This window comes from Plutella xylostella, chromosome 24 (assembly GCF_932276165.1).
Source record: "Plutella xylostella chromosome 24, ilPluXylo3.1, whole genome shotgun sequence".
In the NCBI taxonomy this organism is placed as follows: Eukaryota; Metazoa; Arthropoda; class Insecta; order Lepidoptera; family Plutellidae; genus Plutella; species Plutella xylostella.
In genome coordinates this window covers 111,318-172,265 of record NC_064004.1, presented here as the reverse complement: position 1 = coordinate 172,265, position 60,948 = coordinate 111,318, and the positions used below count along the sequence as shown (strand labels likewise).

Genomic DNA, 60,948 nt, shown 5'->3' with positions numbered 1-60,948 from the left:
CATAATTGTATGTGTTTTATTTACTTCGTATGATTGGAATGGAACGTGCCGTTGCTGTGACTCGAGGCTGTTATTATTCTGAGGTAACAAACCTAGGCATCGATAAGTTACGGTATACAAACTTGTATATTGCAACTTTTTTACGGTGTACGGGATGTAAAACTCAAAGAAATTAGTTGCATCGCGGTTAAATGTACCTATATAATTTTCTCAAACGCATTTATTTATAAGGTCGTCAAAAAGGTGCAGGTATTTTCGTTCTCCAATAAGAGAGACCGTTATTATTCTGAGTTATCCACGTGACCATAGACTGGAATCGAAATGGCGTCATTAAAGTTCATAGTGTTGAGTAGTAAAGCTGTACAAATCATTATCGATATAATGAATTTGAATAAATCACATTCTGAAAATGGATATTATTCTAAAAAGTTCAATAAAAAAGTAAATAAACTATAATAAAATTGGTGGCGATATCAGAAGTGTGTCACACACAGTCGGTTCATTTCATATTCATAAATTTAAACTAACAATTATGCGATTCCCGTTTGTTAGTTACTCTCAGATTATGCGCTAGGATCAATCAGAAAACTCTGTTTTACAATGACGAATGAAATATATTAGGTAGGTACCTACTTCTTCTTCAATCGTGTAAATGCACTAAGCTAACTTCCTCCAGTGTTTTGCTACTCTTATTACGACATCATTGGTCTTCATCAGGTCTCCTTGACTGCAGGTAGGTACTTAATAATCATTATATAAAATCAAGCCTCTGTTCATGAAAAAATCTATCTTTACCTAAAATTGTTATAATCAGGCGTTATTTATGATAAAACACAGTAAGTTATTATTATAAACACGTAGTCATTATTATAAAAACCAAAGTCAAAGTATCAGTATCAATAAAAATAACAATAACATTTTATGTATATTATTGAGTATTAATTATTGTTATGGAAAGGTCGTATCAAAATGTAAAGTGTGTGCTGAAATATCGATACCTTTTGGAACTTTATAACTAAGAACATCACTATGTCATGCAAATTCGATTCGATTCGATGTCGCCTCATATGACGCATCCATTACTACTGTACAGTGAATTTACTATTATTTTACGTGATTAAGTGTAGCAATTGTGCCTAATTCGTGTTCTCTTGCTGCTCACGAGCCGTACAAGACCATTTATAGTGCGTAAGAAGCCACAGGAACAGTAAAAATGGCCTCACAACCGATTTTCAACCCGGTAAGTTACCTATATGTCTATTTGTTTATTGATATTATGGATTTCTATCGCGAATGGAGAGCTAGAAGCCGTTAGTTTCGGCTTTGTCAAGGACATTGAGGACAGTAAGCCTTTTATTCCTTCTCCGGCTGTATTTACACACATTACATTGCAGTTTCATCACTATTTTTTTTCGTGTTTGTGACATCGATTTTTATTACATTTCAAGGGCATTTTTCCTCGTATGGGTTGTCGGCATGTCTGAGAGACGCTACGTCAGACCGCGCCCCTTGTTGACCAATGTCGCAATGATTGTACCATCATTCTGTGTGAATAGACTAACTGGTTAGCTGGTTTTCCACTGTCCAATATTGTTGATATCTTCTTCATATTACCTAGTACAATCCAAGTCATGTCCTATGTTATGATGGTTTACACATTCAGGGCAGCTCCTGAGCCCTCCAGTCATTGGGGAAGTGCCATGGGGTGTAGGAAGGGAGAAGGGATGCAATATGTATTAGCCTCATTCATATTGGAAACACATTGGGTTTTTAATTGTGTCTGACCTAACAATATGCCTGTGGTAAGTTAAGTCTAGGACTATGAAGTCTTGATCCTCAGTTGGATTGATTACAAGTTGGATTTTGAAATCTCTAGCTATAAGTTACAAGCACAAAAGTCTGCTGACCTCTGGAACATACCCACTGATAATTATTTAGCTTCCTGCTATCCTATACATCCATAGCAGTAATCTTGTAATCTAATAGAGATTTCTTTAAGACACAATCTCAGGCAAGATATCTCTGAGAATTTTTGCACACCCAATAAAGAGTATTAGTATCTATTCTTAATCAAACTTACTGTAATACATTGTATGTTGTGTACTGTTGTAACTGTTGGTGTTCCATATTTAATTAATAGGTACATTCCATTTCAGGTGATCCCGTGTGTGCAGCCGATCCCCGGCGGAGCGTACCCGGGGCTCATGATCCGCATCCGAGGGTCCTCCTTCCCCAATGCTGAGAGGTAATGAACATCAAATATATTATCTTCTTAATGTGTTGCTGAAAAATACTAGAGTTGCGCTAGGTACACTGTAGTTTGTGATCCAAATCATAAGCCTAAATGATAAACTGCTTTGCATAGGCCTCTAACATACAGTGTACAAAAATAAATCTGCATAATGTCAGCACATGCTGAGCTGGTGCCTTTTTGATGCTCTGGACAGCATGTTGCTGTTGTGTTATTGTTTATTTTGTATTATTTTCTATATTTTTGTTGTTGTCATATAAATTATTCTTTATCTTATCTTAATATTTAAACTAATAATTGATTATCTAATGGCTTGATACAAATTGGAAGTATTCACCTGTAGAATTATCAATAACAGGTGCTTAGACCTCTTATCAGTCAAGTACAAAAGTCTTATTTGTATAAATATGTAAATTTCTTGATAAAATGTGGATATTAAATATACATGCTTTATTTAACATTCAACAATATCTTGTGTCTATGTAAATACTGTTAAGTATGGGTGCTTTTACATGGTCCATGTAGCTGGAGCAAGTAAAGATATGGTTACATGCGGGAGTAATATGCGCAAGCTAGTTTGAGTTTTCGGTGCACATGGTTTTTACTAAGTATGTTTTCGGTACATGTTACCCGCGCAAGTGCCTCAACATGTGCAAGCTACTTGCGGCGTGTAAAAAAAAAAAAAAACACGCACTCACGCCTTGTACTAATGTATACTCCCTTGCGGGGTAGGCAGAGGTGCATTGCTGCACCCACTTTTCGCCAGAGTGTTATGTTAGTCCCAATGTAATAGGGGGCGGGCCTATTGCCATTTTACGGGCACATCCAAGACCCGAGGACAAATATCTGTGTTTTAACAAATATCTGCCCCAGCCGGGAATCGAACCCGGGACCATCGGCTCAGTAGTCAGGTCACTAACCACTACGCCATTCGGTCGTCTAACTACTATATATACTTGCTATACTTGCGCCGTGTACAAACACCCTATATACATATAGGTACATACACAGAACACCAGTCTCAACTCAATGAATATAATTTTCTAATTATTTCAAAAGGGTTTCATAAAACTAAGTCCACTGTTCATTTGTTAGTGGTTCTTCTCAGTAGCTCAGTACTACACTTACAAATATGGTTACAGTAAATAGCTAGCTACAGCTATCACATGTCTGTATGTAAATAGTGTGTAGACAATAATAGTTTCAAACTCATTAGCATACAGACACTGAGTCTGAAACTGTACCTCTTTGTATGTTTGAATACAAATATCAGAGATACATTAGCAGACTTCTGTTGAGGTTCTAAAGCTATATGAAATATTTTCAGAAGAATATTTTCTTTGAAAATCGAATTTAAAATAAATGGTTAAGATTATAGTTTTAAGTCTGTATGTAGGAAGTTAAGCTCTATAAACCAAATTTCTTTTATCTCTTACAAATAAAATGATTCTTACATACTTAAACATCTTATGAATCTCCTTGGATATCAAACTTAATAATATACCTACTCATAGGTTGGAATGTGCAAGGTAGTATTTTCACCAAATCACACATTTCTGCATATAACGCCAGTGTATGTCATCGCAGAAAAACAAATACTAAAACCTCTCCTCAACCCCACACAGATTCGCCATCAACCTCCAGTGCGGCCCCAACACGGACCCTCGCGACGACATCGCGCTCCATCTCAACGTGCGCTACGACCACATGTGCATTGTCAGGAACCACCTGGCCAGCATGAGCTGGGGGCCCGAGGATGTGGACGGAGCCATGCCCATAGCCAGGGGACAGGCTTTTGAAGCGCTTGTGTTGGTTGAACCGAGCTCGTTCAAGGTTAGTTGGCATTGGCAATCATGATGAGCTATTCCTTTCTATTACCCTAGCCACTTCCCTACCGCCCGATCCCATCCCTTTGGTCCACTCCTCCTCTTTAATGAAGTTCCTATCTACCTACCCTCCCCCAATAGAACCAAGCGCATTGAACGTTAGTTTCGACGAGTTATTCGTCATCATCATCATCAGCCAATAATCATCCACTGCTGGACATGGGCCTCTCCCAAGGAGCGCCACAATACTCGGTCCTCGGCCGTCCTCATCCAGCCAATACCGGCTACCCACCTAAGGTCGGCGGTCCAGCGGGTAGGAGGGCGTCCCACACAACGATTATCGGTTTTTCGGCAGATATGACCAGCCCACTGCCACTTCATTTTGACTAGTCCTCTGACTTTTAATTGTTATTCGTCAACTGCATCAAAACTCTGTATATCATCCAAATAACTCTTATTCTCTTTTCAGGTGGCGTTCAACGGCGTCCACTTCTGCCAGTTCTCGCACCGGCTGCCGTTCCAGCGAGTGAGCCACCTCACCATCGACGGAGACGTGTCCGTGCAGAGCATCGGGTTCGAGGGAGCCGCGCCGCCGCCGCAGTATGCGCCGCCACAGGTTAGTTGTCGCTAGCGAATTAATTACCATGTTATTAGGAGCTTCAGAATCATTGTCGTCATTATCATTGTGATATTTGGCATCTTTGTCTTCGCCAGCTTTATTAGTGTATTCAGGATCATTTGTATCCTTATCCATTGCCATTTGAGACCTTTCGCATGATCATCGTCGTTGCCATTAGAATCATTACCGTTTGTATCATTACTATTGACATCATTACCATGAGAGGGAGTCACCTCACCATCGACGGCGACGTGTCCGTGCAGAGCATCGGGTTCGAGGGAGCCGCGCCGCCGCCGCATTATGCGCCGCCACAGGTTAGTACGGGCTTTAGGGTCATTACCATTCATGCCAGTACCCGCTACCCACGGTTCGCGATTCTACGGATCACAAGCACAGTGGACGACCACGGACAAATTTAGTTCCAGGAAGAGCACTCTACGCTGATATGCAGACGAAAAACGAACCAGTTGTCGTACAATCGGCACGGCTCGCGCAACGAAGCACTCCTAATCTTAGTTTTTCCTCATATAGATTAGAGTGCCAGTGCCACCACGGATGACACTCTTACATCATCGTTGTTATGAAGCATAGGAAAACGCGACTCTAGTAAGCGAAGGGCATGGTACCTACTATTAGAGTTGGTTCTACCTTTTTTGGCATAAGATTTATTTGCCTAATCTCGTATTGCATAGTAACGTTTGGTCAAAGTCTCGTTACGCCGAAAATCGTATGGCATAAATCTCGTTTAGTAAAAAGTTATTTCGCATAACATTGTTTAGCCTAATAATGGTATGGCCAAATCTTGAATAGCCTAATAATGCTATGGCATAGGTTTATTAGGTTTATACAAAGTAATAATATTCGTTTGGCTTTAACTTTGACGGAGCGTCTCCCTACATAGCGCAAACTGGTGCCTTGTATTGATTACGCTGTTTGGAAAACGCTCCGCTCCGCTTCGCTGCGCTCCGCTTTGGTTTTGATGAACATGTGCACCTAACACGCTCCTCCTCGCTTTGCTCGTCATCGCACCTATTTTTATGTTTCGATCTCATGGTGTTTGTAATAATTATATTGGTCGTTAACTTTCGATTTTTTGATCATACAATATCGTGATTTTCGGGATGTAGGAGAAAAATACCACAATTTGTACATTTACTACATACTTAATATATTATTTATTAAGATAACATTGAGAGAAACAAGATTATACATAGGTATAGACGAACATAAATTTGAGCAAACGAAACTTAAGGTGTTTAAAGATTGTGCCTAAAGAGTTTTAGACGAAACGAGCCTTATGCCACATAAGTCTTGGCAAAGTGATGGTTCGGCCAAAAAAGTTTAGACCATACGAGTTATGCGAAATGAGTTTTGGTGAATAAAGATTATGCGAGATGAGCGGAACCCATCAGAGTTACATCTTGATGACCAAGTGACGAAATTTCTTTGAGTCGCGTTTTGACAGCCTAGTTCTAATGCCTTTTCTGTTACTCCTCTTTTGAGCGGTGCCAGGAACCCGAAAGCCTGTTCAGTTTTTTTTCTAATAAACCTAAATACTTTTTCTCTATGCCACCTCTTTGCTAGCACAAAGAAAAAATCTTCTGTCAATCTGTCAGAAGAACCAACAATCAAAATAGAATGACAGCACATATTGCAAAATAACATCTGCTAATATTTTTTACTGTATTTTTTACTTTTACATCGGATTCGGCTCCCAAATTTCAATATTAGGATTAATATACAGTGTCTTAAAAAATTGTGATACGTGGATTGGTATCTTCTGCATATTATGGTTGTAAGTATTGTCTTTGAATGATAATTTTGACAGCTTGGTCAAAGTTGGTAGCTGGTAGGGGCTGAATGAGGAAGACCGAGGACCGAGTGTTGTGGCGCTGGGAGGGCCCTATGCCCAGCAGTGAACGATTATTGACTAATTATGAGGATTTAGCAATAGATTGACCTGTCGTCCATCATTTTAAAAAAGCTAACTTCTTAGCGTCAATAATCCTTTGAGGGTATGCGTATGATTATTGGCTGATTATGATTCTGAAAAATGTCGCGCTTACCTCAATAGCCTTCTCGGTTTTAAAATTTTATGATAGATACCTATTTTCTTAGTGCGTAAGGGTTATCCAGTTAGATTCAGTGTCACTTGCCAACACTATTAGCTATGTTGAGCCTTCTCCATATCTGAAGAGTTATTTCTCCAACTGTTGTCAGACAGCTATCAGTTGGGTAATAATTTATTGAATTGTAATTAACTGTATATTGTTCTCTTGTTTACAGCAACAAGGCTACTACGGCGCACCTCAACAGCCAGGTACATTATCAAATATACTTCTTTTTACAGTTATAACATAACCCGTGCGAATAAAGAAACATATTTTAAATGGCGAGTAAACTCATAAAACTCCCACCTAAACTTAGAAACATGTTAAACGCTATCAAGAGGCTTCTAAAGCTTAAAAATGTGTGAAATATCGTTCTAAACACCCGTTAAACGTGGTTTATTTAGGTAGCCGACGCCATTTTCATAATTTTCTTTATTTGCGCGCGTTTTACATATTGCTATAGCGTGAAGTGTACATTTTACGGAGTCTCGTTTTCTGATTACGAGATTAGTCGGTGTTGTAAGGCCTGTTCACACTTATCCGATATTTGATATGTATTTGATATGTGTCTGCGGCGGTATTCTACTTCAGAATTACTACACAATTATCTTAATAATCCTCTGCCTACCCCGCAAGGGAGTACATTAGTACAAGGTGTGAGTGTTTGTTTTGTTTTGTATCCTAATAAATCAGTAGTTTTTGGTACGGTAAATTTTCGGACTAAGTTTCCTTGAATCCACCCTAGGGTGAATTTTCTAGGGTATCAGATAGGAATACCGCCTCCGATACCGATATCGAATATCGAGTGTGTAAACAGGCCTTTACCCAGACATTTTAGGAAATACAGACATACATTTGGGTATGAATAGTGACTAACAGTTATTGTTTATTTTTTATAGATTTTATAAGAAATTAATCGATAAATTGTAAGGAGCGTCTTTACAATGCATGGTATGTCTTTAAACGCTTTTTTTTCGTAGAAAATTGGGTAGTAACATGTAAAAATATATTGTGGGTAGTATTTTGTATGTTAATTTGTATTTTGAAATTTATTTTTGTATCATTTTGGTTATAATGATTTCAGTAGCTAGTACCTAACTGGGTTTCTTTTTCTGTGGAAGGGTTTTTTAAATGTGTACGCGATTTTAAAAGTTTGTATTCCTTATTTAAGGAAAATACGACTAATGTTATGGGATTTAAAAGTGATATTTTTGTGTAAATATGGATGTGGACTTACTGACCGGTAAGTGAAGATATATTATATTTCATTTATAATAAACTTAACAAAATATACACACTACACAGTTCAAAGTAATATTTTATTATTACAGTGATTTCAATAAATTTATCAATATAAATTATGTATTTTGTCTAATAATAAAGGATTCGGGTTAATGATGAAATAGTTTAATTCTATTTTAAGGGGTTTAATGGTAATATTATCAGTAATTGGCTGCTTTTTAGGATTCAATTACTAACAAAGGCTTTGCTTCATAATATAATAAATCACTGACTTCAACCCATTTAGCAAATACCAGTAATTTTAAGTAAAGTAAATAATTGTGCATTGTTCATTTACTTTACCTATTCGAACTTACATAATTATTTTGTAACAACATTCTGTAAAAAAAATTATTTAAATAGATTTCCATTTTAAGTGAAGTCTTAAAAAACAGTTTATATAACTACTTTCTTTGGTCAAGTGGCTTGCTAAATGTGTTGCTGTCAATATCACTATAATATAATTGCAATAAATTTACACTAATTATGAGCATGTAGGCCTCACTAACACTACCTAATTACTAACACTGATTAACACAATGAAGGTTTTGATATTTATATAAAATTTATGTATTATTCCATTCATAAGTGATTTGATTACTTACTCTAGAAAATTCACCCTAGGGTAGATTCTGGGAAAAGTATGTCCTATAATTTACCCTACTTAAAAAAACTAATTTATCAGAGCAAGGTAAATTCTTGAACATACGAATCCCAGAATCCACCCTAGGGTGAACTTTCTAGGGTAACAGGCTAAGGTAACTGGAAAGTATAGCATTTCCTTTTAAACTCCTATTTAATAATAAATTTATTTATTTAATACAGTATAACATTATTATATTTTTGTTTTTATGTTTTTTTATCTGCAGGAGCGTTCTACTAGCGACCGCGACGCCCTCTGGAGTAGATCGCAAGAAACTGCTGCCGTTCTAATAGGTAAATATTTTAAAACCCATAGATAGAACTTATTAATTGTTTGAAACACTGTTTTACTCAAAAACACATGAGTTTCGATTCTTGTAACATGTTGACGCTGTAATTGATTTGACGATTTGAGATTTGACTTTCTGTAAAAGAGGTTTTCATAAAAAAAAACATTACCCTCCTCCTTAGGGTAATAAATGAATATAAGTAAACATAAACTGTCTGATACTGATTAAAACTAAAAATTCTATTTATTTTCAGGTGCCTTGTTCTACCCGTCATGCCTAAGATATTATAATAATGAAAAAAAAAACATTTATTATAAAAATGGACTCCTTGTTGCATGTTGATTATAAAATTTATATAAAATGAAAATATTTATTGCACAATTTGTCATGTTGGTACATACATAAATAAAAGATTGACCATTATTTTCATGTTTCAAAATTGATTTAATATGTGGGTGCCAAAAATCACCGAAATAATTAAAATGTAATATATTTTTAATGATATACATAATATACTTACATAATTACATAATTGAGTGAGAATGGGAAACCAAACCTTTTTTGTGTTAATGTTTATAAAAATATTAACTTTTGTTTCAATATTTTACACACTTCTGTTTGTTTTTTGTTATGTATTGTTGTTTGTGTCCAATCAGTGTTTTGTTTTTATAATGTGTCGTGAATAAATACAGTACCTTCTATTGAGATGAATTTTCATAGTATAATTTCTCATGGTCAATCTGCCTAGTATATAAATTATGCATATTTATCTAAGTATGTTGTATAACCGATTTCTACTATAATCACAATGCGTTATAAATTAATTTATATTTGTTTTAACGCCCATTGATACCATTTAGGTACATATATTGCTTATTTAGTATTAAAAAGTATTTAAAATTCCAAATTTAATAGTGTCAAAATAAAATTTTATCTTTGAATTGCATTTAAAATGTATTTATTTTATACTGTGTTATGTTGTTAATAAATAAAATTTCCCTTTAAATAGTGTATGATTTTGAGGCCCTTATTATCATTAATTTATATATTTACGTGTAAGTCACGCAAATCAAGAAACAGTACGAATATAGGCCCCCAGACACATGCCATCTCTCCATATTTTTAGGTATGTATCAGGTGCCATTTTCATATTGTGTCTTTATCTGCAGAAGTTATGGTATCATTAATATTGGACCTTGTAGATTAAAGGCTTACCCCTTTATTCATAAAAAAAGTTATAGGATAGGACGCTTTAGCCTCTCCTCTCCCTCTCTGTCAAAGAACAAATTGTTCTAAGCGTCCTATAACTTTTTTATGAATAAGGGGGTTAAATTGGTAGACAATGATGTACGTTAGCAACCAGCCCATTTTTACAGTAGAATCAATCGTATTTAGAAAGTATGTAGTTTTAGTGTGGAATGCATGAACATCAACATACGCGCCTGTGAAGGCTCATTGCAATGGTAAATCATGAAATCCTAATAATAGATCACTTTGTGTTTATGAAAATGATATGATAAGCGCCTTTAAAACTGAATGGATAATATGGTTATTCCGATGCGTTACCCTATAAAATTGACCCTAGGGTAGATTCTGGGAAACGTATATCTTATTTTTATTTTATTTATTTAAACTAGAACACCAGCAGCTTATACAACTAAGATTTTTAAAACACATATTAAAATTAAAATTTCGTTATAGAAGCCAATTAAAGGTGTACACAACATATGTCTGAGAATTTAGCCAACCCTCATGAATAAATAAAATAATTGTTTTTTTTTTGCCTAGAGCAGGGTAATGACATACAATTCCTAGAATCCACCCTAGGGTCAATTTAGGGTAAACGATTGGAATGACCGCATTTTTCTTTCGTCGTTGTTCAAATCATAAGATACCTAAGAGGGTAATATAACCATTAACATGAGAAATATTTAACAGACCCCTGTTAAGCCCTAGTAGGTATTAGTCACCGACAGGTTAACTTTGAATTATAATGAAAAATATATTTATCTATGTTGTTTCAGGAGCATATGGCGGAGGACAGGTAAATACCAGTTTATTTACTACACGGGGTACCGCCGGTATCCAAATAGTCACTGTCTTCATGTAAAACATCTTGCGAGTTTTCAATAGTATTAATAGTTATGTTTGGTTGGATATCGACCGTACTGTGACACATTTATAAATTTATTTCTTGCACAAATTTGTTCTATATCTTATTTTCCACCAATGAGTTTGCTATACATGCACTGCTAGACTGATTTAGGTTTTATGTACTTAGTTAGGCTAAATAGGGAGGTGCCAGGACAGGTCATATTATCCGGATAAAACCTTTGAAACCGCTAACTTCGTCTTATTTCAATGTTACATAATCTTTTTCGCTTTCATTTTTCGTTTTTCATCGCGAGTGAGTTAAATTGCACAAGATTGGCACACTAAATTTTGTCTTACGGGTCAGTTTAAATTATTGTTTGTGTTTTTAATTTATTTCCATGTATTTAGCTTTATCTTACTAGCATTCATAGTATTATCAAGGTTAGCATCCACTGCTCTAGTAGCATTACCATCACTTTCATTACGATCGTTTTCTATTTCACTATTCCTAGTTCATCTGAAACTCTCGAAAACTAAATCCTATCAAGTACTTAAATTTTCAAACCTCTTACCGTAGCTTCGACTTCTCCATTAGCATAGTCTTCCATTACATCATTCCTATTTCACCTTCCTCTCAAAACACTTTTCTATCAATTACCCAAACTTTCAGGGCTACGAGCCTCCCCCGATGTACACGCCGGGAGTACAAGGCATGCCCATGCAGCAGCAGCGCAGTGGCATGGGCACGGGCGCCGCGGTGGGGCTCGGGGTGGGGGCCCTGGCCGCCGGGGGGCTGGCCGGGTACGCGCTGGGTGGAGGGTTCAGCAGCCACGACAGTCCTGTTGATGAGGTGCGTTGTTGATCAGGGTTTTTATGGTTACTGTGAAGTATAGCGATGTTTCGTTTGTTAGTCGTATACCCCGAAATCAAAAAATCCTTATAGCTTTTCACCTATTCGCATTTCGCCGCGATATCAAAATTTCTGAATAGATTTTTATTCTTGAAGTATATTTTTTGATCGCTACTGACAATTGTCTGAAAAAATCATAGTAGATTTACTTTCCTGCCTGTCTTCACTGTAGTCGCTTTTCACCTTGATAGATATTTGTTTGTAATGCATTATTAGGTACATGTCGCGATATTTCTTTTACACTACAACAATATGCGACCCAAATAAGATGCGACAAAAAATACTTACATGCTATTCAAAATATATGCAGCTTAATAAATAAGCTATTGATAATACATGCTACTTCAAAATTTGCTACTGTTGTGAAAATCTGTTAAAAATATATGCTAGTAACAAAATATACTACCGATATTATACGCTACAACAAACAACGCTATCACGGTGAAATGCGAATAGGTGAAAAGCTACAAGGATTTTTTGATTTCGAGGTATACGACTAACAAATGCGATGTTTTTACTTGTGCTGGTTCTGTCACGATGTCTTCTTCCAATTGACTTTAATTATTTGAACATGAATAAAAGAATAGTATGTAATTTGAAAATACTATGTAAGTAGCATTTAAAAAATGTTTATACAGTCATAAAGTAGTTGACAAAAAAGTCGTCTAAGTAATATTTTCAATCGATACACCGTAAACCACAACTGATGCCACTTTTGAATAAAATTTATTGAATTATTGTTGTAGTAACACAATAAGGATTTATATACATTATAGAGAAACAGAATTTGATAAGTTATAATACATTTACAGCTGTAACATTGTCAACCTCTATTTGGTAGAAACCTCTGTCTAAATCGACAGGCATAAATAAGTATGTCTCTTTATTTTAGGTTCAAGTGGCAGAGTTCGGCGGAGACGACTGGATGGACTGAGAAGACTAGGATCAACCAACAAGTTGCCTTACACGCTAGTTGATAAGTATCAAATTCAATTCATTCGTAGTTAGATATTTGTGAATACAAAAACTAGACATTGGCCTTGTTCACTTAATTCACGTTCGCACGTCTGTTTTGTGTTCATGAATATGATCAAATTATTTATTAGAGTATTGAAAGAGTATTTACTATAATATATTATTATTATGAGGCTAGCTTGCCAACGATGATATAAAGTGATGAGTATAATAATTATTAATAATGTTAATGTTGTGCAAATATTGCAAATACTTATTGCATGAAGTCATTGTATAAAATATTTTTATTATAATACTATGATCAAAATATTTAAAATTGTGCTTAAGTGTGATTTTTCTAAGTGGTCTGTGGGTAAGTCTGCAATGTCGTGTTTCAATGTTATTTTTAATTCATGAAAATTTTAATTCTTGTGCATTTGCCAACAAGCTGATAAAATAAATCTCGAACTTAGATAGGTAAATAGTAGCTAGTAGTAAGCACGTTATGCCGTTGCTCTTTTAAAGTAGTACAATTTATTTACACGTTTTAAGCAAACAAAATATCGAAGATAATTAATAATTTGTTAATATTATTATTACGTATAAATTATTAGCAAACCTTGCATGATACCAATTATTATACAGAGTGTTTTAATTATTAACAAGAACCGTAAAACATAATGATGTCGTTGAAATATACGAAAAATTAAGTGTTTGTGAATATTTTATTTGATGTCCTGAAGTAAGTATTGCTATGGGTTAGTAAATATATAACACTTGATTAGTTGATCGTGCCATGCAGTAGTAAGCTGGATCTACATTTGTATCGTTTCCCGCTGGGTCCATATTTGTAGCTACCATGATTCTCGATTAGACAATCCATTTCAGTTATTGTGATGCCATGACAATAACTGAAATGATAATAGACATAGATTCATGTAAAATAGTCGACCTACTGATCGGGAATAGGTTATAAAATAATATTTTAACAGATAACAAAATATTTACTTGAAAACTCTTTTAAATCCGGATAATATGACCTTTGGTACTGGCATTTCTGATCAGGAGGTTGACTAGCCTAACTAATATCTATACAGAAATTACAGGCTAGTATCATGTTTAAGAGAATTTAGTCATTGATCGTCAATTATCAAATCCTCACTTACCTATCCTAGTCCTATACCCCTTCCTTCTCCAGCAACTAAACCAGCCTCAAGGCGAGAAAAAACACCACCGCATCCCCCCTCCCCCCACCCGCTCGGCCGACCATGAAACCGACTCCGAGAGCGCGGCCGGCGAGCCGCCGCGTCAAAAACGGTTCATCAGTTCTGTGTACAAGGGGTTCCGCTCTGTCTTCGGCATGTGCCACCGGCCGCGCGAGGCCGACTTGGAGCCGGAGGCGGCCGTATCTGTCCAAAGACCGCCATTCGGTCCGGGACAGGCTAAGAGCCTTAGCGTCCCTCGGACGGAGCCTTCGACGAACGTGGACGTCGAAAAGAGCGAGGCGGAGAAGAAGGCTCTGTGACGACGGCACTAACACGTAGCCGACTGTACGAGGCGCGCCGATAAAGAAACTATATGAAAATGGCGGAACGACTCATGCCCGGCCGTTTGATATTCGTAGGCCTTTCAATATCCCTTCTTGCCCCCATTTTCATATTGTATCTGTATAATTATGCGCTATTATTACCAGGGTTTTACTGATACATTCAACGCAAAATTAGGACCAGCTATAGGTACTTTAAGTACCGTATTTGTAACAGTTTTTTTAACTAAAATAAAAATAGAAAAATCAGGAACTGATACTCGATTTTTTAAATGTAGATAACATATATTTGAAGAACAATAAATGTAGACGCCTATTTTTCTTTAAATGCTGGTATGGGGTTCAATTACAACTTTCATTTAAGTTCGGTAAGGTATACCGAAGCGAGGTTTACATAAATTCCTGGTAAGTTGCCAAAAGGGTTATAATATCATATTGTTTTACGTATAACTCTGCCACAACATAAATAAACGTATTTTATACTGTGAATTGGTAAATTTATCTTTATTTTGTTGCTTTGCACGGTTTCGGTAAGGTATACTGTGAGCCGTTAAGATTATGGTACTATGGTAATTTTTGGTAACTTTTTTATAAAGGTAAATTGATATGCGGTAAGGTAAGGTTTGGTACGGTAAGGTTTGATACGGTAAGGTATGGTACGGTAAGATAAAATAATACTTATCCATGTTCGCCAAACAAAAAATATTATTATTTAAGTTACCTAAGTAGTTATTTAACTTTACAACCCTTATAAGTACCCAAACTTGTAAGTTGTTTATTATGTCGGGTGGGTAACATTGATCAGCTCAAAAATTCCACCCTAATTATATGATAAACCTAACTATGAAATCAAGTGTTTTCAGGTGAAGAAAATGTTCAAATAATACAGTAAGAAGAAAAAGAAAACCTCGTGATGGAAGAATGCTGTGGTGGAGCAGAGTCTTGACATGTTCCAACGTGGTTGTCGGTGCCGCTGGGGCATGTCAAGACTCGGCTTCATCACGGCTCATGGCGTCGCTTCTATTGATCGGAAGAAAAATGAAGAATAAAGAAGTAGTGAAGGAAACTGCTGGAAGGAGCTGGAAGAGGAATATAGAAAAGAGAAGGTACGTGTTCTAATTAAAATAGAGGCAGTTATATGACATAATTATTTCAAATGTTGCCGTGGCATTGAAAGGGATTTTTCAATGCCACGGCAACATTTTAAAGCATAGTAATTTATGTCGTACCTATTTCTGTAACATTACTGTTGAATATCCATGCGTAAAAATTAAAATCCCTTGCCATGCCGTCCTGATGTGCGTAGGTCGTAAGACGGTTATTCCCACAGACGTCTATTATACTATTGTAGATAGTAGATACCACAAATGCATCCATTTCTATGATAATTGGGAGGGGCGTGCCGAAATTTATTAATTATTATTTTTGATAATGACAGCTGGACGGAACTAAAAGTTGATCATTTGCTCAACCTTTTGACACGCGCAGTATGTACACTTGGGGAATCTAGTAAAATAGACGTCTGTGTTTATTCCGATCTGTTACCCTAGAAAATTCACCCTATGTCCGATTATTTACCAGACCATAGACCATAGGTAAAAATAAAACGACTTTATTAGATTAGGGTAAAAACTCGGACTTAGTTTCCCAGAATTACGGGGAATTCTCTAGGGTAACAGAGGGGAATACCCGGCCTCTTCATCAGACAGTTATATGTGCTAAGGAATTGATATTATTGATGTACACAGTCATCTCCAAACGAGCACCACAGCACTGTTTCCTCACCTAACTTTCATCGAGGATGTTTTTTTGTATTTACATGAACATAAAAATGTGATCTGTCATAAATTCTAATTAATACCTTTACTGAGCGTCTAGAATCTTCACCAAGATATTATCTACAGTAGCTTCAGCGAAGCACAGAGGAACGCCTGCCAGGCTGCCAACCAGGCTGAACACCGTCACCACTGCTCGCCGGCACAGCTGCCGCAGTGTAGAAGAATGCTCTGAAACACAGGTATCAATTAAATAACAAAAATATATTGTCCATAAGTAGGTATAGTCAGCTACATAAGTCTCTAATATGAAACCGCCTATCCATGAAATATTGACGGTTCGTGTGTTTTACAAGGTATAGAAGTGCATAACGACTTATGCAGCTGACCGTACATAGGTATGAAATTGGTTAGGCAATTTTTTATATAGAGCTCCGAATCGTTTTCTGAAATTACTCTTCGCCGATAGCACGGTTCGCCGAAAGCACCCATCGTCCAAAGTACTTTCGACGAACCGTTCTATCGGAGAAGCATTATTTCGTTGAACCAACCGTCATTGTCTAACGGTGCTTTCGACGAACCGTGCTATAGGCGAAGAGTTATTCGAAAAACGATTCGGAGCTCTTAGAACCCCCGCAGACTGCAGACTTTTAGCATCAATTCACACGTACCACAACCACACCACGTCGCAGCGACATAATCTGGTCAAGCTGTGGTTACGTGTGAATAGTGTGACAGCGGCTTTTTGCAGTTGCGTTGTGGCAGCGACAAAATGTCGATGTGGTTGTGTTGTCGCTGTCGTTGCGATGTGGTAACCACGTGGTCGTATGCATTTAATAGGGAGAGGAGGTGGCCGCGGTGCCGCCGCCGCGTGGCGGCGTTGCCGACGCGATGTGGTCGTATTACACAGGTGGTCGATGACAACGGCAAAATGTGGCACGTGTGAATTGGATTATTCATTTTCAATACAAAATATACGCCCGACCACACGGCGTGGTTGTGGCTGTGGTGTGGTTGTGGTACGTCTGAATTGACCCTTAGTCGGCCGATAGTTTGGTCGGGCTCTTTATCAGTATGGAGATGTATGGTAGTGCGCACATTCAACGATTATGTATCGGCCGATACTCCATACTGATTAAGAGCCCGACCAAACTATCGGCCGACTAAAAGTCTGCAGTCTGCGGGGGGTCTTAAAGAAACTTTACCTATACCTTGATTTGTAATTCGGCGGAATTCTGACAGTTATTGACTTTTGACATGTCAGAGATCACAAACCTGCCCCCGTATTTTGTAACTTTTTGAGAGTTAGCAACCGGTGATAATTGGTATCAACTTAGAGACTTATTAACCGAAAACACCAAAAATCTTAGTGAAAGAAATATGCAAGAAGCCTGCCAATATATCCTTACATTCAACATAAACGTTTGTGAAATCAGATAAGTCAGTAAAAAGTTATTAATTAATAATGCTCTAAGTTGTCAGCCATTTTATACCAACCAACCCCACTCGGAGTTACAATACGGGGGCTGGGCCCGCCTAATACAACGAGGAACGAGGTAGTGTTGTGGTTATCGCTTCATATTTGTTCCGAAGTTTCGGAGCGATGCGCGGACTACGGATCTATCTCGTTGTATTGAGCGTGCATACGTGACTATTCTTGTTCATTCGTTCGTCGATTTAGAGAGTGAATCCCCTGAACATCAGATCTGAATCTATATTTTATTTATTAGTGAATGTATCCATTCTATTAAGTGCAGCGCTCCAAATAAAAAGGTATTTACCTACGGTGAGTAATAATTACGTCCCTTTTCATCATTTAAAGTTTAATTATTAATAAATAAAGATTAAATATAATTGATTATTAAAATCTCTAATGTATAAGTATTTGTTTATTGTGCAGTTCCAATAATCTTACATAGGTACGTACCGAATATATAATCTTTTTTTGAAATCGATTAAAAAGGTTTACTAATTACTATCCCTGAATTTAGTAGGAAGTGATGCCAGCTAAAGAATAAAATAAAGTACTTAATTAAAATATTAATTCGATGCATTATCTGTCATTTTATTTTTTTATTGCCCTGAAATGGATCCAAATTTGTCTTTTTTTCGGTTAAGAGCTTTAAGTAGCATCACTTATTAAATGTCAGAATTCCGCCGAATTAAAAATCAAGGTACTTATAGGGTGGATTCTGGGAAACGTGATGTCCAAGTGTTTACCCTACCTTAGTTCAATTTTTACCTTCCGGGTGGTTAGGTCTGAATGTCAAAATGTACTGATCTTCATAACATACTTACTTCAAAAAGAGCTTTTCTCGAAAGGTACGTTATGTAGATCAGTACATTTTGATATTCAGACCTAACCACCCGGAAGGGATTTTTATACATAGGGTAGGGTAAATTATCGGACATACGTTTAGCAGAATCCACTCTAAGGTCTAATTTTTTATTGGAAATGTTTTAATAGAAAAAGATAAATATTAATATTTACTTACTCAAGTGAACTAATAAAAAATAACAAATATTTCAATATCACGACCAATGTATCGAATTAATTTTAATCATCATTACCATCATCATCAGCTAATAATCATCCACTGCTGGACATGACCTCTCCCATGGACCGCCACAACACCCGGTCCTCGGCCTTCATCTACCCACCACCGGTAACCCGCCTAAGGTCCTCAGTCCAGCGGGCAGGAGGGCGTCCCACGCTGTGTTTCCTGTTCGTAGTCTCCACTCGAGAACTCTTCTACCACTAATTAATTTTAATTACTTTATTTTATTATTTGGCTGGCATCACTTCCTACTAAATTCAGGGATAATAAACCTTTTTAATCTATTTCAAAAAAGGATTCTATATTCGGTACAACATATGTATGAAAGATTATTGAAACTGCACCATATTCACATATGAAAATCTATTAGGGCTAATAAACAAATAAGTACCTATAGGTACAAAATTGTATATACCTAAGGTATGTCCGAGTATGTACGAATATATGTTTGTTGGTACGAGTATGTATGTTTGTCCACGCATGTATCCGAAACGATTGATCCGATTGCCAGTATTCTTTTTTTATTGGCTTACATTGAGCAGTGTAGGTTTCATAAAAATCGGTTAGTTAGTTTTCAAGATATTGACGTGGAAGTGTTATGATGTTCTCGAATGCGCTCATAATTGTGTTCGTTTATAGACTCAGAGATGCAGACTCGTGTTGAAAAAGTGCCCAGCCAAAAAAGTTTTGTGATCTCTGACATGTCAAAAATGTATAACTGTCAGAATTCTTCCGAATAAAAAAATAGAATATAGGGTGTATTTTGTAGGCATAGGCCGAGTTTTTTGATCCGTAGTCAACTTTAACCATTAGTCAAGTCACTTGTCAAACATGACAGCTGCATACGAATTTTGTTGGATTTAACTAATGGTAGCCATTTTTGACCAATGGTTGAGTTAACTAGGGATCAAAAAACTGGCCCTTAATGAAATGAAATAAAATGAAATCGTTTATTTTTCGACGTAGCTTAATCAAATTCACGTCCACAGACCTATATGACTAGATGCCACAAATGCACTAATTTCTGTGAGGACCGGGAACCGGGGTGCTGAAATTTGTTTAGGAATTTTTGACACTGATAATGAACCAAAAGTTGATCATATGATCAACCTTTTGACACGTGCGCAGTACGTACACCCAGGGAATCTGGTCACGCCAAAATTACCCCGTTATATGACCCAGCAGTGGATGACTGTTGGGTAATGATGATGTTTGTGTTTCAGGGAGAAAAGGTGAAGAGTTCCAGTTGAGGGTTTGAAGATGATGTGTCTACTGCTGGCTGCCACTGGTGGTGAAGAGACGCCCAAAGGATTAATTAATAGGTATGAATCATGCAAAAGGATTTTAATGATATAATAAAACCTACATATACGGTCAGCTGCATAAGTAGCTATACAGTGCGACAAACTTATCTGTTCCGGTGAGAGCGAACTAAATTGATCCATATCTCATTACTTACTAATGAATTGTATATTGTAAAAGATTAGAGGGGTTTATTAACACCGCAAGAGTGAATTAACAATACGAGTAAAGTTAAAATCTTAAATTAAGAAATATTACACATTTATGTGAGCTGTCACCGGAAAAGATAAGTTTGTCGCACGGTACACCTTTGTTCCTTGTCAAACTAACTACATAATAAACTGGCAAAATTAAAATTTGATTAGGCAGTTTCTGAGTTTGACAAGGTACAAAAGTGTGCAGCTTCTTATGCAGCTGGCTGTACCTACCTACTTAAGATAAATCAGAAAATATAGGTGATATATCATCAGCTGACTCAGCAGGCACAACCCAGTAAGCTGAGAATTGCATTTGCGTTAGTAATCGCCAAAAATAGTAAAACACAGAATTTATTTAATTTGTGTGGGTGCACACTGATAGTGTAGAGTGGCAATCGGCTTGAGGTGCCGACTCACAAATACAATTCTCAGCTTAAGTTGAGAGGACTGTACTTACTTGGTATACAGGGTGTTGCAAAAAGGGTATAGGTACTAAGCCGAAACCTACATGTGCAGCATGATATCAATATATTATATTGAAAAACAAAAAAATCCCTAGAAACTTTGTTGGTCACGTGACTTTTTACAATGGAGAATGACATTTTATTTTCGCGAATTTTGAAATGCTGATTTAATTTTCGGGCTTAGATATAACATGCTGCACATGTACGGTGGCCTGCGCCTAAAAGTATACAGGTGGAGTTTTTAAAATAGCGATCTCAAGCTCACATGCTGCTCTAGCACATCCACATAAACACCACTGCTACACACATCACACACAACACGTCCCCGGATTTATAACAGATGTAGCTGGTCCCTTCATCATCAGGGATCGCTATTTTAAAAACTCCGCCTGTATACTTTCACCACCATACCATACCATACTTTGGCCACCGTACTAAGTGTACTAGGTATACTAAGCCGGCTTAGTATACCTAGTACACTTAGTACACCTATGCGCAGTCAGCGACTGACGCTCATCTGCTGGGTAAGTGCCAATTTCTCCATAGTTGGTTATCTAACCGATAGGGATTGATTTATCAATTATACGTCGTCAATTCATGACAGATGTGTCAAAAGTCAACCAATACTCCCTGGTTATGCTCTAACCGACTATGAAGAAATTGGCACTAATCCCATCACTGATAAGAGATTCTCTTCTAAATGAATTCGATACTATTTTTGAATCTATACAAACATATTTTTTCACATACGTTTAAAACTCAAACGTATTTTACATACGTTTAGCGTTTGGTAAATACTATTTTATATTGAAAGTGACCCTAAGGGTGTCTTGCACAACAAGATTAAACAAAATGAAATCTATGACCTCTTGCTCTAACATTATACTGTCAGAGCAAGAGACAAACAATTTAATTTTGATTAACTTTGTTGTGCAAGACGCCCTAAGGGTCACTTTCTATATAAAATAGTATTTAAATCAAATTTAAAATACATTTTGTACTGACAGACGTATGACAGGCTACTAAATACGTTTAGCGTTTTGTGAAATTCCACCTAACATGGAAAAAACAAATGTCACTTTTGGAACTAACAAATTTGCCTCGGCGAAATATTCGCGGTGCGGACACGGCGGCCTGACCATCCGAGATCAAGGATCCCTCGTTTCTGTTCCCAGGACTAAACGATTCCGCAATCGCTGAATACCGTACCACCGATACATTTTGCACTCGACCTACGTCTTAGAACGCATATCATCACGACTCATCACGTCCCCACTGCTGGGGCACGGGTCTCCTTTCAAAGAAGAAAGGGTTTAGGCCTAGTCCACCACGCAACCACACAACCAAGCTTGTGCTGAGAGAGTTGTTAAATGTTTATTTAACTACAAGCGTTACTCTCATGTATAATTATTTTTTTGTCCTCAGGTGGCCTGAGTAAGAGTACCTACCGAAGGGTTCCCGAATGCAGCCCAACGAAGCCTGATGATGATGAGTCCTTAACGAAGTTGCTTTTCTCAACAACTATGATATTTCCGTTAACATACTAATGTTATGAAATTTTATGTAAAATAAATATTTTCTTCGAAGATTTCAAGTTTTTTATTTAACTTAAGTTTGTTTTTATTTTATCTCAGATTCTAAATTGACAGATTCTGAACGGTTCATCAATATCCGCCTATTGTACCGCCAATAGAAAGATACGTCACTTAAACTCGGGAAAAAAACCAACTTTAGTGGTTCCCTGGCACTTCTTTATAAGAGCTAAATGCAAATAAAGAAAGAATAATGAAAATAGCGACCGTCAAATTAAGTAGTAGGAAGGAATACCTATTGATGTCCTACGAACACGGCCAGTACCTAATACTCCCGCCATCTTGAAATGATTTCTTTATTTGCGTCACTTATCAGTTAGTAGATTGGTAGGTAGGTACTTATAATAATACGTTTTCAGATATTGTTAGGCAATCTGGATAAGTCAGATTATTAGATAAATCACTAGGGGCAAACTAAAATGTACAAAAATTCAATTGGCAATCTTTTATGTACTTACATAGGTACTAAAAAATATATAAGGGTAGTAGGTGCTATTTGTCTTCGGCAGAACAATAAATATAGGTAGGTCTAGGTATGCCTACTGAAAACTTTCATTATGGTACCAACTCTGCATTCCCGTAAAAGGAGACAATTCAGGCACCTATTTTTAAGAATGTACTTGACAGTGTAGGTAAATATTTACTTACTCTTTACTACTTACCACAGTAAAGTTATTGGAGTTGATTCCATAATCAAAGTTGTTAAATTATATTTGGCATACAATTCAGCAAAGCTAGAGCTAACTTACCTAACTAGTTACAGGTAGTGAATAGCTGGCTGACTTGCATAGTAAACTCATGGTCGGTGTAGACGTCTGTTATAAATAAACTCAATGACACTACCTATAGTTTTCCTTTCTAGAAAATTTAACGTATATCATTGAAATGAAGAATGAAGTTGCGGCTGTTTGAGGAACTAATCGGTTTTGCGAAGATACGACCCGCAAGGAAGTGCGGATATCAACTGAAGTTAAATTATGGTAAGTAACCCTCTGTACGTTTTACCTAGTATTACCTAGTAGTAGGTAACTATACCTAAAATGATATCATCCAAATAGACTTTGAAGGAGCGCCTCTACCCTGGGAATCTACCATCGACTTATCTATGGTCGTCGGTCTAGTTGGCTGGGCAGTCATTAGCGCTATGTTTGCCTGTTTGAGGTCTCCACTAGAGAATTATGCAGAAAAGATGTGTCTATCTTATTGAGATTTCCCATTAGGTACCACCTTTGAATGGTACCTATAGAAAGCGTAATAGTAGGCACTGACATGCTATAAAGAAGTAGAAAGCACAAGGTGGACTTCCATCGTATCCCCTCAGTTGGGACTCACTTGTAGATAAGGGTAGCTGATCTCTACAAGACCGAGAGTCAGGGAGCGCTTTAGCCACCGTGGTGAAAGGATTGGCAATCAGATTAGCGGTTAGCTGCCTTTACACGGGTTCGTTATCGACGTAGATAAATGTCAGTATATGTCGCCATTCGCCATAAATACGGCGCAGTGTTTGTTGGAACGCGCATTAATCGTGTTTATCGACGTCGACAACGAACCCGTCGAGCCCTGCCAGAGACTGCGGCAGACGTGTTGCTAATAAAAACAGTAGGTAACAGTTGATACGTGTCTGGAGCAGGCTCCTTTAGGGCAACCCACGTCCATTTTCGTTTCGAAGGCTGGCTGAGAGGCCACCCTTGTCCCCCAGAGTGGGGAGACTGTCAGAAGGCTAGGCGCATTCTGGAACGCAAGTCGCATATGCAGACCCCCATACATATGCCCCATACATAGTGAGACACTCCTTAATGATATGCAAGCACATATTTAATTTTAACGAAGTTAATGTCGTCAGCCGCCAACTGGCACCTTTAGGGTCTCCGCCCGTAAGCGCAATGTAAAGAAATCGCCTTTATTCTTCTGTCAACTAGGCGTTCGCGTTCTACTGGTTGACAGAAGAAAAAGAGGCGATCGCTGTCGGACCAATTTTTTATCGTGTGTCGTACGTGGCAGAACATTTTATATGAAGCTGTTTACACTTGTCCGACACCGATTTACATATAACGGGGCGTATATGTACGGTGACGTTCACACCCACAGTGCGGCAACAGCGGCAGCGATGGCGCCGGCTGCGACGACGAGCCCAACCCGTGCGTGAACTGCTGCTACACGACGTACGACAGCGCGCTGTTGTGCTGCAACTCCTGCCTCGTCAGCTGCCTCGCGTGCGTGCTGTGCACCTGCTGCTGCACCGCTATAGAGTACGACAGCTGCTCGGAATGAACCCCGGCTGGTGAGTAGGAGTATTACTAGCGTACCTAAGGACAGGCCCAACTGCTCTAGAAAAAGACATCCTCGCGTTGGCCCTAAAATCTCATAAATCTGTAATAATTTGTATGAATTAGGGCCAGCGCGCTGGTCTCATTTTATTTTGACAAAACGATCTGACGGGCGTATCCTTTCTTTTGAAATCATTGGTAGAGCTAAAGCTTCTTCTTAGCCGCCGGATTAAACAATAGAGTACGACAGTTGCTCGGAATGAATCCAGGCTGGTGAGTTGTTAAGCCACAATTTCAACTTAGCTACCGAGTGAAACAGAGGATTCTACAAGACAGGTTGTTGAAAAAGGGTATCCATCCATCAACCACAGCCACTCTTGTCTTGTGGACAGTACACGCGACAGGCTACACGGCTATACGTAGGTATGCGGCACATCTAGATACAAAATGTGTGCGGTCGCTGCCTGCAGCAGCTGTGGTTGGTTGTCTATTTGCACCGAACTTTATTGTATTTTGCATCCAATGTCACGCCAAAAATTACGTTGCTGCCATCTTCCATCAAAGCCCATCAATCCAACAACACATTCTATTCTATTCTATTCAACATAGATCCTATAGAATCCAACAACACAACGACACCCCCTATTCTCTGTCCACAGTGACCCCCGATGTGTTGCTTCATCGTGGACACGTGCCGCTGCCTCGGCCTGCACTGCCTCGCGCTGCACGCGCACTGCTGCCAGTGTCTCTACATGTACACGGTGTTCCCCGCCTGCCTGCCCTGCTACTTCTTCACCGGCTGCTACTGCCTCGGCTTGTTCTACCCGTTCGGGTGTCCAGTCACCGGATGGATGACGAGACGCTGCTGTTTCTAGAAGTGCTGTTTTGATGTGTTCGTGGAAATAAAAAGTGTGATGCGTTTTTGAAGATTCTTCTTGTGTATTTTTTTGTATTTGTTAAGAGCTGACTGCTGCCCTGCCGTAAAAAGTTACGTAGCATTCTTTCACAGTTTTTAATTTTTCCTAATCTTACCAAAATAAATCACTAGGTTCCGTTTGATTTTCAGACTGGCTATCCGGATCAAAGCAACCCGCCGACCGGTCATAGCTATCCTCCGTCCGGTCCGCCGTCTTACCCAGAGCACGGTAGAACCCCTCCAGGACAGTATTATGGGCCTCCTCCAACCCAGTACGACCATCCTCCAGCCCAGTATGGGGGTCCTCAACCGTATTACGGGCCTCCTCCAAGCCAGTACGCGTCGCGAACCGGTGGAGGAGGTTCGTCCAACAAGTGCCTGGCGTGCTGCGCCGCGTCGGCCGCGAGCTGCCTCGCCTGTCTCATGTGCGGGTACTGTAAAGGGGTGGGAGATGGAGAATGTTGGTAGGAGGTGAACGTAAGCAACAGTGTTTAGGTAGGTACGATCTTAATGTGTGTTGGATAAAGTTTTGTTTTGGAATACAACATTTGTGTTTTCTTTTATATATTTTTTATACTGCCCAAGTGATTTCAGTTAGATAGAAAATTTATGTTATTTGTGGGTGTACTTTAGCGTGCCCATAGATGTTAGGAACTGCGGTTACGTAATCACTATTGTTTATGTGGTTGGTATATTTATGTTTCCTTGCGTTCTGCTGCGTCTTTGCACACAAAAAACACATTCACTGCATTCACTGGCACCATTTCCTTGCAGTACCCCTACCCGTACTACCAGGACTACAGCGTGACGGCGGAGCCCCCGGCGCGCATGCACTTCTGCCACTCGCTGCTGGTGATGATGAACCGCTGCATGGCGTGGTGGCTCGCCTTCTGCACCTGCTCGCTCGTGTGCCGCACCGGGCGGACCTGCGACTTTTGAGCTCCTTACGTGTTATGAATTCCTGGTATAGTTACTAGAGTTGGTAGTGGTAATAGTAAGGGGGTAGTTGTCATTGTTGTCAGTAAATAATCGGTAAATAAATATAATTACTTAAATGACATAGCTGACTTTCTTTTGAGCCTTTACCAGATATAATTATTATAATAATATTTATCAATATCGAAATAAATCTGAACAAGTCTTCATAAGGTCATATTGACCATCAAAAGTCAACGGACATAGCATCTTGCATTTAACATTCTACTTTTCATTACTCCTCTTAACCCTCAGATGTTTACTCCCGTCTAACTGCGACCCGTGTGCCCTGCTGCTCGCGTGCTGTGGCTGCTACTTCAAGGTCGTCTGCAACATCCTGCCCTGCTGCTGCCTCCTCTGTGGAACGTGTACGTACTGGTGCGGCACCAACGCCGTCGCGGCCGCTTCCTTCCCAGTACTGTTGTTCATCAAGCTCTGCTCCTGCTCTTGCAGAGGCCAGCAGTACCCGCGTGTGGAGGAGCTTGTTAATTTTTATCCGCAAGTCTGTACGCCTCCGTTGTTGTGCTAGTAAATAAAGTTATTGTTTTGAGTTTTTGGTGTTTTCTTTGAAATGCTAAGATTTTGCAGGAGTTTTTTTGTACCTCTCGTAGTTACATGTAATGTAAGAGATTCATACATAAATACTGTAAAATTATCATTTATTTTCATTTGCAGCCCTATTATGGATCGCAACAGGTAGGTGAAACTTAATTTAATGTCTATATAAGCTTTTACATAAGTATCAATTCATTAAGCAAAATAGATAGGTATTATTGCCTAAGTAGTATTAATTAATACCTATATTATAGAATAGCTTGTAAGTGTGTGTTTCATCAGATAAATTGACGCAGTTCAAACCTCTGTAGCTGACTAACTTTAGGATTAATTTCTAAGTCATAAGTAAACTTAAAATTTAGCCCTATTGTCTCCACCACTCATTAAAATAGCTTAGCATATTATTGTCAAATCTCAACTGAACCTACAACTAAATTCCCCCTATTCCAGGGTCCACCTCTCCCATACGGCCATTACTACCCTCCTCCAGGCCAGTACTACCCTCCTCCAGGCCAGTACCACCCGCCTCCAGGCCAGTACCGCGGTGACGGCGGCGCCGGGCTCGGGTGCTGCGCCTGCTGCATGGCCGCCTGCAACGCCTGTCTCGTGAGCTGCCTCGCGTGCTGTCTCTGCAGCCTGTGCCTCGGCGGGGACGGGGATGGCATGATGGCGGAGTAGCTGTGGAGGACCTTTTAGAGAGCAAGGATAGTAGATGGAGATTAACTTTAGTGGGCTACCTCCAAATGGTGGTTCACTTCCAAGTGGTGTGGTGGTGTGGTGGCAGTGATTTTGAAGTTAAATAATGACAAGGATGGCAATTGTAAAATTATCTACCCAATGTATAATTATTATGCCTTGTGTATGAATGCCACCCACCGTGGTATTGTTGTATATTTAAACATTAAACGATTTAAATATTCTGCCTGTGTATATATTATTTTCGTACCTAAGTAGTTAGTACTATTTATTATCAATTTAGTTTTATTTAGATTATTACTTGCTTAGGTTTTTATTTACTTTTCAGAAAAGTCTTTCCACTGGAGATTTGAAGATCACCGACGAAGAAATTACGCGGGAAACCAATCAAAACTCAACCTTACCACATTTTCACGACATAACCTCATGTCCTCGCCTAACAGAATGTCCACCAGCGGCCGAAAAGACCCAAATCCAGAACCAATCTACAGAAATACCAAGAGAAGTGATACAGTCATACGGTGTCGGTATCATGCCGCAGTCATTCAGATGCCCGCGGCAGCACCCTCCGAACTTCCTACACACAAGACTACCGTATCCTCCTCCGTTCTTCGGCGGTCAGTGTGGGGGGCAGTGGTCGAATGTGTGCGACATGCCTCCTCGGTGTAGATCCGCTTGCTCCCAGAGAAACCCGGAGACGTGCTGGGAGAGATGCGCCATCTGCTGCATCGCCTGCTTCCTGTGCAGTTGTTGTTGTCAGCGATACGATTATTGACTGTGTTTGGCTGTATGTTCAGAGTCATAGATTTACATGATCAGATGATAGTTGATTTACGGAAGGTGTATTTTCAAATCGAATCACAAAGGAATTATATGACATTGAGAGATCTTATGCTTCATATCATGCGCGTTTAATTGAAAAGGTTTCGAATTGGAAGAACTGATACGGTATGCAAATATAATACGTTTACGTCATCTATAAGCGGGTCAAATATGCCGTTGGAAATATGTATTTATTTAGATCATATTATATTGTTGTTATCGAGCTGTACCTTCGAAACATTGATGTAATTATTTTACTTAAACTAATATTATTAAATATAAGTAATTTACAAGAGTCCAGTTTGTTTGTTTTTAAAATATTGACAACAAGTGAAAAAGTGTGAAAGTATGTAGGTATCTTAGTAGAATTTTATGTACAGTTCCCCAAAATTGATAATGCACATAGAAATCTTCGTCATTGTTCGGCAACGGTCGTATTCCCGAGCGTTAGAAAACTATTATGTATTTAGAGTGGTTAAGTGCATTTTCTTCATGAAATTTTAGTAGAATTATGTAATTGGTGCTAAAAGAGATAATTGATTTATCAATAACGAAATTTGATTCGATAATTCATAATATTCCATAATATTAAAATTTACTTCGAAAATGTTACAGTAGGTACTTTTCAAGTGTCTTACTGAAGCTGATGTAAAGATGGATGAAAGAAAGTTTGAATAACACAAGGTTTATATTATAAGGAGAAATGGATTTCAAACACAGGTTTATATAAAAAAATTGAAATCTCAGTTCAAAAGTATTTACAGCACTGATTATTTCACATTAATAAAAATGTTTACATTAAAATCTCAGTTCAAAAGTATTTACAGCGCTGATTATTCACAATAATATTACAATTACAAACTTGGTCTTTTGGGTGTGGCTTTATTGGCAAAGTGAAGTCTATCAATGTGACGCATATTTTATTCTTAAATGTGCCTCATAATATGGCATCGTCAAAAATAATGAAAGTTGAAATTAAATTCACATTTGAAAAAAATAACAAGAACGATGTGTAATTGCAGCTCTTTATAATTCCACAAAAGTAATATTGATCTTGACCTTGAGACCCTTGACTGATCGGTGACAGTGACAGCCACCGACCGCCCAAATTGTTTTCGATTATGTGTCACATGATATTGACTACTATTTCTTTCGAACAAGGATCAAAATGCAAGTGCTTTGTTTAAGGCACTGATTCGGGTGTTTCCGGGAATACGACAGTTTGCGAAGATTTGCATGCGCATTATTAATATGGGAGAACTGTATGGTGTTTTTCAACTGGAAAAGCTCAATATAAAAATATTGTTTTCCTTTGTCGAATGATTCAATGTGTTTTTTTTTCAGGAGTCAGAAGTAGTATCACCTGATGACAAGGTATTTTCATATTATTATACTTACTTTCATAAATACGTATTTAATAGTTAACGTAATTCCATTCTTTTCTATTTTTTCAGACTAAAGAAGAGTCACCTTCCGTTGACAAGGTAATTACAAATCCAACACCACCAGATAAGTCGCAAACTCTTCAAATTAAACATCCTACTCTCTTCCTTTTGTTGTGTGGTTTCGAAATGAATCTCTTTACCGTATGTTTGACCTTTCAGCCTCAGCATCCAGTGACTCACAGCCAGGCGTGCGTGCCGGTCTACTCCGGCTGGTGCACCTCCACCAACGTGAGCGGCCCGCGCATGAGCATGATCCCGCCGCCGCCCTGCAAGTTTCCCGACTTTACTAAAGGTAAATCTAACTAAGATTGAAATGAGATTTACTAGATTTTGAGACCAGATAGGGAAACAATATCTGCCTGCTCGGCAGCATATGTCTGATGAATATCTATCTCAGCTGTGATTCCAGCAGGAGATTTGGTTAGTAAGAGTAATGTTGGCTCCACATCTACAACTACTACTTAAATGGTACTAAACTATGAAAATAAACTTGTAAATGCATCGTCCAGGTCCGCTGATGGCGTCCTACAACCTGCAGCCGCACTCCACCACTCTCTGCTGCGACGCGTGCTGCGCGCTGGCCGTGTACTACATCAACTGCGTCGCCACCATGGCCTGTCCCTGCGTGTACTGCTGCGGGAAGGATAGCTGCTTCTAGCGTGAGCAGGTTCACTAATATTACTAGTATGAAATCGGTTGTAGCATTACCAACTCCTTTTCTCTTTCCTTCATTTATGTTGGATTGTCAATTTTCTTTATTTTTCTTTCAGGTTTAAGTAATATTGAGTTGATGGCGATTGGATAAAAGGAAATGCCGAAGTAATTGAAAAGTGGTTCTAAAGTTAAGTAGCCCTCATTAAAACTAATGTTTGAAATATTTCAAAGTGAATAAAACAGTTTAAATTAATTTCTGTAGTTTTTATCATTGAACTACCTAGTTATTTACTATTTTTTATTTATGTTTTGAAAATATCTCAATAAATGACTAGTTATAAAAATAGTTCTCTTTTATTTCACTAAATTAGATTTTGTTTATTCGGAGACACGGATATATTATGTAATTTGGGTTCCCATAAATCTATTGGACTTAAATAGTGTTTCTTAATTGAATAAATTCTTGGTAACACTATTTTGTAAAAAATATTATTTTTTATTTTCAGAACGAAAAAGAAGAATCAATAAATGAAAATGTAAGTCTTCAAATTTTTTAATATTATTAAAATTTGATCATCACACGCAAATAGAAGGAACTTGAATCTAAATAGATAGAACATTACCTATTAAATCGATATAAGTAGAAAGAGCTCCATTAATAATTCAGCACACTCATTAAGAAGAAAATTGTTACAATCCCAACAAACATTTCAGGAACCCCCACCCTCACCACCCGAGCCAGAACCAACAACACAACAACCAAAATCAGACCCAGAAAAACAGCAACAATTCGCCCTCCTAACCAGTCCCAGCCAAGGTCTTCAGCAACCTTTGAAAACTGTCGCCGTGAACTCTTGCATGGCCCCTCGTATGGACTTTGGCTGCGCGCCGTCCTACTGCCAGCAGCCCAACCCCATGTCTGGAATGGTGGAGATGTGCTGTGGACCCTGCATCTTCTGCTGCAACTGCTTGATGAGTCTCTGCTCCTCTTGCATGGCATCTTGCATGTCTTGCTTCACCTACCAGCGGTGCTATTGATGGGGTGAGTGGTTTTGTTTGTTCGGATGATGTATAAAGTATAATTGTTATTTTTGCATATTCATATCAAAGAGATTACTATAGTGATACGGTAAGATTTCACTTCATCGAATTGAGTTTGATAAATTACATTGTTACAGCCCTGACAAAACCTAAAAAATAAGAAATATCAGGAACTTAAAAAAAATGCAAAATAAAGTGAAGTTTTAATAAACGAAGGTTCCATAAGGAATAATGAATATTTTATGTGTGTGTTATTCAGTGAAAATGTCTGTTCTAGTTTTTTTAGTAAACATTTAAAATCATATTAATTGAAGTTTTCATTTATTTATAAATTACTAGGTAGGTAATTCACGTTTACATTTCGTTATACAATGGCTGGAAAAGATAAGCAACCTTAACTCCAAATACTTACTGTGGTATTTAAGGTATGGTGAATACGAAGGTAGCATTATCAAAAGTATGATCAGTAACTAACTACTAAGTTAATACATTAAAACATATGATTTCAGGACGACGAAAAACAAGCAACTGAGCAAACCAAAACCATTACCCAAACAGCAAACAAAGAGCTCGTCACAACAGTATTCACATGCCCGAATCAACCCAACACAGTCCCTGGACCCAACTACACCCAAGTCCTGCACTTCAGCTGCGGGCCTCTGGACCCCTCCTGCCCGGCGAGTCCCTACATGACTATCTTTGAGGTCTGCTGCTCTCCCTGTATCTTCTGCTGTAATTTCGGCATCAGCATGGTGTCATCTTGCTTCGCCTGTTTCTCCTCTGGGTGCACTTATCAGCCGTGCTACTGATTGGTTTGTGTGTTGTTGGTTATTATGTTTGTTTTTTTTTAATTAAAGTTTATTAAAATAAAAACACATTGTGAGTTATGTATTGTTTATAAATTTTGAAAATGTTCAATTGTCTATGTTTTAAGTAAAATATTACGTTCAACTATGTTTTTTTTTCTTTTTTACCTTCACTTTTTTTGAATGTTTCAGCGCGCATGAACTTTATAACGATTTTCTCTTACTTTTCAGAGTCTTCCTGAACCACTTCCTGAACATAAAGTGAGTACTTTAAGGCATCTTTTTTTTCTTTCTCAATTTATCAGCAGCTAAGTATTTTACTAAGTAAATCAAAAAAACTACTTATTTCAGGTTTCAATCGACCCACCAACCCCGGAACCACCCAGCCACCCAACCCCAGACCCACCACCAGCAAACAACGACTTCGTAACCATGATCTGTTACCGGCCGACTCTGTCCATGGTGCCCCCAACTTACACTAAAGGTTTGTTTACTTTGTTTTGTATTGTATTATTTTCTGTCTTTTTGCTGTCAGTGTGACAAATATGTTCACATTATCTCTTACATCCAAAGGCAAAATCAAAAAATCTAAATCAATTCTTTATTTGTGAGGCTGTCTGGAAGAGATTGCTTTAAGAAGTAAGGCCGCCTTTTTGTACTGTTTTTTTTTAGGTTTTGAAGTTGTTTTTTCTATTATTCCTTTTGGTGCAAATGAAGAGTAATGTTTGTATTGTAAATGTTTTCTTTCTTTCTCTCTAAAGGCACGTTTCTCTCCTACCACGCGCTGGCGCCGCACCCGCTGCGCGCACTGTGCGGCGCCTGTCTCATCGTCTTCGGGTATCTGATCCACTTCATCATGAACTGTTTGTGCTCCTGCTGTATCTGCTTCGACTACAACAGGGTCACTAGGCTTAGCGAGTATTAGAGATAGTGAGAAAGGAAATTTTACGTGTGAGTCGTAGCCAGAATCATCCCTGTTGAGGTTTTGTTTAAAATGTATATTTTTGCATATTTTTATTAAATACATTTTGGTACAAGTACAATGCTTTTTATTGTTAATTTGGACGAATAATTTAATGTACGCTAATGGTGTCTAATAAATCTTTGACAGTGTTTTTTGGTTTTATTATTTTAGTTTTTATTTATTTTTAATGATAATATTATAATCTTATAATCTATAAATATTATAATCTATGTAAATTTCCTCTTTTGCTTGATTTTCAGCAAGACGATGCAAAAAAATCTTCTAAAATCGGAGAAGTTAGTTTTTGTAACCTCAATGTTATTTTTATATTCTAGCTCTAATAATTTCCTACTGTTCTTAAAAATGACTGTTATATTTTTTTGTTTGCAGATGGAAGAGGAAATGTTTGAAGAGATCAAGGTAGGCACACCTACTTACTGCTTCAATTTTTTAAGTAGGTAGGCACTTTGCAATTAATCATGTTATAACTAAGCAGATTTGTACCGATTAAGTTACTATAATAGTTTTATATATTTTTCAGCTTGACGCAGATCTGTCCATGCACAAAATTTCACCGGTAAGGAATTTTACATAATATTTTTTGGTTGTACGTAAATAAAAGTTACATCAAGCACTTATCACATTTTTCATTTCCTTTATAGCCGCTGGATTCCGCTCTACCGCTGCCGCTGGTGCATAAGGTAATGATTATAAAAAATATGTTAAAACAAAAGTTTAATTCATTAAAAACAGCATGAGCTAACCTACAAATAATTTTCCCCCAAATCTAGTTGCAGCCACATTCCTCTCTACCCTCACAGCCAGTCACAGTCCAACGATACCAGGACTACAGCGCCGTACGAAGCTACATCAGCAGCCCCGTGCCCCCGATCCCGCGCATCCACCCCATCCCTCGCCTCGTCAGCTACCGGATCCCCAAACCCTGGTCTATAGCCAGGAGCAGCATCAGCAAAGTCTCGTGCTTCAGCTCGTGCCTCCAGTGTCTGCCGAGCCTGGTGCCCGAATGTGGCTCGTTGAGGGAATACTTCGGTGGTGGTGGGGGTCGAGGGTTCTGCTGCGTGCCCGCGTGTGCGCAGTTCGCTCGCTCCTGGACCCGGAGTGCTGATCGCTGCTGCGCGCAGATGTGCCGGAAGAAGTGTCCGTATTTCTAGATTATGTAATTTAGCAGCGGATTTGTAAACTCGTAGAAAATGTGTTGCGTGTATGTGTCGTTTGTTATGGTGTAAAATTGTGTAATATACCTTGGCTGTTTTGAAAACTTGTTGTTTTATTGGTATCTGCACTTTTTCTCAACTGCACTAGGTTGGTGTTGTACTTAAAAATAATATTTTGTAAGGTTTTAAACGACTTTTTAGGATAACCAAGCCCATAGTCCAAGAAGATAAACTAAAGTTTACTTTGCAGCAAGAAGAACCAAGTTCTGATGATGAGCTGGCACGTCCACAGGTAGATTTATGTTTGATTCCAGTACTTAATGTGTTGTTCGCGTTGACTTTGTATCAATCATTTGTGATAAATAATGTAAGAGCGTAGATCCAAAAAAACTCATAATTGTTTATAACTTCACAGACACCATCCAGACCTAAACATCCAACTTCCAAACCATCAAAAGAAGACTCTCCATTCACCAACACAACCACCTGTTTGCCACTGCACAGAGTATTCCGGCATAAGAAGTCAACAGCAGATCCGGATAGAGATATCATCGAAGTCCCGTGCAGTGTGTTCGGATACCCTCTACCCACGGAGGCCATCCAGCCGGAGTGTCCAGACCCTGAGTGCCCTGAGCGGAAGTTACAACGAGAAGAAATACCCCCAGACAGTAGAGAACCTATTATATACCCACCAGACAATAGAGCACCTCCAAATATAGTCCCACAAAATTACCCACCACAACAAAATTTTCCGCATCAGAATTTCGTTCCACCTTCGAATTTCTCTCCCCAACCAAATTCCACTCCCTATCCTTACAAACCTTTCTCCAAATTTGCTCCACATCCTTACGCTCGTCCCTCAAGCTGTTTACCCCACTGCTGCGACAACCGATGTGGGTTCCAGAATCGCGGGACCCAGTTCACGATGATCAGGAACAACGCGTGTAGCTTCCTGCCTGTCTTCATGCCGTTCTCTGCGATCCCGGCCCATAGGCCTGTCCAGGTGGACCCCGTCACCAACTGCTACTACTTGTGCTGCTACGACTGTTTCTCGCTCGTCAGTTTCTACTATAACTTCTGTCTCTCCGCTCTTGGCTCTTGCTTCGTGTGCTGTAGTTGGAGGATCATTTGATATGTTTTTGTATTGTACTGGAGTAAAGTATTTTAGAGTTTAATGTTTTTCCTTTATTTTTCTATTGTTGTGATAAATAAAATTTGGACTGTTACACCGTGTATAACTTGTTAACATTGTTTTACTGTAAGTACGTACTAGGTACTTTAGGGAAGGTAAAGGTTAGCAGGATATTCATAGCAATAACTTTGTTTTCAGACAAAAGTATTGGAAGCGGTAAAAGACGATGAGGTAATGTCGATTTCATCAGATAAATACTGTGTGTGTGTGTGTGTATATACAATATTTGTTATTAAAAAAACATTCCTTTATATTTTTCAGCTCATTTCAGACACTCCGAATGAAACGGTAAGTAGTAAATAAAAATTGTTATACCTACCTAGATATAATTTGCTCAGTTATTGAAATCATTATTTTTAACTCATAAAAACTTTGTTTTACACAGGTTTACAAGAAAACAGTCGAGGTGAGCCATTTTACATATTTTGAATACCATCAATAACAATAAAACTTAAGTACCTGATTAAACTGATTATATCACAGACGTCCACTGCTGATATAGCCCCAAAGAATCTCCCTCCATCGAATTTATACCTAGTCTTTTAACAAGTCATTGTCATCAGCACCCCTGCCCCCTTCCAGACGGTAGCCCCGCACCTGACCCACCCCCCGCTCGCCCCGCGTCCCCCGCGTCCCCCGCTCCCCCCGCGCCTGCCCCGCGTGCAGCCCGACCCGCACGTGCGGCGCCCCGCGTTCCTGGACCGCAAGGCCCGGGACCACTCGGCAGCAGGTGATGCTGAAACCAAACAACAAATACATTATATGTATGCGTCCGGTTGACCCTGGATGACCAGTCAGCGACTGATGATATTTTGACTGGTCAGCCCTTCTACCCCGGTCACAAATCCTCATCCAGCCCCAGTTTATGCAACTGGCATGCCAATAAAATAGTCTGAAAGTGTCCTTAGCGGCTTATAGCAAACGAGGCTTTGGACTGCTGCTGTGCTAACTACGATTCTCGTTGCATTAGAGCCGGCGGCGTCCTAGTGAGGCAGTGCTCTAAAATATGTAAGTGTTTTACTCCCAGGTGTGTGCGAGGCGTGTTTCAGCACCTGCGTGTTCTGCTGCAGCGGCTGCTCCGTGGCGCTGCTGACGTGCGTCAACATGTGCCTCACCAGCGCCGGCCGCTGACACATGTCAGTACAAGATACAATCGCTGCCGGTGACACACGCCAGTACGAGATACCGTCGCTGCCGCTGACACACGCCAGTACAAGATAACGCTGCCGGCTGGTGACAAATGTCAGTACGAGACACCGGCACTGCCGGTGACACATATCAGTACGATACAACGCCGCCAACCGGTGATACACGTCAGTATGAGACAACGCTGCCGGCCGCTCACACACGTCAGTACGAAACACTTACTTACCACCACCGGTGATACACGTCAGTACGGGACATTATCTTCATCATCAATCACGTCATCCCCGTCGAGTTCTTATCGACGGCATCCCCCGGTTGTCCCTGCCTATGTCTTTTAAAGGTTCTCCTGTCTTTAATCCTAACAAGATTATTTTTATTTACTTTCAGATTCAAGTATTTAATTGAAGAACCTTAATTTTTCAAATTAATTATGTAAAGAAATTAAAAAATACATGCAAATACAGCAATCACATGGGATCTTTTATTTTTGTAAGTTAAATACTTACCTTAAAAAACCTTCTATCACTTCGATTTAAATCTGCTCAGTGTAAGATTGATTGTATGACCACTATTTTGCTTAGAACAACTTGCCATCCACCAACCTTTTTTTGACTAGGCCTTAAACCCTTCCTTCATCGGAAGGAGACCCGAGCCCAGCAGTGGGGACGTGATGGGTCATGATGATGAACTGACCAAACTGACAGATACCTACTTTTCTTTTCTACTCGAGTTTCATAGACAATGTTGACTGTTACAGGACGACTCGCCTCCGTCTACCCCGGACAGACAGGTGAGTCTGCTCATTATTTGTATTGCAGGTCCATATGTAGTGCGACAATAATGTACTTACTACCGTATTAATGATGAATGACAATCATCCACTATACCTATACCATATTAGTCTATGCCTATACCTAATAAAGAAATAGATTATGAACCGCTGTTTTCTTTTTCAGCAGAAACAGTCGTGTAAAAAGGTACTAACATAACATTATATTCAATTTAAAATACTATATTTTACCTTACGTTAAGTTTAATGATTTTCATTTTATCTATGGTAATTGTTTGCAGTGCGGGCGCAAGCTATGCGAGGTAACTCCGAAATAATACTTTATTTAATTAAAACCTACATATATTTAGTAAGAGTTCACTTCGGAGTTATAGTATAAAAGCAATAATAATACTATTCTATTCTATTCTATTCTATTCTCTGTGAGGGTAACAGTACCTGCACCTGGCTCTCTCGAATGGGACCTTTGTGCATATCCCCAAGGTCTAAACTGCCTTCCTAAGCTTGGACCATTTCCCACCACGCTGGTCCACTGCGGGTTGGTGGGTTCACATATCTAGATGTGCTAAATATCGATAAGCAGGTTTCATCACGATGTTTTTCCTTCACCGTAAGAGCAATGGTATACATTGTACTTAAATTCAGAAAAGAACTCATTGGTACATGTCAGCGCCGGGATTCGGACCCGCATCTCTGGCGTGAGAAGCGGGCGCTTACCCGACTGAGCTACCACCGCTATATACTTAATTATAAGAAAAGAAGTTAATTTAAAACTTTAATTTTACTTTTAATTTCACAGAGAAAAAGAAAAACTAAGCAGATAGATGTAAGATATATTTTTTAATATTAATTTTCTTTAGCATAATAAAATTCATGCTATGATCATTGAGTTATTTTTTAATTTTAAAAGGCTTGTATTTAAACCTCCACCAGAAATTATATGATACTGCCGCCAATAAATTCGAAATCTCCGCCAAAACGAATAAATCATCACCAAATCATGCTTCCCAAAATATTTTTAAAATGAACCAAATTATTTTTTACTGCATACTGTAAAACTATATTCACACCATTAAAATTTATTTCAAAACAAAAAAGTATATCATCGCTATATAGATGTAACCAATATATTCTTTTATCAGTATCATTTTAATAATCCTTTCTAACCAAAAAAATTAAAAGTAAATATTAAAAATTAAGTTTATACCAAATAATAAATAGCTTATCCCAAAACAAAGTCACTTTTTAAATTGCTTTATGAATTAATTAAATCATTAGTATGACTGGGGCCGTCCATTAATCACGTGAGGCTCAAAGGGGGGGGAGGGGGGTACTGAAAAACTCACGAAACATAACGAGGGGGAGGGGGGGGGGTTCTCGTTAGACATCACGTGTATGAATTTTTTGACAAAAATTAGGTATTTCTGAACCGATATTTTGGACGGCGCAAACATTTTAACGATTTGTAGTATGACCTATATTTTTCTAGTCAAAAATTGCCTTTACATAGACTTCCAAAAAAATACACGTGATCCACGGGGGGAGGGGGGGGTTTGTCCCAAACCTCACCAAATATCACCAGGGGGGAGGGGGGGGTCAAAAAATGAGAAAAACGACCTCACGTGATTAATGGACGGCCCCTGTGCCTAGTAAAATCTATCCGTTACACCATCTCGACTCCCATTCGTGTGGCCGAGGGTTTGAATTTTGCCATGTACCAATAAATTCTATAGAAATAAGGAATTGAAAAACAATTTATTATAGTTAAGTGCTTGGTGCTTGGGGTTTCTCTGATGGATCGTATCAGAAATGAGGTTATCTGTCAGAGGACTAAGGTTATTGACATAGCTGTCAAAATATGCAAGCTGAAATGGCAGTGGGCTGGTCATATCTGCCGAAGAACCGATAACTGTTGGGGCAGACGAGTTCTCGAGTAGAGACCTCGAACAGGCAAACGCAGCGTGGGACGCCCTCCTGCCCGCTGGACTGACGACCTTAGGCGGGTTGTGGTTGGATGAGGAAGGCCGAGGACCGAGTGTTGTGGCGCTCCTTGGGAAAGGCCTATGTCCAGCAGTGGATGATTATTGGCTGATGATCATGATGATGATAGGTAAATGTATGTATATGAGTATGCGGGCGCGGGGGGATGGCGCCGCTCAAATTTGACCTTGTCCAGAAGGGGTGAATTTGCCGCGATGTATTGAGGTCGATGTACTAGACATCAATACATTGCGTCCACAAGCATCGCGCAAATTCAAAATTTATGCCGCACCACTCTTAAAGCCGTAAATGCCTACATATTATTATTAAAATTAACAGGTAAATCGATTACCTTTATACTATATTTTATATTGTTTTTGGGTAGGATAATTTGGTGATATAAAAAAAATTGAACACTTAGTTTTGGTGTCATTGTTTATATTTTAGTATAGCATAATTTGGTGATGATTTATCCGTTTTGGCGACGAAAAAGATTTTCTATTGTAAACTTGCAATTATTTGGAGGCGTGTTTATTTATTTTGGAATGTAAACGTTTTTTTTTGGGGTTTCGATTTTGGAGTTGATTTAATTAATTTTGTTTTAATTATTTTTTTTGGTGCAATGTATTAGCGTACAATTCTTTTTTTTGGTGATGATTTAAATTGTACCCATTTTAAAATACTTATTATCATTGAGTTTTGCTTGTTATTATAATGTATTAATTTAAACTACAGCTGGTGCTAATTGCTATGATTTTACTATTTCTTTCAGAAAAAGCACAGTGATACAGCTTCATGTAAGAAAGTGAGATTTTTCATTGAATTTAGTTAAATTTCTACATTCTTCTTCTTAGTGTATTGTTCACAAGCCGTAGCTAGCCCCTAGGTTTTGTCAATGTGGTAGAAAGATTAATCATATTCCTCTTAGAGTAGTGAGTACTTACTAGCAACAGCTGTACTGAAATTCTTTTAATTATTGTTATTGATAGCAATGTGTACGGTCATGTGCAGATAAACCTGACCCCCCTCTCATAGTAACAATCGTTCTGAGAGGGGTCAGATTTCTCTGCCTTATACTGTACATAAAGTTTAACATGAACTATTGATGTTGTTTGTCAGTGTGGTCGCGAGGTGAGGCTGTCCACGGTGAGTACGTTATTCATTTTAATATCGAGTCAAGTATCTAGGTACTGTGTTTTTTTTGTTGAATATTTTTTTTTTGTAAAAATTATTAAGTATAGGTATAGTCATATTTTGATAAACAGGTTTAAAAAAAACCTTAATTAAATTTAATTAACGGTACTTTTAACTAGTGGGTGTATTTAAAGTAATTATAGGCCATTTAACTTTATCTTTTTTAGAAAAATCACCGAAGAAAAGGACACCACCACCACCGGGTAAACTATTAATTACCTACTAATGTCGGACGACCGAATGGCGTAGTGTTTAGTATCCCTGACTACTGTGCCGAACGTCCCGGGTTCGATTCCCGGCTGGGGCAGATATTTGTTCTCGGGTCTTGGATGTGCCCGTAAAATGGCAATAGGCCCGCACCCTATTACATTGGGACTAACATAACACTGGCGAAAAGTGGGTGCAGCAATGCACCTCTGCCTACCCCGCAAGGGAGTACATTAGTACAAGGTGTGAGTGTTTGTAATTTGTAATAATAATATCGAAAATAACTTGAAAGTATTTCTCTCTTCCATACAAAGGCTGTATCTGCTACCGTACCACCACCGACACATTAGCAATTAGCAATCCATAAGCAGCGTCGCTCGCCTGTCAAACAGCTGTCAAATCCATACAAATTACGTCATACTTGACAAAAAAAAACAACATGGCCCCGTTTTTGTAGTAAATTAATTTATCTCGTTATGTTTTTTGACAGGAAAGTATGAAACGCAAAAGCTCTCACTCTACTAAAAAGGTAATTGTTACTTTGTTTTTGGTAATTTAATAGTTAATAATATTTATTAACAAGATAATAATTATATAAAATTTTATACATAAGTATACCTTCCCAGGGATAAAAATCGCAAATATGTAAAGATTAAGGACGATCGAATGGCGTAGTGGTTAGTGGCCCTGACTGCTATGCCGAAGGTCCCGGGTTCGATTCCCGGCTGGGGCAGATACTCGGGTCTTGGGTGTTGATATTTATATTTAATAGGTATGTATTTGTGTAGATATATCAGCTGTCCGATACCCATAACACAGGCTCTGCCTAGCTTGGGGTCGGATGTCCGTGTGTGAGATGTCCCCACATATTATTATTATTATTATTAAACCCGGGAATACTAATTTATCCAATTAACCATTTTTATGAAATAAACAGTTCAAATTTTAAATTTTAAATAATATTTTTTTACTTATTTTCAGTTTGGGCGAACAATACTTGCCATCGAGGTAAGTAGTTTTTTTAACTGTTTCTATTTTTCATCATTCCGTTTTACAAAAAAAATGTTTTTAATACCTGATTTGATTTTACAGGCAGTTTCACAGACAGATATAGTTTTAACGGTAAATAAAAAAATACTTACTTACTGTAAATATGTTTATGCAGTTTTTATTAAACAAAATTGTATATAACCGAAATATTTAAATACCTAATCTATTTTCCTTTCAGGACACACCCATATGGACAATATCAAAGGTACTGATACAGTTAACATTATTATTTTTTTATTAGCAAGTTGCTGGTAGTTAGGAAGTAACATTCTTAGTTTCATCTTTTTAAATAAAAAACCTGTTTTTACGAATGTTACAAAATGCACGAAATAAAATATTTAGCTTGAAAGTATTTGTTTAATTTTCAGACTGAAGTCAGAAGATCAACCACGTCGGTGAGTTACTAAAAACATTATAAGTGAAGAGAACAAATTGCGGTTTGTCTTTGTTAATGTTCTTGAAAGTTTTTTTAATCCTAGAATACAACCTTTTCACTTGATGCGGTGGTGAAAGAAAATTCATAATAAAGTTAAATAATTACTTATATCGTATGGTTTTCATGTATTTTAAGAAAGTTCAAATTAAAATATAAAAAAATTGTTGCAGGTTTCACGGATGAGCCTGAAACAAGTGAGTACAGTATAAGGCAGATAAATCTGACCCCTCTCAGAAGCATTGTTACTATGAGAGGGGGGTCAGTTTTCTCTGCATATACCGTACACGGACTAATGTATTTTTTTTTATAAAAAGCCATTTAAAACCATTTTTTTAAAATCTCTCTTCAATTTTTGTTATTAGAAAAGAAGTAGAGGTTTGTGTGTCGTCCAAGGATCACAAGTCGAGGTGAGTGTCGTGGAAACATATTTTTATTACGATATTTTTTTTTCATTTATTTTTGAGTACCTAACTACATACATTTCGTATTATGTTGTTATGCATATTGGTCCAAAAAAAACATGAGAGGTACTTACGTGAAGGTACAAAATATCTGGAATATTTTTATGCCAATCGTTAAAGTACACCCGCCACCCTGACACTCTGTTATTTGGTACTAGCTGTTATGACAAATAAAAAATAAATATATATTTTTTAGGATCTTGACTTGACTGGACCTGATGTAAGTTATTTAAATTAGCTTTTGTGGTTTTGATTTAGTTATGTTTTGTAGTAAGGACGTGTATTTTGTGTAGTACGTTTCTATTCATAATTTTATCATAACTAATCATCTTCAGTTTATAATATAATTTTTTACTATTGCAGAATTCAAAACTAGATGGCACTGATATAGCGGCGGTTAGTAGATTATACTTTATATTTTTTTGATGTCGAAAATAATAAGGTTCATTTTTACCAAACGCTCAAGTTTTTTGTTGAAGTGAACCTTATTATTTTAAGTAACGTATTCAAATTTTTTTATTATAAATCAAATATGGCAGGCGACTTATTACGTTTAGCGTTTTGTGAAATTTTCCGTTAGTCAGTTTTTATTTTTACTTTAAGCAAGAGTTTTTAACAAGTTAGTGAAATGGATAATATTTTTTTCAGGATGGACGCCAGCGGTCGTCTAGGCCGGTAAAGATTCATTATTTAATATTTTCAACTTTTCTTTTTAAATGGAAATAATGAAATTATCCACTGTTGGCTATAAGCACAAGGAGCGCCACAACACTCTGTCCTCGGTCTTCCTCATCCGGCCACCACCGACGTGATTGGAGGGCGTCAATCATTTATTTCATCATCATCATCATGTCCTGGAATCCCTTATCAGGGACATAGGGCTCGAAGTGTAGCTTTCCACTCTGACCGGTGCTGTGCCACGCCTTCGACTTCGTGCCAATTATGCCGAGGGTGGCTGCCTATTTATTTAAAAAATGAGAATACTTAGTATTCTTATTATGTGTAGTTATGTTTTAGACAGTGACAGCATGGCTTTTATTCTACAGGTAGCCACTATCCAGACATTTATTTTATTTAAACACTTTATTGTATGTATACACAAATTACACAGTTTTAAGTAAAAGTACAAGAAAGAACAATACAAGTATAATTATATTGACATTGTGAAACAGGCTCTTAAATTTTCCTTTTTTTCAGGCAGGTCATAAAGCTTTGAATGTGGAGGTAAATATATTTTGTACTAGTTACTCTATAAAGGGTATATTAAGTATTTTCGGCCTTCATCTGTGTAATAACCTATTATTTTATTGAGACGATCAAATGGCGTAGTGGTTAGTGACCCTGACTGCTATTCCGAAGGTCCCGGGTTCGATTCCCGACTGGGGCAGATATTTGTTTAAAGACAATATTTGTACTCGGGTCTTGGGTGTTGATATTTATATTTAGTCTATGTATTTGTGTAGATATATCAGCTGTAGGTTCTGCCTAGCTTGGGGTCGGATGGCCGTGTTTAAGATGTCCCCACATATTTATTATTATTTATTTTGTGTTACAGGAAATTCCGGTTCAACCAGAGCCGCAGGTGTGTTTTGATCTCAATAATAAGTGAAAGCATTTTACCTATTACTTACCTACATACGTTAATGAAAGCTTTTAAATTGCAATTTGGTAAGTGTATTTATGTTTTATTTTTACCCTTTCATGTTTTAGGAAACTCTACAAGTGAAGGTATGTACGAGTAGTTTAATTATTATTAGTAGGTACTAATTTTAAATTAATTTTTGAGTACCTACCTATAATCTGAAAGTATTTTTTCCAAATTCCACGCCTACTTTATAAAGATTAAATAAATACAAATAGGTACTATTAAAAATATGAACTTATGACTGATTTGATTAAATTATGATTAGATATATAGATAGACCATAGACTTGAGAAAAATATGGAAATGCCACATTTCCATGGTAAACCGCATCATAAAGTTATGAAACCCGCATTAGTCTCAGTTTCACCATATTCGGTTAGATCATAACCAGGGATTAGTTGTGGACTTTTGACTCATCTGTAAAGAATTTAATATGAAGATGACGTATAATTAATGAACTAATCCCTTGTTATGATCTAGCCGAGTATAAGGGCTTTTGCGTAGTTTCACCATAGTCTGTTAGATTATTAACATCCTTGTTACATTTTAATGCTATAAATTATACGTTATTTCTATATTAAATTCTTGACAGATTTGTCAAAAGTCAACAACTAATCCCTAGTCATGATCTAACAGAGCATGGTGAAACTGGAGCTTAGTGTAACACACAGACTGCATTGCAGGAGACAACCCCGGTGCCGGGGGCGGTGGTGGATGTGGTAAATACTATATTTATAATATTATTATACTCACAGTCACTCTGACAGTCGGGTTGCCCACTTACCCGACAACTCTCTCAGCACAAGCTTGCTTGTGTTGGGGTCCACCAACCCGCACTTGGCCAGCGTGGTGGACTAGGCCTAAACCCTTCCTTCATTGGAAGGAGACCCGTGCCCCAGCAGTGGGGACGTAATGGGTCGTGATTATGATGATGATTATACTCACGAGCAATTAATAAGTTCCAGTGACAATAGCAACAAATTACTCATATACGGAAAAGATTAAATTAATGACGCTGTCTGCAATATTGAAGTACATTTAACAGCGCATCAGAATATTACCAATCGAAAACAATAGTCAATATTTTAATAAAATTCTAGATTAAATGAAGTACTTACCTAATTTGGTATCGAGATTTTGTTAGTGGAACTTTTTCATAAACTGCTTGTATCTATGAAATATGCGAGTCGGACGCATGTGGGATGCCCTCCAGGAAAAATAAAAGGTTGCTTACTTTTTTACTTAGGACCAATAGCAAAAAAAATATATATTGTTTTATATTAATGCAGATTTAACAAATGTGGTAAGTATGTTCATATCGACGGTGGAAAGGCAGAATGTTTTAAGCGCCATGATATAAAATGTTCACCAGAGCGATTTAAAGTTTGAAATTTTGGAAAAAAAATCATATCTCTGTAATTATTCTAGCTATGGCTTTGAAAATTAAAATACATAAAATTGAAACAGTTCTCTATATAATTCTGTATATGAAATGAATGTACATATTCTATTTACTGTAATAAGGGACATAAGACATAGGCATGTGAAATCTCAGTCAGGTAAAATTGGCTTAAACGACATTAACATTTTAATAAAATACAAGTAAAAACAATTTAAAGACCAAGGAGATTTAACCATTACACCAGCATAATGTTTTATAATAATTAATGTTACTTTAAACATTCCATAAGAATGAATTAACCGCCAAACTAAGGCAATTTATATCTAAGATGAATGACTTAAAGAATAAATGAACTTATAATTGGACCTCAGAACTCAAGAACGGTTGAACCGATTTTAGTCTAGAAATATTTGTGGAAGTCCAGGGAAGGTATAAAAGGTAAGGGTCAGCTAGATTGAAAACAAAAATTTCATAATATCTGGGGGCACGGCAGTGCCATCCTTTTCTCGAAGCATTATTTTATTATAAACTTTATTAACATATTGTTCACCGCGAAATCACTTTGAGATTGAGATCGAAGTGATCAGGTTTACTTATTCATCAATTAATAATCAAAATCCAACCGACATTTCTTCGTCCGTCTCTATGCCACCATTCTGTCACCTTTGTCCACCTTCCGTCCTGCCTTCGAGCCAAGTGTCAAGTTAGTGTGGGCAAGACACATTAGCAATTATAAATTCATAAGCAGCGTCGCTCGCTTTAAACTATCTGTCAGATTCATACAAGATACGCTAGATTTGATAAGCAAGCGACGATGCTTTAGGATTGTTAATGGCTAATGTTTAGTGGTGGTAACCCCAAAGGACTATCACAATATGAGTTAGGTCTTAACGTCGAACTAGACGACCGTTCTAAAGAAGCACTTGCGTACGAGTATTTTCTTTGTGAACTTAATAGGTATCAAACAAAATTTAAGAAGACAAATGCTGCTCGGGGTGACTGTATGTCCAGAAATGAGACCACAACCATCGGCTGCCATAGAAAACATGAAGGATATATACAAAGCATCTTGAAGAACATTGCAACAAAACCCAGGAAATCTCCTTGTTACTATGGAAGATTGACTTTCAAGATAGTATGGCCACATAGCCGAAGTTTTTAATGATCTTCGACGAATGATCGAAACGATCGAAACGATCGACGACCGAATGGCGCAGTGGTTAGTGACCCTGACTACTGAGCCGAAGGTCCCGGGTTCGATTCCCGGCTGGGGCAGATATTTGTTTAAAGACAAATATTTGTACTCGGGTCTTGGGTGTTGATATTTATATTTAATATGTATCTATCTATGTATTTGTGTAGATATATCAGCTGTCCGATACCCATAACACAGGTTCTGCCTAGCTTGGGGTCGGATGGCCGTGTGTGAAGATGTCCCCACATATTATTATTATTATTATCCTAACCACCACCTGAGGAGTTGGATGCAGATGCAAATATACCAGCATCATCTTGTATCTTGATGCATAATCGTAATCATTATGATAAATAAAATCGGCAGGTCGTTAAGGCTGGTAAGAGGCCTTCGGGCGGCTTGAAAACGTCTGACAGTTGGGTTGCCCACTTACCCGACAACTCTCTCAGCACAAGATTGCTTGTGTTCGGGCCCACCAACCCGCGCTAGGCCAGCGTGGTAGACTAGGCCTAAACCATTCCTTCGTTGGAAGGAGACCCGTGCCCCAGCAGTGGGGACGTAATGGGTTGTGATGATGATTAATGATGAGATTTATGACTATCCTGCATCTTGACAGAAATTTAAATATCCAATCCCCAAATAAGACGAATTGATACGGACCATACGATCGCTGAAGAGTGGCAAAGTACCAGGGAACGATGGATTTCCTAGGCATAAAAAGCACGATAGATTCATGCAATATACCAGATATTGCACTCTTCAGCGATGGAGGATGATGAAGTGAAGTTAGAGTAAAAGTTAATTTAATTCATGTCCAACTTTTTTATATCTCCTATAAGGTTTGCTTTTCGTTAAAATACCTACTTTATTCTGAAAATTATGGGATACAAACAGGTCGTGGTACTCGTGGTCACTCACTTAAAACGTGGTCTTCTATTTCGTATAATTACCTAACAATTATCAAAATCGGTTAAGTTAATCCAGAGTTTTGGGCTTGGGAACACATTTTCGGTTAGATTTTTATATAGATAAGAAATGCTGTTTCTGACTAGATTTCGTTATAGGTAAATTATTTAAGAATAAGTTTATTTTTGATATATAATTTTTATTTTGTATAAAAAGTAATGTCATGTTAATACATTAAAAATATTTTATATTAAGAACCATATAGTCATAGAAAAAATATTTTATGTAAAATAAATATTTGGTTTGATCCTCTTAGAGAAACGTTAAAATTCCCTACTTGCATAGAAACAGCAATTTAGGAGAAAGGATCCAAGTGCATATTTTATAATTATAGCAACACTATTATTTAGAACCGTAATATAATAGATATTATAATTTAATGTAGTTATCTGGTGATATAATAAAAAATATTTATAGTTTTATACTGGCGAACGAATCTGAGTTTATAACTACGTAATTACGCTGCGTACGCGGCGCCAACTGTCGCATAGACGCACGTCCTCTCCGAATGAACGTCCCGGCGGGGTACTGAAGCGACACCTTTCCAACCGGTCCTATTTATATATTGGCATTTTCACGCAATATCCTTCTGAATATAATAATAATATAACAGCTTAAACACCATAAACCGCTTCATTGCGATTCTTTTGAATTGTTTTATATCACTTATATCAATTATCTACAAATCGCAAAAAACCGCTTAAGTGCCAATTGTACCATTAAACAGATTTAGGTAAAGTTGTATTAACCGCCAAACGCCGCGAGTAAGACTGACCGGTAAAATGGTTTAAGTGCCAGTGAGGCTTAAATTACAATTACGTAAAATATATTAAGTGCTTTTATGTTATTTTTGACAAGAAGGCATTTAGTTTTATATCCATTATGTTTTATTTCGCAATCAGGTAGGTCGCTTAAGTAACTAATGATACAAATTCACATTCATTCAAAATGAATTAAGTCACAGTGTTTTACTGTTTTAGTAAGGGTAAAATGTTTTATATCACTTTATGATTGATCATGTATGTTTGAAGATAAAAAAGACTAAAAAAGTGGCTCTTAATACAAGAAAAAAGTATTAAGATTTCCAAAATCACCGATGTCTTAAGCGCCATAAAAGTGCTCAGATCGAAACGAGACCCGCACCATTCGAAAGAGAAAAATCAGGCGATTCCAACGGTGTATATAACTCATATTCGCCAAAAGTGGCGGATAAAACATTCTGCCTTTCCACCGTCGATATTATAATAATTTTCAGGATGAGAAGAAACGCTCAAAACATAAGGTAAAGTGTTTGGTACTGGTAAGGTAAACTTACAAAGCTACAAAAATTTACTCGAATTTGTAAATTCTATGAGTAGTTATGAGGTAAGTACTCAGTACTTTTATAAATTATTAAGTAGATAAGTAAAATGTAATAATCTAGTAATGTCCGGCATAACAATACAGTTAGGTACCCCTAAGTAGATAATAATAATAATAATTGCCATCACTTTAACAGTTGTATGAAATCAAATAGCCTAGCTGTTTTAGTTAATTAATGTAGCTGTAAGAAAATATTTCTATCTACTTAATTATCAATTTAATTATCTTTCAGTTTGGAACCTCTTGTAATCAAAATATGGTGAGCATATTTTATTTAACACTTACTGGACTTGTTTATGTTTAACTCATAGTGGCTAATACAAAAATCAAATACTTATTTTATTTTTAAATAGATGAATTGGTGTTTTTATTGAATTTACTTCGCAGGGTGGCCGCCAAATTAAACAATGTCCCGTGCCGATAACAAACACCTCTCCAGCACCAGCCTGGCACCCGCAGCCTCTAGAGATGTACTACCCGCAACTGTTGCCCTACAACGACGGTTATAACGCTAACAACGGTTATAACGCTAACAACGGTTATAACGCTAACAACGGTTATAACGCTAACAACGGTTATAACGTTAATAACGGTTGTAACGCTAACAACGGTTATAACAACATGAGCAACTGTTGCGGCAACAATAACGGGTACAACGTGGGTGATTTTGGATACGGTTGCCGTCAGCCTCCGCCGCGACTGCCTGCGTACAACCCGACCCCGTGTCCGACGAATCCGAAGTGAGTGTTTGGATACTTATGTATTTATATTGTTTTGATTTACGCAGCAAAGCAATTCCTATTTTTTTTGTATTTAATTAAAAAATAGGGTTTGTCACCCTGGTGAAAGCATCGTCAATATTCCCTGTCACATAAATTTATATCACATTATGCTTGCCCAACAGTAACTACCAACAACCGTTGCCGTTGTCGAAATTCAACAACTCCGGCAACCGTTGGGACGCGGTCCGCTGCTCGGGCCGGGCGACTGACAACCTGTGCCTCAGCGACTGCCTGCAGTGCGTGAACTGTTGCCTGTTTCTGTGCGAGCAGATCAAGTCCTGCTGCATTGGAGCCGCCGCGTGGTGCTGCCTGAGGCCGCGCGGACCGCCCTGTTATTGATATGGTGTTATATATCGTTTTATTATTGTGTTATAAACGTTATTTTTTGCGGATATTACTGCCTTATTTTTTATAGTACTTAATCCTTTTTATACCATGGTTTATATCAAACAAATTGGAAAAAAACGTAAAGGTAAATTGGTTTTCGAAAGCGCACCTCCTTGTTTAGTAAATTTTATAAATTGAAATTCGTATTTAAATGTTCTAATATTTTAATTAAAATAATAACGCTAATATTTTTATTACAGGATAAACGAGAATTACAGATACAATTTAAGGTAAATCACAAGTTTTAAAATAACGACTATTTGACAACATAGGATTTACAGTGCAATTCAATTTAACTGTGGAAGAACTGACTGTAAAACCCAATTACTTGTTACATATTCATCTATTGCCATGATTTTTTACAGGATGACGACGAAAAGTTTTACTACAAGCTAAAAAACCCGATGAAAGACTCCAAACACGTCACATACAGCGAAACCTCCGACAGTGGCGACACACAGACCTCCTCGGACGAGGCAGAAACAAAAGAAAAAGATAAAAGCAAAGAGAAGATAGAACACCACAGAGTAACGAACTGTTGTTTCGACTGTCTGTCGGTGGGGGTGGTGTGCTGCGACCGTCTGCTCGAGGGCTGGCTGAGGGTGCTCGTCTGCTGCTGCATCCCGCCGGTCAACCAACCAGACAACACATGCGCCTGTGAACCGGGGAAGTGGTAGTTTTTTGGGCAAGAAAAATAACCGTTATTTTCCGATGACGCAACGTTAGTAACAAGGTTATTTTTTGGACAGCACTATGCGTCGGCGATAAATAACTCCTTTTCGTGAATGTGAATTATTGCGTCAATATACTTACTTCTATTTATCAGTAAATTATATTGTTAGTTGGATTTAGTTGTAGTTTGCCCACGTATGCCGGACATTAATTAATTAATATTTATTTACAAGATATGCAATAGATTTTTTTCTAAATAAATTTGAGATAAATAAACTCTTCTATTACTTTACAGCGTCACAGTGGGAAACACGGTGGTGGAAAGGTTAGTGTATTCTAAAACTATAATTTATAATACCTGATATCAATCAACAATACACATTTCTTACTAGTCATTCTCTGCTAAAATAAGATTCCGTTAAAGTAAATGCATAACCTTTATTCTAAGTAACTTTTGTTTTGTGAGAAACCATGTCACCTACTTTTGATTAGAGTATATTGGTATGTTTATAGTTTTTAATTGTCAACAAAAATAAAAGTTGAAAATTCCGAGTTAGTCCTCTATATCGGCGGTGCCCACTAACCTACCACCCTCGTACAACCGCTGCCTGTCCCCGCAGTCGTCTGTGTCCGGGTCGTCGTCATCATCATCGACCTGCAGTCGCCTGTGCGCCGTGCCGCCGCTCTGCTACGCCGAATGCGCTAAAGGTAAAGTCTTCTTCTTCTTTTGAACGATTGACATCAAACACACTACACTGTAGAGCTACAACGTTGAATCGAGCAATTGCTGTCATCGATTCTTCCTAACACTGATTCGTTTCATCATCACGACCTATCACGTCCCCACTGCTGGGGCGCGGGTCTCCTTCCAATGAAGGAAGGGTTTAGGCCTAGTCCACCACGCTGGCCTAGTGCGGGTTGGTGGACCCAACACAAACAAGCTAGTTATGAGAGAGTTGCCGGGTAAGTGGGCCACCCGACTTTCGGATGTTTTCAAGCTGCCCCAAAGACTGTTGAGAAGTTCTGACTGATCCCCTTTCTCTCCATCTAACTTTATCCGTTTCGATGTCTCTTCCAAATCTTCCCCAATATCCTAGAAATACCGCTAAGACCTCCTGAATCACCTCACGACCTCAATATCCCTAACTACCCCCCGCAGACGCGCCCCGCAAGCGGCAAGACGGCTGCCTGCGCTGCTGGCTCGGCTGCCTGAGCTGCTGCGTGTTCTGCTACGACCTGCTGCTGTTCACGTGCTGCTACCGGCTGTGCGGCGTGACGGAGGGGCCGCCGCCCTACCAGCAGGGCTGCGGGGGGCCGGGGTATGGGTACTAGGGGAGCAGATTGGCTAAGGATGAAGATTGGCTGGTGAGTTGGCGGGTTTTTTTTGGCTGATAATAAATACATAAATACGAGTAGAAGCGTGTCCGGACAAACACTCTTGACCTAGGGTGAGAATCGTAGTGAAAGGATTGGTCAGTCAGATAAACGTCAGTCTGACTGCCTAGTGCCGTAGGTCGTGAAGGCATCCGTGCACGCCTACCGCGCCGATTGTGGTATCATCGGCTCTCAAGTGCCGTCTCCTAGCGTAGTAGGTTGGTTCTATCGATATCAGCGTTGAATAGGTAGGTATACCTTTTGATTTCAAGGAGTCTTAAAATTACTTAACTTATAAGTAATCCATTTAACTGCGTAGTATTCAAACCCAAGCCAAGGCTTCTAATAGTGAGTATAAAACCTTATTTATGTGTGGTACAGTGATTTTTTGCTTTGGTTTACAGATTTCCTGAAGAAAATATTCCTGTGTGTGTGTATTATATAATCGTTATATATGTGGCGTTATAACCGTGTTTGTGTGGAGACAATCTTATCTAATGTTAATTTATTAAATAAAATATTGAGTTGGTACATGCTGTTTATGTTTTGTTTAGATCTAAGCGATTTAGTTAAATTTATATTTTAGTAGGTAAGTACCTACTTTACAAAGCTTTATCATTATTACAAAAAAACTTTGGCAGCGATCAAGTATAGGTACTTAGGTACCTCTATTATGTAAGTAGGTACTTAATTTAAAAACTAAATAATGGCTGCTACTATAAGAGATCAAGTACCTATTATAAAAAGGGAAAATGAAATAATAATGCATTTTATAAGTACTTATTAAATTAATGGAATATAATATTATGAGTGGGTTTATATTTTCAGGATGCTCCTGAAGATCTTGAACCGGTGACATCGAGGGTTAGTAATTTGTGTTTACTCATCATCTCATCGTCATAATGTGTTATTATCAAATATATAAATACAGTGTGTTGTTTTTCGGACTCGACAAACTTTAAGGGATGGACTGGATTCTACGAGTAATTTCATCGAGAAAAATCCCCCATAATATGTGGGGTCAAATCTCAATATTCTAAAAATGGCGGCCATTTTAAAGTTGCTTTGAACTTTTTTTATGTAACTTTTAAGCAGTTGTGGCGTTCCAATCAAGAGATATGATTTTCCATAAAGAAGAAGAAAATCTAATTTAAATTACTTAGACCCCCACATATGGGGTTTTTTCTCGATGAAAAACAACACACTGTATATCAAATCAATGTAAGTTGCTGTTAGTTTTAGTTAGAAGCTGTTATGAATAACAAATACCTATGTAAGTAATAATTGTATGTACTTACCTATTTACTTCATTCCAGAGGATCCCGTGCCCCCACTTGGTGTGTCCTGATCCGGTAATTTATAATTGAATAAGCACTTTTATTATTATTTAACTACCTACTTTAAAATGGTTTGCCTAATGCCGTGAGTTCTGGATTTTGGTCAGACTCGCTCTAAATTTTAATGCCACAGTCGGATTTTGACCTGAACAACATAATTAAATTATCTCTCAACAATTTGTTAGGATACACATAAGTAGGTACATACATATTTAAATACATTCCTTTCTATACCCTTCCTTTGAAAACAATATACTTACCCTTAATCTCTATTTCATATAGTTCATACATTTGATTGTCATGAATACCTAGATTATTTTTTTTACAATTTTTTTACGATTTTTATTTGAAAATTCTCTATATGGCGGTATGTACTGAAACGAGACTAGAATAATTTCAGTCTGTGGAGTCATAATTTGTACTTCCGCAGGATGCTGATGTTGCAAGTTCTGGCAGTAGCACAAAGAAAAAGGCTGAAAAGGTAAAAATATATTATTATTGAAACATGCCCGCTGGACTGACGACCTTAGGCGGGTAGCCGGTAGTGGTTGGATGAGGAAGGCCGAGCACCGAGTGTTGCGGCGCTCCTTGGGAGAGGCCTATGTCCAGCAGTGGATGATTATTGACTGATGATGATGATGATCATTGAAACATTATAATTTAAGGGTCGGCAATAGGCAATCGAGGGTTGGCATTGTCATAGAATTATGTAGTAAATGATGCTCTACAGCCTTGAAAAAAATCACACAGGTAGCCGAAGAGTCTAGCTAGGTGCTGAATCATTCGAATTTAAGTAAATGCTTATGGATAACTGTAAATTAATTACGAAAAACCAGTAAATCACACTCCCGTATTGTAACAACTGTGTCGTAATTATCAAGAATTTTCATATGATTCTTATCAAATTATAAAGATAAATGCTTGGACTAGGCGCTAAATACCTTGTTTTTTAATAAACACACACCTATTTTGTGTAAATTAATCCCAAACTTGAGCAATTTTTTTCCCTCAAATCTTCATACAAATATCTATGGCGGCTTTCTGTGTTATAAAATCATAAACACAAGCGACGTTTGACTCAGTCGGCCGGTGGCCTCCAAAGAAGGGTCACGTCGGTTTAGGCGGCACTGACAGCTCGCGATCTAATTGTGTACAGACACAAAATCACTGCACATTGGTTGTCATTGCACTTTTTCAACTTTTATGACACCAACATAATTTGATTTGAAATTGAGGACGCATAATTCTTATACTATATTCAATAAATTAAATGATAATGTTTTTTATTAGTTAAGTCCATGGTACCTACTTCTTGATTAAATTATAATTATTAATGCCTAACTAAAACTAACTAATATAAAATTAAAATTAAACTAAAAAGAAGATGCTGGCCAGATCGCTGCCACTGTCGGGTAGGGTACCCAAGACGCTGGCCGCGTTACCCCGCTATATAGCGATGCTTAGCCTTTGTGATAGGTAAGTGCCAGCCCTAGGGTCCCTTGAGACTTCTATTAGTCTGCTGCTGATGTCTTTAAAAAGCTGACGTGCCTCCGGTCCCCACGGCCCTGGGATGAGGAGCAGGAATATAGTGAATGGATCTAAGTGATGACAATACGTAGGAAGATTAGGTTAGGATTCAAAAACACAGTCTCACCATGAGAGGCATGGTCTCGTGAGGATCTGATGAGGGCAGTAACACGGAGGTGACTGAATTTTATTTCAAAGATTTAATAGCTAAAAGCATCGAGTTTGGGCTATTAAGTATGTTTTTCAGAGAGAGAGAAAGAGATTTTATTTTTCCTCTGGATGTGTTAGGTTTACTGGGTTTACTAAGTTCATTCTGTTAATGGCATCAAGTTGTTATGTGTTAATTATTTATATTTTTTATTATTATATTTATTTTAACAAAATGCTGTTGGTTCTCCACGAAAATGTAAAAATAAAAATAAATTCGTAACGTAAAATTGTCAATGACGGAATTTCTTCTATAGACAGTAGCCACAAAAAAACAAACGATAGATGGCGTGATTTGAAGATAAAGATACATTTATTCGACACATAGACAGCAACAACAAAAAAAATACAGATTTAAAGAAAAGAAACATATACTTATACAATACAACAAAGAAAAAAAAGGATACACATCAAAATAACTGGAAAAATATAAGCCCCAATTTACTTGTGTGGGACAGGGAGTACCATAATATTTTTTTTGGGGTACTCCCCATCTATGCGAAATATCAGCTTGATATCTTTACCCGTTTCTGAGAAAAAGGGCGGTGACAGACAGTCAGTCAGACAGACGGACAACAAAGAGATCCTATAACGGTTGCTTTTTTTTCTTTTGACGTTCGAAACCCTAAAATTAAGTAAAAATATTATGCTGCTACCAAAAAATGTACTTACAGGTATTGAAAAAGCGGTATATAGTACTAAACAAATTATAAACAAACAAAAAACCCGACTGCACGCTAAAAAGATGAAAACAAGTCCCAATGTTAATGGAAAGTATCGTAGGTGGGGACCAGCAGAGGGTTCACCATTTAGCTGAATGTTACTTAGAAAACGGCCTTGAGTGGCGGTCAAGTTGGTCCCCGCCTGCGATACTTTCCATTAACATTGGGACTTGTTTTCATGTTTTTAGCGTACAGTCGGGTTTTTCGTTTGTTTATAATTGTATTTTTTTATTTGTAACTTTTTAGTTGTTTTTATTTTATGAAATTTTACGTCAGTAGTTCATGATCATTTTTAATTTCAATAATTTTGGTGTTGTTATTTAAATATTATATAAGCTATTATAAAATATGACAAGTTGGTTGTCCTAGGCAAACAAAAAAGACAACTGTCTCAAAGCCCATCGCCACCGAGTAGTAATGAGAAGCAAAACCAATGCTCTATTCAATCACAAAATTTGGAGAAAAATATACTGAAGGAACCGAAAAATAAGAAAATAAAACATAATGAATTTCAGCCCAAAAGCCCGCGACAGAATAATATAAAGCAATATACCACAACCAATTTTAAATCACAATCTATAACAAAACCAGATAAAACAGTGGCCAAATCGCCACTAGGAGAAAGATATGACCACAAAAAAGATGGCAAACAAAATGCAAACGTTTAGCAATCAGAACCCCAAGCAACACATCCAAATAAGTATGTAGAGATACACACCACAAACAAAAATAATACCAAAAATATGTATATCGGCACAATAAATGTAAGAACTTTAAAAGACGACGAAAGAATAAGAGAGTTATGTATGTCTCTAAATGAAATTGAATGGGATATTATGGGTATTTCAGAAGTTAGAAGAGAGCAAGAAAAACTAACAGAATTGCAAAACGGATGCATACTCTATCACTCTGGCTGTCATAAAGGAGTGGGTGGCGTAGGTTTTATTATAAACCGAACCTTGAAATCCTACATAGAGAACTACACGACCATATCAAATAGGGTTATAGCAATTGATATTAAGATAGAGCAAAGAATAATAAGAGTTATACAAGTGTACGCTCCAACGGCATCAAATGGCACAAATGAGGAAGTTGAAGAATTCTACTCTTAAGTAAATGCTGCATTTCCTGAAAGCAATTCTACCGAGGTCTATGTTATAGGCGATTTTAACAGCCAAATTGGTAAAAGGCAGGAATTTGAGGAACATATAATGGGCCCATACTACTATGGCAAACGTAATGAAAGGGGAGAACGGTTTATTATGTTCTGTCAGGAGCATGGACTGAAAATCGCAAATAGCTTATTTAAAGCAAGAAAAGGACGAATGTGGACATGGATGTCAAGTGACGGAATTACTCGAAATCAAATTGACTACATAGTTGGTAATAAACTAAACACCATGAAGAATTTCAAAGTCCTAAGCAAATTTGGCATACATTCGGATCATAGACCAGTTGTCGCATGCATTTCTACTGGAAAAATCTTAAGAAAAAGACCTATAATGAATAAACAGATAGATTATATACCCCAATACAAGCATAAAGAAATGATAGAAGAGATATCATTCGAGAAAACAAACTTCACCCCTCAGGAAATGTACGATAAACTGGAGAATACTCTACAAAACATACAAAACGAATTAAAAACACTACATAAAAAATCTTCTTCAATTTTGTCTCTACAAACAAGACAGATCATATCTCAAAGAGATAAACTCAAGTGGAAGGTAAAGAAAACCGAAGAAGAAAGAAATAATTTTAGTAAAATACAAAAAAGAGCCAGGCAAATGATAAGAAAAGATATTAACGACTACACTAACAAAATGATAGAGCAAATAATGGGAACATCTGGATCAATCAAAGATATTGAGAAAAAAAAGTCATTAGGAAAAGATATGATACCAACCCTAGAGGATAATAAAGGTACCAATACAACGACTAGAAAGGAAATATTGAATATCGCTACAATGTTCTACAGGAAACTTTATGATTCGGAAGAAACTATAAAAAACATTGCTTCCGAAACACAGGAACAAACTCTACCTTTCTTAAAATCAGAAATAAGGAATGCTATTAGTAATTTGAAGAACAAAAAAGCAACGGGATCCGACAAGATTACTAATGAAACCCTTAAATGTTACATGGAAGAACTAATAGAACCGATTCAAGTAATTTTCAATAATATTCTAACTACAGGAAAAATACCAAAGCAATGGAATGTATCAACGATAACTTTACTACACAAGAAGGACAGTCGCCGAGATATTAATCAGTATAGGCCAATCACCCTTTCCTCTTGTCTCTACAAGCTCTTTATGACACTGCTTAAAAACAGAATCCACAAAAAAATCGAGGAAAACCAACCGGTAGACCAGGCAGGATTTCGAAAAGGATTCTCGACAACGGATCACTTGCACTCCTTAAATATGCTAATAGAGAAATATACAGAATGGAAAAAGCCACTATACATTTGTTTTATAGATTTCACCAAAGCATTTGATAGCATTAGTCACGAATATCTACAAAGATCCTTATTACAACAAGGTATAGACACAAAATATATTCAACTGCTCGGTGAGATATACAGCAACGGTAGCGCAAGAATAAAGCTAGAGTCCGAAGGTCCTATATTCCCATTGAAGAGAGGAGTGAAACAGGGAGACCCTGTCTCCCCAATTTTATTTAATTGCCTGCTTGAAGAAACCTTTCGAGCAGTAGATTGGACAAAGAAAGGAATTCTTATCAATGGATACAGGATGACAGCTTTAAGATTTGCAGATGATATTGTTTTTCTTGCTGAAACATCCCATGAACTACAAAATACAATTTCCGAGTTTCAACTAGCACTTACTGAGTCTGGTCTGCAACTTAATGAATCAAAAACCAAAATTATGACAAACTACACACAGATACCAGTGATAGCTAACGGGAAACAACTGGAATATGTTGAAGATTACGTCTACTTGGGCCAAGTTATCTCATTTCAAAATCGTTTAGATAAAGAGATCGACAGAAGAGTGAACATGGGATGGAAAAAGTATTGGTCACTGAAGTACATTTTTAAGTCAAACCTCCACATATCTATTAAAAGAAAGGTATTTAATATGTGCGTTCTACCAACTATGACATACGGAGCTCAGACTTGGTCAACAACCAAAAAACAAAGAACGAAACTGCTAGTGAACCAACGAGCAATGGAACGCAGCATGCTGGGTATAAAGTTGAAGGATAGAATTGAAAATGAAGTAATAAGGCACCAGACAAAGATTCAGGACATCATCACCACAATAGACAAACTGAAGTGGCAATGGGCGGGTCACGTAATGAGAATTAAAGACCAGAGATGGACTAAACTAACTACTGAGTGGATACCTAGAGACGGTAGGCGAGGAGTCGGGAGACCACTCATGAGATGGTCTGATGAGTTACGAGCATTCCATCCGCTGTGGTGGAGATTTGCCCATAATAGAGCTGCGTGGAACAAGATGGCAAAAATATTCATTGCTCAAAATCGTTGCAAAATGATCAATCTCCCAGACAAGCCTGGTCAGCCAGGGTGATACAGACCACACCTCACTGAAATTTTTGAGTAAGTGAGAGGCCTCACCTGTCCTTATAAGGACTTTTAATAAGATGACATTTGGAATATAAATTAAACATCATTTTTTTTTTTGCTTTGTGTTGCTTGGTCTGACATTATTATTATTTTTTATTTATTTTGAAAATTAAATTATTATTTCTGACATCAATTCTATAAGTACTTATAATGTTAATGTTAATTTTATGTTATTGTATAACTAAATGAATTGTAGGAATTTTATTGATTTTTGTTTAATTTTATTGTAATTTAATGTCAGCAAAAAATATAAATTTATATAATTCTTAAAAAATGCATGAATAATTATAAAGTGAATTTAATTTAATTAGGTATTATAAAGTGAATTTAATTTAATAATGTCAATTGCATGTTAAAAATTTATATTGAATAAAGGCTTTATTATTATTATTATTATTATTATTATTATTATTTAAATACCTTCAATATGCATATTTTTGTAATGTGAAAATCAAGCCCTTTCATTTGATACCTTACACGGCAAAGTTGAATTATTATTTTTTCGATCATCACGTTATGTCCTCTAGAGGGCGCTATGTACATTTTAATGGAACGTCACATAGCCTATAA

The 60,948-nt window shown here is 37.6% G+C and overlaps 2 protein-coding genes and 1 long non-coding RNA gene across 16 annotated transcripts; all 3 read left to right on the top strand.

Moving 5' to 3' along the window:
* Positions 1 to 1,049: 1,049 nt before the first annotated feature.
* Positions 1,050 to 35,877, top strand: LOC105387791 (galectin-5). 14 transcript variants are annotated; one of them, XM_048629831.1, is made up of 11 exons: positions 1,050 to 1,240; positions 2,157 to 2,245; positions 3,877 to 4,084; positions 4,547 to 4,693; positions 6,983 to 7,016; positions 11,045 to 11,064; positions 29,988 to 30,017; positions 30,098 to 30,127; positions 30,248 to 30,380; positions 30,598 to 30,747; positions 30,859 to 30,995. In XM_048629831.1, exons 1-10 carry the CDS (start codon positions 1,214 to 1,216, stop codon positions 30,744 to 30,746), a joined length of 867 nt encoding a protein of 288 aa, XP_048485788.1. In that variant the 5' UTR covers positions 1,050 to 1,213; the 3' UTR covers position 30,747; positions 30,859 to 30,995. The 14 variants fall into 14 exon arrangements, with proteins under 14 accessions (XP_048485788.1, XP_048485789.1, XP_048485784.1 ...); XM_048629832.1 differs by lacking the exons at positions 29,988 to 30,017; positions 30,098 to 30,127; positions 30,248 to 30,380; positions 30,598 to 30,747; positions 30,859 to 30,995 and adding exons at positions 32,821 to 32,850; positions 32,941 to 33,073; positions 33,351 to 33,539; XM_048629827.1 differs by lacking the exons at positions 29,988 to 30,017; positions 30,098 to 30,127; positions 30,248 to 30,380; positions 30,598 to 30,747; positions 30,859 to 30,995 and adding exons at positions 34,979 to 35,020; positions 35,144 to 35,877.
* On the top strand, positions 16,420 to 22,408 carry LOC119691939. The gene is made up of 3 exons (XR_005254063.2): positions 16,420 to 16,541; positions 20,081 to 20,179; positions 22,246 to 22,408. It is a non-coding gene; the product is annotated as an uncharacterized LOC119691939 (long non-coding RNA).
* A 1,941-nt stretch (positions 35,878 to 37,818) lies between the features above and the next one.
* LOC105395568 lies at positions 37,819 to 53,502 on the top strand. Its single transcript, XM_048629839.1, has 26 exons — positions 37,819 to 37,856; positions 38,023 to 38,043; positions 38,138 to 38,158; positions 38,656 to 38,682; positions 40,609 to 40,641; positions 40,956 to 40,982; positions 41,198 to 41,233; positions 41,728 to 41,766; positions 42,219 to 42,245; positions 42,330 to 42,359; positions 42,466 to 42,492; positions 42,656 to 42,682; positions 42,894 to 42,917; positions 43,086 to 43,130; positions 43,381 to 43,404; positions 43,548 to 43,580; positions 43,833 to 43,859; positions 44,382 to 44,408; positions 44,740 to 44,766; positions 44,895 to 44,912; positions 45,513 to 45,548; positions 49,648 to 49,674; positions 51,891 to 51,920; positions 52,216 to 52,303; positions 52,755 to 52,960; positions 53,374 to 53,502. The coding sequence occupies exons 8-25, from the start codon at positions 41,734 to 41,736 to the stop codon at positions 52,925 to 52,927; spliced, it is 723 nt and encodes a 240-aa protein (XP_048485796.1). The 5' UTR covers positions 37,819 to 37,856; positions 38,023 to 38,043; positions 38,138 to 38,158; positions 38,656 to 38,682; positions 40,609 to 40,641; positions 40,956 to 40,982; positions 41,198 to 41,233; positions 41,728 to 41,733; the 3' UTR covers positions 52,928 to 52,960; positions 53,374 to 53,502.
* Positions 53,503 to 60,948: the final 7,446 nt, after the last annotated feature.

Coding starts and splice junctions, on each gene's coding strand:
- LOC105387791 (XM_048629827.1), top strand. CDS start 1,214: ATGGCCTCACAACCGATTTTCAACCCG. Junction 4,085..4,546: donor TTGAACCGAGCTCGTTCAAG/GTTAGTTGGCAT, acceptor TTCTCTTTTCAG/GTGGCGTTCAACGGCGTCCA. Junction 35,021..35,143: donor ATGAGCTGGCACGTCCACAG/GTAGATTTATGT, acceptor ATAACTTCACAG/ACACCATCCAGACCTAAACA.
- LOC105395568 (XM_048629839.1), top strand. CDS start 41,734: ATGAAACGCAAAAGCTCTCACTCTACTAAAAAG. Junction 42,493..42,655: donor CCATATGGACAATATCAAAG/GTACTGATACAG, acceptor TTTAATTTTCAG/ACTGAAGTCAGAAGATCAAC. Junction 43,131..43,380: donor TCCAAGGATCACAAGTCGAG/GTGAGTGTCGTG, acceptor TATATTTTTTAG/GATCTTGACTTGACTGGACC.